This window comes from Trichoplax adhaerens, genomic scaffold (assembly GCF_000150275.1).
Source record: "Trichoplax adhaerens TRIADscaffold_14 genomic scaffold, whole genome shotgun sequence".
Classification (NCBI taxonomy): Eukaryota; Metazoa; Placozoa; class Uniplacotomia; order Trichoplacea; family Trichoplacidae; genus Trichoplax; species Trichoplax adhaerens.
In genome coordinates, this window is record NW_002060956.1 from 1,730,733 (window position 1) to 1,802,821 (window position 72,089).

Genomic DNA, 72,089 nt, shown 5'->3' on the forward strand with positions numbered 1-72,089 from the left:
CTTACAGTTCGAATCATTGAGATTGTAATTTACTTATGGTAGATTGTAAATTATCATGGAAATGTTCCGTGATAGGGCATATCGTAATCTGACTATTCTGTATTAGTCATTACATGTCTATGTTCGTAAATACTGTTGTCTGCATTAAGGGAGCAGTAGCTAAAATTAATATCTAATTCAGTAAATGATTCCGATATTAATTGTATTAACTATGACTCATGAACTATTGAGGAATAGTATATAAATGCAGTATATCGTGTAATAAAGCGGAATCTCAAACTTAGTGTTTAACGTAAAATACGAGGCGTTTAAGTCTTTGTGTAGTCTGCTAGTAGAGCAAAAGTGTTTGTGATAGTGCAGATATCGTTCCTTGATACGTGGTTCAAGGAATTGACTTATTGATCGTATATTACGTTATCTTGTCGCAAAGCTGTTTTGTGACAGAAATGTTATTTTAAAATGTATCTAGACTATCACAAACTTAATTGAGTGTACTAACATCAGTAGCATATCTTATTCAGATGGATATAATTTGTTTTGTAGTGGTAGAGCTGTTACTTAGATTTTATACTAAATCAACCATAGTAGAAATATGAATCGCTATTTTAAAATGTATCTGGACTATTATGAACTTAATTGAGTACCGTAGTATTATTAACACACCTCTATTCCCAAGTATAAAAATATTTTGTACAATATAATTTTATGAAATTGATTAAACTTCTACTTTTAAATTTAACGACTACGATGAGGACATTAAAAGTAAGTATTTGCAGCAACTGCTCTGAAATACCTGATCTACATTCCCTGTTTACGTTTGTTCGCTTGGTGAACGAGTTTTAAATACTAGCTTGATCAGTCACATAAAAGTCAATTAAAGCTGCTATTTTTGGAAACCAAGATAGGAATAAATTTCAGTGTAGTGTATTCTTCATTACGATTTTAACCTTTTCATCTTTAATTTTTAAAGTGAAATAATGCAGGCTAGCAATTAACGTCATTACAGTACGCTCTTAATCGAAACCTATACTAAATTACTGCCATTTGCCAAGAATCAAGCAAATAAGAAAATTTACAATTCTGCTCATTTCAGCCCTAAATATTCGTTATCATTACTAGTGAATTATCCGTTCAAATGAACAGGGATTAAACTTTAAACCAAACACACACTTAACATTTGAGGGTTGATTCTGTAATTTAATTAAAATATTGCTGATGCAATGCAAGACGTTCAATTTTGATATATTCATTATTTCTAATCAGATTTCTACAATCACTTTGAGACTCACTTAATAAAGAGCATTTATCAGCTCGATGTTGAAACTTTAAATGATTAAGTGATTGGGGTGCTAAGAGAGAGAATGGAAAGTATTGTGATAGTAAAAGCAAATCTGTTACGAATTTACTCAGTCAGGATTTATCGTGTATAGTATAAAGATTTTGTGATATTCTGAAGTTAATCTTACCAGCTTTTCATGATAATTTTTAGTATTTCTCAGTTTATAAAAAATACTAGTATACTTGAAGAAAACAAGTTAATAAAAAAGCTTCCAATGATGAGAATTATTGCACATTATATAGTTTAATGTGAAAGATTAGCACCGGGGTTATTTGTGTGACATATGAAATTGTTTATAAGCTTCATTATTAATTTTTAATCTCAGTTCCACTGAGGCTAACGTAGAGTACACTGGTACAAACGTAAACGGGCTAGTAATAAAGATATTTATTAACCTAAACCTATCGTTTGACTCGATTACTATAGTATAGGAATAAGTTAGTTTTCCCTTACTGAGGATCTTCAGAGTTAGTCGGAGAACTATAAGAGTAGATAGACTAGTTTCGGTACGATCACGAAAGCTGTTTTGTACACTATGATCTACGCAATTTATTGAAAATATAGGTATTAGTTCCTATGTTGAAGACTAATTAAAGTCAGATGTAAAGCTCCTAGAGTATGGCAACTTTACCTTATGGTTATTAATTATCCACAGATTTTGATTAATCTAAAATTAATAAGTGGGCATAAGATGCACTATTTGAGTGTTATTTGTGTTGGCATTCTAAAACAGCTTATTGATTTATTTTCAAATTCAAGAATAAATCTCAGCTAAGATAATTACTGTCCATTATAGAATTCCATTAGAAAGCACATTGGACACAATCTCTTAACCAGTGTAAAGAAATACGTGAATATGCAAGTAGTTTAGAAAAATATAAGAAAACTTTATTAATAACATAAATCTTGCTCCTTTTAGTCTTGCAATAGCAATAGTGTAAAGTATGGAATATTGTGTTCTAGCCAAAAAAAGATTCTGCATTCTAAGACTTGAACCATCTCGGGTATGGTCTGCATATTGACATAACAATAATCAAAATATTTATCTTGATGCTGTAGGTCTACGATCATTATTCTTAAGTCCTTCTTTCTAGTCTCTCTAAGCACCTTGTATCAATTAAATTGTTTATTAGATTTACTTTATGAGTAGGACCCCTGTAAAAAAATTAGCCTCTGCTAGTTTTAACCAATAGCCTGCAAATTCTTTCCAATATCGTCTAGCCATTTATTAGACTTTAATTGACCCATTATACAAACAAAAAACAACTGTTACTAAGTAGAAAATTACGCCGAACCTCTTTATCACCATATCGATTGCTATTGCTGCTGTTAATTTAGAAATTAAGGCACTCGGTTCTAATTATTTGATACACCGAAAGAAATTGCTTAATACTATGCACGGATTTGTAATTGAAATATATATATTTCGTATTTACGAAATGTAATAAATTTTCTGGGGTACACTGATACAGTATTTATTATTCGACAAATTACAGTTAGATTTAAAAGATCTATTGGAATTATGATATTAGGTAAGTTCACAAAACATTTACCTCAGGAATAGCGACAACACCTTTTGATTAGAAATTATCTCAATATGACTGTAGATAATAGTTAATCATTTACGGTAGATATGCAGCTATAGATTTAGTTTTATTTTATCATAAATGGTATTTATCATCAATATTGCTTTACCAGTTGAAACTTTCATTAACAAAAGGTCTGCAGAAAATGTGCTGTTGAAGATTGTTTGTTTGAAATTGACAGAGTTATTGACATCATTATAGATATTTAATAATCGGCTACCTAATACCACTTCATTTTCGAAGTTAGATTAATTTTGGGCAAACAGCCATGACTGAGCGTCTAAGCTAAGATAAGTGATATCATTTCCTAAAGATTTCCTTTATACCCCTTTTAAGTAATAAATAACCTTCATAAGTACGGCAAGATTCCAAAAACTGATCATTGCTTTATTTGGGTCAATGTTATTGCATATCAAGAAACAACAATGCGGTAATATTGGAGGAGTATGATAGTTATAAGGAATTAGCATCAAATTGTAAATACCGGTAAGGAAATATTGTAAAGCAGATTCCTTGTATATTTTACAAAATTTATTATAAATTATGGTCAGCTAAATATTGTCAACAGTTTGAAATCGAAAAAAAACTAAAGTAATAAAAAAGTATTTAATGATTATGAAAATAACGAATTAAGCCTGCAATAATTAATGTATAAACATAATATGTAAAGTGAATTCCTGACATATTTTAGAAAATTTCTTATATATATATATGTTGCGATTTGAATGCATCGCTATCATTTCAAAACTGATAATTTTCAACAGAAATCCTAATAAAGCCTAAAATAGGAATTTTTAGTTTCTAGTTTGATTTACTGTAACTTTATTGGGAAAATCACCGTGCAAGAAATTTTAATGAAAGGTATACCAGTGTAAGGTAGGACAGTCATAAAAATAAAAGTAGGAGATATGATTAAAGTTTGACAGAAAATTTGAAGTAGAAAACATTGTAGTTGCGGATAGACAGTAATTTATTATGATGATTGATTACAGTACTGCATAATAACATCCGGGTATGGTTATCCGAAATCTCGGGTAATTCTACTCGCGAAATAATAAAGTGAGAAACCATCCAAAAAGCTTTGTGCTTACTAAGACTCGAAATAAGCCTTTTCACCTTCTGACTTATTGGATTGAGTTTAGATTGGGTTTACTAAAGAATTGATCTCAGTTTTTACTTTATCATTTCCATAAAAATTTATCGCCTTCAGATAAAACCAATATTTATTCTAAGTCTGGATTGATTTTCATTCAAAAAGGTAGAAGCTTTAGATACTGCCAGTACTTCGTTTTAAAATTGAAGTAATGACGCAGCATAAATGCTTAGGACATGAAAAGCTGTTATCGCTGATATGATTTGCAATATCAATTTTACACTAAGCTCTTAGATTCGTGTGTCACAGAGATTTCCGGCTGTTCTATGCGGTTTAGCTGGAAGCTAATCATTGACTTAACCTTACAATATGAGTTATGCTGATATCAGTTTGTTATGGTATTGCGAACTTATTTGACTTGATCTATAAACTCGTAAGTTGGTTAATCTAGAGATTTACTAATCTATACATGCAATGAGTAAAACTCACGTAATATGATGGTAACAAATTATCATCTTGTTTTGCTCGGCATTGTTAGGATAGTTACGAATTTTATCATTGTTTGTTGGGTATTGCGAGATCATTTGACGTAGACATCATATTCGCATCGTATAATCCAACGTGATATTAAAAGAGATAATGTAGTCGTATGCAAGGGCTAGAAACTAAATTAGTACGCCAGTTTATATCCTAATATCATTTCATAACGAGCAAATTCCTCTGAAGATCCTGCTATTATCTTGTTATACTGCACTGCTCTTGATGCTGTTCTAATTATGATATTTATCTACGCTAAAAATGGTACGAGAGAGAATAATTATTGCTAAAACAATAATAGAAAATATTCTTTTCTAAGAGTCGCTGCTGTGATGAATTTGTTAGTATATCCCTTCCTTGATAATTTTTAGTTATTTATAATGGTGATGGTTACCAATACTTTATGTCGTTTTTACTCAATGGGATTGGATTTTTGATCATGAAAGTGGATAGCTGTCGTTACAGTGATTGTGAATTGAATACATACCTTTTTATGTTGAATGGTATCGGCTAATTTTTTTTTAATTTATGCTATTAACTCTGCTATATTAGAGATTTATAAGTTGTATATTAGTTGTTTATGAAGCTTAGGATTTCTATTTACCGTAATAATTGATGAAGCAGTGACTGTAATGATCTTAACTACTGATATACTCAAAAAATTTTAAATATTTACAATTTTAGCGGCTTTCAGCACTTTACATTGATTGGATGCAGTAAGTAACTACATTCCAATGGGTAAGAGTAATTTTAGTTATTAATGATAATTATTATTTGTATATCTTTTGTTTATTACGTTTAATGGTTTTACTTATCCACCTCAATGCTAGTAATAGAAAATAATTCATTATTTATTTGTCATATATAAGACAGGAATTTCACCAAGATCATAAATTATATTTATTAACTTTTATCGATAGTGATCAATCATTGTAATCGAACTTTTACATCACGTTTAAAAATTACTCAATTGACTGCATATACACCCTCTCTTTGAGATGACAGTTTTGAAAGATGCTAAAAAATATTGAAGCCTACCTGGTTAATGTGAAAGGATACAGAAAGTGACAATTATTTTGAAGGTGCTAAAACTGAAAAAGCATACCTATTCATTGGGAGCGGATATAGACCAAGTAACGTAGCTAAAAGTTACTGGAATTATCGTATTGAATAGTGAAAGAGATAGTGTCAAGTAAATTTTAACTACGATTGCTTCAAGTACCAAAATCCATAAAATTGACCGTAGAACTTGAAATGATACTAACACGTTTATACATATGTATAATCTTAACCATAAAATTACCTGCCTGGTATTGACGAAACAGTTTTCGAAATACTGTAGTTATGATAAAATTATAAGTTGTTTGTAACATAATTGTCGGTAACTCCCCAGTAGAAGATTAAAATATAGCTAGAATGATGTTACTTTATCCGTGAATGCATAAGACATCGAATGTATCTGCTGTTGTCTCTAACAACAGACAAATGGCTCTTTTGCCGATTACAATTCCTAATTCATACCGTTAGAAGCAGATCGAGTATTACTGACATCTTTTTGGGCATTTCTTTTGCGTACTTGGATTGAATCGTTACAATATTATCGGTAAAGACATATTTCATAGCAAAATAGGCAAATGGTTTGGCCTATTTATGACATAACAGTATTTTTACTTTTGGGGTTGCAAGCTATTTTCTTTTAATACTTTGTTTTAAATGGCGTCCATTTAGAATTTTAATTTTTAATAAGTGTCTTCCACAAATTACTACCCTAGTCTGCCTAAAGATCTAGTAAGAATGTAAAAACTGCTACCATAACGCCTAAGAACTACCCTTCTAAAAGGCTCACAACTAGTAGACACACCGTACTATAATCTATAAAGCAGCTTTATACTATAACACTGAAACACTGTCGGTAACAATGCTTTCTTAAGACAACAGCTCAATTCGCTACCAAGACAATTTCAAGCAACATTTAATCATTAGTCCTCTTCGTTTCTCTAATCTATCCGCCTTTTGTGGATAACAATTAAACTTCTGTTACAGTGATATACACTGAAATATCGAGATTATAGTAGAAACATCTATGTTAGGATAATTTTGCTGACTTACCCTTATATGAAGAGTTTCTAATTTAGATATGTGAAATTTAAATATAGCACTAGCTTTTATGGTAATATATACAGCCTACTGAAATCAGTAGTTTAATTAGGGAATCGAGAATAATCTTACAATTCAAATCACTGTGATTGTAATTTACTTATGGTAGATTATAGATTATCGTAGAAATGTTCCGTGATAAGACATATTGTAATCTAACAATTTTGTAATAGTCGTTCGATGTCTATGTTTGTAAATACTGTTGTCTTCATTAGGTAGTAGTAAATAAAATTAGCTTCTGATTTATTATTAGGTTTCAACGTTAATATTGCTAACAAGGATGTCTTTGCTATTGTAAAGGAGTATATAAATGCCATAGATCGTGTAATAGAGTTAATTCTTAGTAGAGCAAAAGTGTTCTTGATAGTACGGATATCGTTCCTTGATACGTGGTTCAAGGAACTGACTTATTGATCATAAATTACAATCTTGTTGCAAAGCTGTTTTGTGACAAGTTCCTATTTATGATTGTTTACGTATCATGTAGCCTCTCTCTGGGCTCTGATATAAACTCCAAGTTCCTATCAACGCTACCGCTCTTGAATTTTTAGCTCAATTTGACGGAATCAATTCTAAATCGTGCACTATCGAGGAAAGCCGTAGAGTACAGTAATACTGTATTTCTCGTCAATTGAGTTCATTCACACACCATTATTTAAACTGAAGAGACAATCCTCGTTTTGCTAGCGTCGTCTCTTAGGTCATCAAATTCGAATAGTACCATATGACTACAGGTTCATTTTCTATCTTTCATTTGATGACTAAGCGTACTTCTACAGCACATTCGAGAGCTAAATTTGATTTAAAAGCATAATATTTATATAATAAACCATAAAAAATAACCCGACTTAACAGAATTAGTTAATAAGAAATAAGATACTTCGGCATTACACTCAATTACTACTAGTAATAGCCCACAACTGGATTTTCTAATTTATTTGCCATAAAGAAATATATGCGTTTATTTTAGCAAGGCTATACGACGATTAAAATTCGATTATAAATGGTTATAAACATAATTCTGGGCATTATAGTAAATGGAGCGTGATATGTAATAATATGGCACTTCGTTGCCTAAATTTATAGAGTTTAAACAACATAATTCAAGCGAGTGCTTATAGATAGATCCACACTACTTTTCTTCTTATAGTATTTGTCTAATTTCATCAATAAAATCGCTGTGATAATATTCCATATTTATAATGGTTCTCTCACAGTATATTAATAAATGAAATATCGCTTTCGCGACGGGTGAATAGTATTGTAAAAATATATTACAAAATTGAAGGAATCTCTAGCTTGATTTTATGTAGCTAACAATAAGAGGCGTTTTACATTCCAATCAAGATTATTATTAATTAAAAAGGTGCATTATAGAGTATCTGGATTGGCAAGTGGATGCTTTCTGTTAGTGCTGTAATGAACTAAAATACCTCTATTAATAAATACCAACGAATTTCAAATCTTACGTTAAAAATTTTCCGTACAGATCTTCATTACAATTAGTGAAGAATACAAGAGCATTTATATAATCCAGTTGGGGATGGCAATTGATTAGTTAGATTGTAATTTTTGCATTGGCTTAACGACTCCGTCTATATTAGTTCATATAACATTATCTCAAAATGCTAATAAGTATGAAAAATTGCGATAAAAATATATTGACTTCCAGATTGGCTTTATATAGTAAACAATGAGAGAAAAAGCAACAAATAAGATGCGTAAGTGTTATTGAGGAATATAATTTATTATGAATGACACATAGAGCGCAAATTGATGTAAATTTGCACTTGATAGGGTTACTATATTGAAATCGTAATAATTCAACCATTTATAAGGAATACTAATGATACACTTGGATGTTTGATTTTAATTGATGTTTTGACTGGCAATAAGTAGTTACAATAGGTTTCGATAGAAAATTGATAAACTATTGCTGACTTAATTTCTTTTATATCATATTTCTAAGAAAAAATTTATTTCATGAAAAAAAAACCCATTTTCATAAATTATAGAAGGGATTTTGGCTACATTGTTTTATCCTAATAAAATTTAGTTCAATATGAGCTTACTATAGCTATTAATGGACTAGTTCTACCATTGATATACGGATTTGGATATCTTCAATAATTTAATTTATTAGCCGTGCAATTTATTCCAAAGGCTTATTTAAATTTGGTGCGCCAATGATCCTGACGAAAGAAAAAAATTGGAATTTTACCTTATAGGCAATACCTTGACTTGATATACTGTAAAACTTTAAATATACTTGTATGTATACTAATTTGGATGAATGTGACTTTGTATATCATGCCAACTTGTACTCAAATAAATCTAACTTTCTAAATTTTATTAATTAGAATCAATAAAAGGTTATTTTTGGATCATTAAAACATTCGGATAAAGTATAATAAACTTTTAAGGTAAAGATAATCTTAACATTTTTCTTGATTTGTCTATATGACGGATTCTAAGATGAGTTCGAAATTTTTATATATGGATGCCAAAGTCCATTTCCCTCTTAGTATTACTTACAGCCATCTTAAATAGGAAGATGAGATAAAACGTTGAAATTGCACTCTTGTACATTTATACCGTATATATATCGGTGTAGTTAGCGTTGCTATTTATTCTATCGATCACTTTTATCCCAGATAGTGGATTTTTTTTCAATAGAAGAAACTGTTCAGACCAAGGAAATTGATCTCTGAAAAATGAACGCGACAGAGAGAATTCAAGTTTTACAACAATTCGATTCATTACGAGCAGTTTCTTGGATCATAGGAATTTTAGCCTTGATTGCAAATATATCGGTAATTATTTGGATGGTATGTTACATGTACAATCCTTTGCGATGGTTTAGCCAGAGAAACCCGAGAAATATCACCAATAATCCTTATTTGTTGATCATTTTCAATCTAGCTGTAGCTGATCTGCTAGGTGCTTTGTATTTGATCATTTTAGCAATCAGTGATGCGACTTTTAAAATTAATGGCGACTTTCAGACACCAAATGGGACGTATATAAATAACTGGATTGTCAGCCCAACATGCTTCTTGGAAAGAATATTATCTCAAGTCTCGTTATTAATGTCGATATTTATCACATTTTTCATTACTGTAAGTCGCTTTATCCAAGTTGTTTGTCCTTACAGTGGGTTAGAGGTAACGATCAAAAAGTCTCGAATCGCTCTCCTATCCTTATGGATAATCAGCTTTACAATTGCAATCGTCGGAGCAGTGGAAAGTTCTCATGTTTCGTTAAGGAAACAAGATCATTTAAGCATTCTTGGATTTTTATGCCAGTTGGAATCTTTAGAAACACCAGTTATTATTGGTATTGTCTACTCGGAATTACTACTTGGAATTATTGGCTATGTTGGCACCATCATACTTTACTTAATAATTGCTTGCAAGTTAAAGAAAACGCGTAGTAGCATTAATAGTATCAATAGAAGCAAAGCGGAAAGTAAAATTCACCTCATTATCGCCTGGATAGTGGTAAGCAATGTTATTACATGGGTGCCAATAACTTTATTGACTATCTTGGAGGGTTTGATCGAAACATTCAGCTCTGATCAACATGAAATCACGCCATTACTGGTCTTACTATTGTATTTGAATACCGCTGTCAATCCTATCGTGTATCTTGTTGTTGGTACTCATACCATACTGAAAAGGCATAAAAAAGTCGATACAGTTGTCCAAAATTTATCATGTAAGAGTTCTGAACGTAAGAATAATCACGATCTACTTGTAGTCGAATTTTCTAACTAATAATTTTTAGGTTACTGTCTTTCTTAGCTACGTCTCATCGAGTCAATATTTCCATGCCAGTTTCTAATATAGTTTTTAATTACTTAATTATAACATGATTTCAATCACTTAATTGAATTATTGAACGGATGGCAATACTCAGCTCGATTAGTAAAATTTATTTCCTATAATATCTTCGCGATTGCTGCTTATTTCTTGGTCGTCTAGTCCTTTTGATCGATATAGGATAATCATCATTTTTAAGAAAAATTCATGATGTCTTTAACTGTTCCATTTATAGTAACAAAGCCAATATTAATATCATATTATTCTGTTACAGTTAATAACTTTGCTGCAACTGTTAATTGATTGATTGATCAAATTTAACATTTGCTAAATGATTTATCTCAATACTGATTGTAAGCATTCACTAACTGACGTTTATCCTATTCTGGCTGTTTTAGTTTCAATTGTTTTGATATCTATCTATTACAGTAAATTCTTTTATGAACTTGTTTAATTCATTAGAAGTATGCTTAATTTAGAGAAAAAATCGCCGTCAAAATCAATACAGATTAAATTTTGTTAATAGATGAATGGATAAAATTCTGTATTTCGTCAATAAGGTTTACCATTTTGTTACATACCGTATCTTTTCATTCGAATTTTAAATTTTAGTTGCTAAGAACTCAACAATATCATGATTCTAGTTACATTGGAAAACTATCATAAATGGTTATGATTGCTATCATTACGCACTGATTTGCTATTATTAGGTGATGATTCGCTATCAAGAAATTTCAAAAATAAATGATTCTAGTAATTAAATAATTTACGGGATTAATTTATGAATGTATCAATCTTGATTCTTAGTTTGTCGTATTGAATCAATCTACGGATATCAGTCTAATACTACCATAGGTGTAATAGAGGCTAAATTTTGAATCAATCATCGCAAAATTATTTACAATAGCTGAATGGGTGTATAGACTATCGCTTGTTATTAATCCAGGAATCTATAAATAGGTCATTATGCTCAATAATTAAGATAAGAGTTTTGTTCAGCTTGCAATATCCGATTTAAGCTTTGAACTACTACATATTGGCACCGAACCAGTCAGTATACTAAGGCAAATTTAAAATAGTTTGCGTTTCGGTACTTGTAAGCTGATTTTACGTTGTAAGATGGATTTTAAGTTATACTAGTACGAACTCACGTCGCTTTGCTGACGTTTTACGATAATGTACCTATTTGTTCATAATTAACAGATAGTATTACCATTCGACATTATATATATCCCGGTAATAGCCAGGCACTACTATATTCACAGCTATGCTTGTAGAATAATACTTTTCAATAATGTATTCTCGGATGAAATACTATGAAATGCTATATTAAGATTATATTAATGGTCCAAAGCACACTAATGTACGGTGATGGACATACCAAGTTAAGATTAGCAGGTACTGTAAAATATCGACAGTGCGGTACAATGTCCTTCGTACTGTGGTCAGTTCTATCCAATCATTATAATGTGTCTAAGGATCGCTTGCGTATGCAAGCAAAGCTTGCTCTGTCGATAACAACCGTTATAAGAAAATGTAACAATCAAAATGGCTGTGTAGAAAACTCTATAAAGATTCTATGTTTATTCAATTTTCATCTGAGTATTACATCAAATCAAAATTGAAAGGCCCAGTGGCCACCTTTAGCGATGTAACGAATACTATTTTAAAAATCAGTACTCTGCAGAAATTACTACCTTAGAGCCATTCGTTTTACATGAAGAAATCTTTAGGTTAAAAGTACTGTAAGAATCTTATACTGACCTATTGAAATGAACCCATAATCAAAGTCATCTAACAGTAGTATAAATACCCCCGCGCTGCTCGTTTAAAAGGATGAGTGGGTTTTGACGAGATTGAGGCATCTGATGCATATATTGGCAATCACTTACTGCTATTGAATTTAGCCGGTCTAAATTCAATAGCAGTAAGTGATTGCCAATATCTGACATGCAGTATGTAGAGTAATTTTAAGGCAAGCGAAATTCAACGTACGCGTAGATAGTGACCTTTTACTAATAACTGCTTATTAGTATCTATCATCATTATTGGCAATATTTCTCACGATGATTTCAGTATATAAAATGAGTCCAATACTATTTATTGTAGATTGATATATCTAATAAATATAATTGTGACACTCCAGTGCCTGTTAAAATTTCGTACTATGATGCACATATAATTTTGTCTTTTTTCCTCTTTGATTTGGTATCCTTTTATCTTTCTAGTATTCCGTTACTGTCAATGTGAAATGCAAATTTATTGCCGGATATCAATAAATTAATTTACCTAATAACTTATTGTTTGATTATATTAACAGCTTGTTAATGCATTTAAGTAGTTTCTTACTCGCATGTAACTGCTAGAGTTGCACTTAGATGTAATGTAGCGATTTAATATCAAATTTAATTTTACAGTATGACGAAAACTACCAGCAATATCTTCTTTATTAGCAGGATCTAACATTGAATACATTTATGGAGAAAAAAAGTTGGTGCTCACAATTGGTGATAATGTGCTCCAGTCAGCAGTGATGGAAGATTCCATCGATTCGTAGTATCTAAGTGAAGTAAACGATATTAGTAACTTGTTAAACAGAAAAGCGTAGGATGATATGGAATAGTAATTTTGGCGTATGGAATGAAATCATTTTATGAAAGCATTAACAGCTCACCTTAAGTAAAAATTGGTCCTTACAGGAAAAGCTGCTTTTCATTAGCGCTTTACCAGGTGTAAGCTAGATGAATAATAAATAATTAACGAGAATTTTATTAAATAATCTACAATACTGCGCAATATAGTTCAAATTAAAGTAATTTTTTCCGCTAATGTTACTAACCAGTGGGATTTGGTTTATTATCAAATGGCATATTATATTTGGTATTATTATCAAATGGTGTAAGGATGTGATTGTAAGGATTAACATATCTCGAATATGTACATTACCTATGGAAGAGCTGCTGTACAATGCGTAAAGTAAACATCTTGAGTAAATACTGGCACTCGAAACTTTCGTTGAGCATTCATTGTAATAAAAACTCATCAGAGAATAAGATAAATCCATTATATTATAGAAAGCAATAGCAGAAAGTATCCATAAATAGATTAGTCTCGGAATATGAGAAGTGTTCAATCCACACTTATATGTTAAACTAGGAGGTTTAGGGAGTTGGAGCAGCGATTAGACGAAGGCTTCTTAAAGAATGTTTCAGCCATTTTAGCCTAAGATAGAAGGATTCTTGATTGATAAGACTTAAATTTACATTTCCTTGAAGCTATAAGCTTATCGTGGTAGTCCCAAATATGTGGACTTCACATTCCAATAAAAACGTTTAATACATTCTTACAGAATTAGCAAAGAATATTTCTATCATTTTAGCGTAAGATAGAAAGATCTTTGATTTGGAAGCCTGAAATTCATATTTTCTTGCTGTTATAATTTTGTCGTGGTAGTCCATATTCCAGTATAAAAGTTTAATAACAAATTGCTTTAGCTTGTTTAGTTACGCTATTAAACATGAAATAGTTAGATAATTACCATCACTGAAATGTTGTGAAAAGATGGAAAAAAGACTTTGCATAAATATCTTGACTACAAATTGTATAGCTTACATCAATCTATGAACAGTGCAATCTAGTCATTCTGTTGCTATCTTGATGTGGCCGCAGGAAGAACATTTCATGATATACTGAAATAGTTAATTATGTTAGGCTGTTCTACAATGTCGCAAGCTAACATTAACATACATAGATTCTATTAATTAAAAAAATGATAATACTAATTTTTATATCTAACTACGTACATTAACTCTATCTCTTCACTATCATAATTTTTAATTGAATATCATATTCCCAAGTATTTTATGCAAGCTTATAGTGATAAATAGCAACTGTACCGGTATTTTGCCATAGATAGAAATAGAATAGTTGCATTGCAGAAAAGTTCATATTTAATCGCATACGGTAATTAAAAGTATAAAAGCTTTTGGTGCAGAATAAAGATATTTTACCGTAGTAAAATATGACCTGTGAATAATAGAAGTCGAAACAAAATCAAGGCGCAAGTAAGAATATATTATTAATGTTGAAGATCGCTCTCACACGTGACAGATTCGAAGAAAATATCGACGATATACTGCAAAGTTGTTATTGGTCAATAGTACTGTATTTTCATATGATTAATGAGGTACGGTTTTCTTTAACTTGGCTTGGATAGTTGACGAAAGTAGCAAGAAGTTATCATAGAAAAAATAGATGACTCGTGCAATGGTATTAGTTGAGTATGGCTCATAAAGTTAAGCTTGTTCAGGTTTTACCATAAAGTAGCGCAATATCTTGATTGATTACGCTTTGCTGTTTGATAATAGTCTCAACAAAAACGGAGTAAATCTAAAGCATTTTATGGAAGGCCAACCGTTAATTTTTAAATTTAAAGTGTCAGTAATAATTATACTATCTTTATTTAAACAGAAACAGAACATCAGGCCTATAGCCTTTAGGTTAATAGCACCATAATTTGAATATGCTATTAATCAGACAGGGTAGCAATTTCTTTCGTTCTCTAGCTTTCACCATCTTCGGTTAACAGGTTGAATTCCATCCTTGAGTGAGCTATTTTCACTTTTTGGCGTTTCAACTGATCTGGTTATCCTTGTGAGACTATGTAATGACCGAGTAATAGTCTTTTACTATTGCTATATGAGGTCTTTTAAAAGAACCGGAATAGGTCTTCTCAACTTTTTCCTGAGGTCAGTTTGTCGGGTGGTAATATACCAAGGAATTCCAATGTCAGGGCAAAGTGGTTTCTTTTCGGATCCCACCGCTGCCATCAGTGTCACAAAACAAGTTTTCGTGATCGTTTCCAAACTAAACTATCTACTCTTAAGGTGACTAACTCTGGAGATCCTCAGTAAAGGAAAACTAACTTATTCCTATATTATAGAAAATGAGTCCAACGATAGGTTAATGGTTTAGGTTATTAAATAAATATTTTATTACCAGCTATTGCCACTTAGTATCAGAGTACTCTAGCGTAGCCTCAGTGGAACTAAGATTAAAATCAACAATCAGGCTTATATACAATCTCCTATGTCACACAAATTCCCCAGTGCTAATCTGCCACATTAAATTAAATCATATAGAACGCACTACAGGCTTACTATAGACTATACCGAGTGTTAATTAATATATCTCGCTAGATAGAATTAATTAGCAAGTTCAATTAGTTGTCACACCACAATGGTGCAATATCGAATTCTTGAATTAGTTATATTGCTGACTTCGGCATAATTAATTAATAACAATTAATATAGTTTGACTCAATTCAAAGTCATAAGTAATAATAATCAATTAGCAATTGAGGATTGCTGTCTACTAGACAACAATTTTTAATAAATATTTTTAATAACACGACAGTATTTTGCAAGGTTAATTATAACCTTTACAGTCATTTTACTATCTTAGATTACTACTAGCTATTATCAAAGAGTTTCAAGCTCCGTAACAATAGTACAGTAGTGAGACAGTGTTATATACTGTATTAGAGTAGAAATATCTACCTTAGGATAATTTTGTTAGCCTATCCTTATTTAGTTAGCTTCTAATTAGGATATACTGTGTTTTAATATAGTATTGGCTTTATGTGAAAGTGACATATATACATTGTGACGGAGTATAGACTCCATCAATTAATTGTGGCATTAGCCTTGGTAAATAGTAATTAAGATTTTATTAATTGGCAATAACATTTATTTATTAGCTATGGGGTAATTATAACATTATTAGTAGTCTAATTACACTTGTTGTAGACTCTGTGCAGAACAATGTGTTTACAGAAGTAATAAGTAATGTTCACACCATAGTAATCTCTGTTACTTTGTGCTGAGCCTTTGGTTGTTAATTGGCTCTTAATTAGTTCATAACTCATTAGTGTTGTTTACGCCGTTTGTCATACTAAACCATATAGGCAAACGGCTATACAAAAGCTGTATGTTTTAGAGTTGTTTACCTAAGCTGTGCACCGAGTGCAACCGAGCTAGGGTATATAAAGCCCAGCTCCCTCACTAGCAGTTCAGTTGTCGGTTGACCGTGGGGTCAGAGTAGTCTTGGATGGCAAGACTACCTTCGCTCAATAAAACTATTTTAAAAGTCTAAGACTAGTCTACGCTTAGCCCGTTGGGGCATACTTGGCTGTTGTAGCCCTAGCATTCATACAACTTCAAAGGCCCAGGTCTCCCTGTCGTGGGCTGACTACGACATACATATACTGAAATTAATGGTTATATTAGGGAATGCGAATTATCTACTTACAGTTCGAATCATTGTCATTATAACTTACTTATGGTAGATGGTAAATTATCATGGAAATGCTCCGTGGTGGGAAATGTCGTAATTTGACTATTCTGTATTAGTCATCAAATGTCTATGTTCGTAAATACTGTTGTCTGCATGGTGGAGCAGTAGCTAAAATTAATATCTAATTCAGTGAATGATTCCAAAGTTAATCGTACTAACTATGACTCATGAACTATTGAGGAAGAGTATATAAACGCAATATATCGTGTAATAAAGTTAATTCTTAAACTTAGTGTTTAACGTAAAATACAAGGCGTCTAAGTCTTTGTGTAGTCTGCTAGTAGAGCAAAAGTGTTCCTGATAATGCAGATATCGTTCCTTGATACGTGGCTCAAGGAATTGACTTATTGATTGGACATTACGTTATCATTTTACAAAGCTGTTTTGTAACAAGTAGTTTTTAAATCATTAATTGAATTTCTGTTTATTATAACGGCATTGAGTTACTTATTTCACAAGGTTTTGTACGTTCTTCTAACTGAAACTGCTGCGTAATATTTACACAACTCTTCTAAATGACTATCACAAAGAACTTCCTTTCTTTTGATTGTATTTTTGTTACGTGGATAAGTTTATTTAATAATTATTGCAGCTGCAAATATTTGGAAAATTGTTGTTGCAAAATATTTAATAAATTTACTATTTCTAAATATCTTTAGGCTGATATAAAGAGATATTGTATTTAGATAGAAGTAATCAAGGTGAGTTATTAGTTTAGGATTAGTTAAAGTCTACTATTGCTTGGTTTCCAATTTTCTCGTACTTGATAACTGGTTAAAATTTCATTTTCATTAAGAATTTACCATAACATTAAAATTTAGTCATATAATTAATCCCTACTAAAATTTTTAATTTTCTACCGCAATTTACTACACAGTTAATCATATTTTATAATTCACTAATGATCTGTCATAGTTTGAGATTTTAAATGCCTTGACTTTGGATAGCAAAGATTTTATTTGGATGTAAACTTACTATAAAATCTGATCTTATTTCTATAAAGCTTTCGTAAATAATAAAGTCTATAGATGCTTAGGATAAAATTTTAGCGTTAAAAAATTATTTTAAAAGCATTACAATTTTTCGTATCATTAGTATATTTTATAATCAGGAGTTCGAATTCTCAACCATGCGATAATTTAGAAATGGCAGGTTATATCTGTTAAGATAAACCTGACAGCATTAGTATATCATACCAAATGCGTTTGTTTATTTATCATCTTTGGAGTGAAATACTTTGTAATCAATCTTCGTTTATTCTACAACTACAATACCATAGTAATCAAATTTATTACAGGATGATAAAATGAAAAGTACCCTTGGTAATAATGTACAGCCGTGGTTTATCCTCGTATGCTTAAGTAACATTTCGATACTATGTGCATATCTAAAAATTTTTAGTAATTTTACTTTTGTTTATTATCTAAACTTCATCGAATACAGAAAATTTGAAGTAAAATAGAATTAGCATAGTTGTTGACATCTTAGGAGTTTATTTTATTATAAAATTTAAAATTTCCTATTGAACCTAACAATTTTACTATCTACGAAATACGACTAAATTAATGCTAAAGGATAAAAGGAGCTTATTAAAGATTCTAAACGCAATTTATGACAATTTTATTGTTTGGCCCTATAATAATTTATAACTATTTCGGTAGTGATAATTAAAAGATGTAGATTTAAAATAAGAGCTACGTGTGAGTTAGTAACTGCTGACCGTTAGGCAATATAAAGGCTAGAGAAGAAAGTTTATGACTAAGGGATAAAGTAGGGTTTTTAGTCACGGCCACAAACACCAAATATAAATATTATAGTAGTACATACAAACCTCAACCCGTCTCATCATCAGCCTTGGTCTCATATATACTTTAATGCTGCTTAGTCTACTAAAGCCCTATTTCAAAATTATTTTAATAAGTTATTTCACGAATGATCTGATTTTTTAGAATAGATTATATTTAGACGGAAAGACACTATTTAATTTTTAATTAATTGCGTAAACTAATGTAGCTAATTACTGTAGTTCACTCACAATATATTGGAAAAATGATATAAAATGAAATTATTACACGTTATAGAATAATTACTCGCTTGCTGTAAACTTTCAATTAGTATCACCTAATGTTCAAATAGAAAACTATTTTATATAGCTGTTACTTTTTTTTGTACGCAATGCAGAGCACAATAGTCATCTGGCTATTTTAAAGGTAATGGTAGATCATATTTTATAAGTATTCGGCTATAAAATAGATTAATCGCTACAGATTTTAGTGAGAAGATTTTTCGTCTGCGGTATTGTAACCTAGAATAACAAAAACGAGTATTTAATTCATACCAAATCACAATCATGTGAGAGCCATGCTGTATTTCTGGTGTGGCTTAAATGATGTCTTCACATCAAGTTATAATGATATTCTTAGCATTGAAGCAAATATACTAGCGTTGTATGATCCTGTCAAAGAGTTTTCTGAAAACTAAGCATTAGGAATGATGGGATTAGCGAAGTGAATCTAACTTCCATTTGTTCCACTCTTGAATTTATTACCGATTGCTAAACTGTTGAAGGGTTCTAATTACAGCCAATAATTGCCATCTCTATATAAAGAGTCTTAGTATTATACATATGTGAACACATATATTTTTAAACAAGCTAGCCTATTATTAAAATAATCCTAAAACTCTTGGCTATTGATAAAAACTTGGATAGCTATAAATATGGCTGGCATTATTTGGATTATAATTTATGGAGAATAGACCATTTTAAAGTTTTAAATAGCATACAGATGCCCTAGTTGCCTAATAAACACAGATTTACTTATAGTCAATTTGCTAACTTTAGTGGTATACAGAAAATTGTACCACAGAATAGTTCTAAGCTCTTGTAATTAGTTACTAGACTTTAAAGTAACAATTAATTAAAAAAGTAGTTGCTGCTCGAAAGTGTCGTAGAGAAATAAAGAAATACTGTTGCAGCAATAAAGAAAGGTAGAAGTTTTGCAAGACTTGGATATTACGGCTAATCTTAAGTTTTTAAATTTTGTAATCAATTTGATTGCTTATGATAGGAATTCTACTCTTTTTTATGTTAATGCTCTTATTATTAAATTATATTGCTGTTTGGTAAAGCTACATTTGTCGTATGCTTTGTGTATATTTTCGATAATTTCAGAATGAAACATACATCGTACATTGGTATTTTCCTACCCGATTTTCTTTCGGTTTAAAGTACAGTGGTATTTTTTATTAAAGTAGACCAATACTTATTTACTACAATTGAATTAAACATATAAAAATGATTAGAGAACTGATATTATGACTCGTTACAGAATGTTCTTTTCATATTTATGAAAGATGAAACATCGAGATAAAATTGTTCTTCGTAAGCAATGCGGGACAATAAATAAATTCTAGGGATATTGATTATAAAAATTCAGTGATAAATTCGAGTTTCTTTTATTCAATTTGATTTTCATACAATGCCACTCCTTGAGGCATTTTAGAGGATAGTATTCCTTAAATGGTAGTAGTTCTTTAATAAATAATTTACATTGTATCTAGACTGCGAACTAATATTTTTGTAGAAAGTCTCAAAATCAATCTCGCTGTTTTTTCATTCTGGTCACAAACAGTTTAATTCGAGGTAATGACGTTAATTAATTAAATTATTTTATTAATCATCTTTTGTTTTCGCCTAATTACGTGTAATAATGAGTAAATACACTACCATACATGACGAGAAATTACTAAATCTATAGTATGCAAATCTATATGATTGTAAATTATGCTTATTACGGATATTGCTTAAGAAGTATTCTTAAAATCAAGAATGTGTTAATCGTAAACTTCAATTCTTGATAGATTATTAATAAAATAATTAAATCTGTATAAGATCTGAATGGCTATGGCATTTTCGTACTATAGCACACAAATTGAAAATTTCCGTAAAATTAAAGTCATGCAAATGTCTTAACCTGACTCATAATATCAAAAATAGCATCATCTTTAGTATTTTATGTGATATCCATTTTGTTTGCTATACGCGTTTATTGTCATCTTCATTCTTTGATACTGCATATCCTGTGGGCGGAAGATCAAAATCGAATCAATCATTAATATATATTAATAATTGTATAATTGCCAACCAAAGTGGATATTGCTTTCAATGTATTGGTGTTTACTTGTCTTCGTCATAAATTAGATGCATTTTAGTAGTTTATGACCCAATGATCAATTAGATTTTGTATTAACAAATCGTAATTGTAGCAATAGCATTGCTACTCAATATTCATATAAGATTTCCTTTCGCTTGAGAAATAATCTAGTGATATGATGGTATAGCGTACTTATCATTCTCAAACCTTGATCTATCAGATCCTGTCTTAGATTTGAGTAGCGGGAAAAGATTCATGATATGAGTTTGTTCATGTTATAGCGGAAATGTTACGTGAAATATAAATAATGTTAAGGCATGCTGTTCTTGCCAGCTCAATATAATCAAAATAAAAAGCAATTTTGAATAAATCGAAAATTTTAAATAGTATCTAGTATTTATAAGTCTATATGCAGTGTGTCTTAATATTCAATTAGTGAAACAATTTCTATTTAATGGTAGATGAATAACCTTGTCATTATGACTAATATTAGCATATAATGCAACAAGATTTCATAAATTGGAAGTTCTATGCTAATTATTTCTTTGTAGAGAAAATCTATAGCAAATTGTTCAAGATTAAATGTTCAATTTTTATTCATCTTCATTAGAAAAAAATGCATTAATTGAATGTTAATTACTTGTCTAGACGACAAGGATTTCGAGGTGATTTATATTAAAAAGCATACTAGTACTTTGAAAGGTAGTTTTTTTCAAGGTAATGAATATTGAATTATAAGAAGAATAAGAATTTTAGGATTACAATTAGTTTACCTTATGACAAGCCCTATCAGTACTTATTTCAAATTGAAGAGCATAATATTATAAGACAAGCGGATATTAAATTACATAAAATTGTGAACTTCAATTGAGAGTTTTTACTTATTATTGCTACATCAAAATTTGAATTTGTCGAATACTCAATATTAATATATCAAGCTGAATTGGACTGATCTTCAATTTTGTATTACTTTAATAATAGAAGCTAGACGTAAGTATAGCAGCTAACTAACGGTATAATTTACTTCGTAAATGTAATTATTAATACTCTTATTACTATTTTCTTTTATGATATGAGTTTTACCTGGACTACAATAATGATTTATGTACATGATCGAATGTCTCGGAGTAGGTTGATATGAACTTCACTTTCTTTCTGATTTTACTGTATTCGTCATCAAATACAGAAGCGCTGGGCGAACTACTATTCATTCTCTTAGAATCTTTCTCTGTAGATAATTGCATAACCTTACGGTATGACATACAAAACTTATTTATTTGGCGCTCCTACTATAAGGCAAAACAAATTGCTTTTAAAATTTATTGCAGTATATGCGCATAATTTAGTTCGAAGAGAATCATTAATGCTAATAGAAAATGCTAATTTTGAAGTAAAATCTTATAGCAACCGAGAGTAAACATTTAAAGAAAATTATTAGTATTTGTTTTGTCATTGTTCCTGGGTATAGTGTGTCGTATATGTCAGTCATAGTTGAAATTATGATTAGAAGAGGCAATTTCGAGAAATTGGAACCTCACCCTAAGTTAACACTTATAATTTAAAAGGTATTAGTATTAAACGGAAAGCATTTTATAAATTGTATGTAGAAATTCTCAGTGTTGTTACGTAGAAAGAACTGGCTTTAAAATGGTTATCGATTAATTAAGGCTAAAAGATTATCAATTCTATACTGGTCTCCTAGATTAGTAACCATCATATAATATACAATGTTGCTTCTAAGTTTGAAATTGTAATTTATTCCAACCATGAAACTATTCGAATGAGAAATTTTAATTTATAATTAAGATTTGGAGGGATTATTTAAAATACTTCAGATTGTCACAATTGGCCTAGAGTGATATAGGGAGGAAGCTACTCCATGTAGATTTTCTTTTAATCATAGATAGTCAGTAAAAATGAGTGATCGGTTTTAAGATTTCGCTTGATAAATTGAATTTTCTGGGCAGTCTCGCGGTCTAAGAATTGGTTAAGAAATAAATTATGTAGTGCTATGATTAGATATAAAAGCGTTTCCAGTCTTCGTTAGTTATTGTGATGCTAGAAAGGAAAGTCTGTAATAGAAGAAATAGAGAGTCTACTGCTTGATATTCTCTATTTATTTTCTTATTAATACTCTTTGCGACTCGATATTCGCTTTCGTTTCTATAATAGAACGCTATATCAATCAATCTTTTGCTCTTTAGTCACCCTGAATAAAATAAAAATTGCGTAAAAATTGATTTTTATTTTGTTTAATCAATTGAAAATGAAAGTTATTTTCTTATCGTGAAGTATATTACTTCAACATTTGGTTTTCATTGTATTAGTAGCAGATGGGCAAATGACCCAAGTGTACTTTCGTCGTATTTTGCTTTTAATACATCAATAGTTCGTAATATCGTTCGCAATTTTCATATTAAGTTTTATCCAAGCTTTAATATGATGTGGTATATATTCGTGCATACGTTGCATGCTAGATTAGTCATTTGTGATTTAACTTTATTGGACATTAATCGCAATGATACATCCTACTAAGATTAGTTCTCGTTTATTCAATAGCTAGTTCACAAAATATCAAACCTGTATATCTGATGGGATCATGGCAAATGCGGAGGATATCGCTTATTATACACGAGTATTGCAAAATAATAATGGAGTGCGTATTGTAACATGGATGTTTGGAATTATTGCCATTCCATCGAATTTGATCATCATTCTATGGATAGCATATAATTACTGTCAAAATGGCTTGCTTCATCGGTATTTCAGACATCGTAACAGCTTTAACTTAAATCCTTCTTTCGCATTTTTGCTATTTAACTTAGCGGTATCGGATCTCCTTGGCGGAAGCTACCTTCTAATCTTAGCTATCAGCGACGCTACATATACTATATCGCAAAATTTCAGTAATATTAGCTATTTACGAATTCATCCTTCTGTTGATACTTGGATTATTAGTCCAACCTGTTCCGTAGAAAGATTCTTAGCTCAAACATCCCTTATTATTTCTATTTTAATAACCTTTGTTATAACCCTTGACCGCTATTTAGCCGTTTTTTATTCAGCATCAACTCGGTATCGAATTTCAGTATTTCAAGCACAAGTCACATTGGCTGTATTCTGGACTATTGGAATAATCCTTGCCATATTAGGCGCAGTTGATAGCTATAGCATTTCTTTAAAGAAACCCGGCCATTATAGTATTCTTGGACACTTATGTCAATTAGAAGGATCGAGCACATTTATCATTAATGCTCTAACATACCTCGATATGACTGTCGGTATTGGAGTCAATATTGTGATTGCTATACTTTATATCGCTATATTAATCCGATTAAAAAGACATCGACAAAGCATACAGCGACGTAAATCACCTATTGAACGTCATATTCAAGTTATAACTGCATGGATTATTATTACTAGCGTAGTAACGTGGATACCGGTTATCGTGTGGGTAATTATTCAACGCGCTATGACTCCAGTAGAATTTGATGATCGAGAAAATTTCCTCTTGCCGATACTTGTCATCATGTTGTATTCTAATACGGCGCTTAATCCGCTTATTCCTGTCATCATTAAAATACTAGTTACTTCACGGCTGCATAATTTATTTACCTCAAGAACTGACGTTACACCTAGCCAGTCAAGGGATAAAATGAACGTTGTTGTTATAACTACTACAATTATTCCCAAAGTTATTGCGTCGGACTCGGCCAATGTCTGAAAAATACAATACATTTCCATTACTTATTAACTGTCTAAATAAATTGAAAAACATCGATTTTTTTATATCATAACAATTATTAGAATTTATTTTTGCTTTATTGCATTAGTGGGCTAAATTACTTTCTAAATTATCTATTCTCTAGTGATTGATGGTTGTTACGGTAATAGATTAACCGATATCTTATTATGAAAGAACCAGAAGAAAAAATTACTTACAGTATTTCTCGCAGAGTCAAATTGACGAGGTAGCGTAATAGTTTTATTAGTCTATAATATCACAAAAAGCTGTATTCACACAAATTTTGTCCAGTGATTGGAGTTATCCATCAAATTAATCAGTAATACTTTATCACGGTCATTAAGATGTAGTAAATAGCTCTATAATTACAGTATTTGACTACTCTTGGTGGCTGTACAGAAATCAAGATAATGGTTACTGGATTGATGCTCTCTATTACATATTTCATTAAAGTTAAATATCAAACTTCTCTCTACGTAAAGAGCTTCAAGACCGGCAAACTAGATAATGATGACGTAAAATCATTGCTATTTTTGACAGATTATGAAAATCACCTATTCCAATAGGACCAAATTTTACGTGAAAATAGCTATTATTGCAAATTTGGCTAAATAAAAACAACGATTCTCAACATTAGCATTATGAAGATGGCAAATTAAACGACAAAAATTTGTCCAAGTATCACTAATTCTTCCTGATTTACTAAACATATCTACAAGTATATGCTGAGTCGTCATTCGGGAATTGCTACCAATTTTCTCAGCGATAATAATCATCAGATCAATTAGCTATAGCTTCCGTAGTTTGACTACCAGGAAAGCAATCCACTTAGCAACAGCTTGGCAATCGTCTCAGTCATTGGGACATAATTACTGTTACCTAGCTATAGAAACGATTCATTCTATTTTTATAATGTATTCACGACAAGCTTGAAGACAGTTGTTTTGCTATCTAATTATTTGATTCAACAACAAAAATATCGCCGCAAGCATTAAAATTATAGATTCAGTAAACAACAATTAATATCGCTTTACTTCATTATTGGAGCCACGAAGATCAATTTGTGAATTTCTTTACGAAAATATTAATAACGACAGTGTGGCAAACCACATATGGCTCCTAAAATAGTATTACTACAACTATCTACTCCCCTTAGCATTCACATTTTTAATTTATTCTACTCTTATAATAACCCATCGTTTTTGCTTTCGATTTACAAATGCGGTAACAAGAGCAAGGATAGTATTTAATTGTTTGGCGTAGGATAGGCAGTCGAATTTAGTTGGTGAGATAGTTTAGATCCTAGAGTTAATGAAATTAATTATCACTTAAACGTCATCAACTTTGCAAGATAGGCGAAAATAATGGCTGATCTGACTAACAGCATCAATCACATTTAATTTCTTTAGTAGTTTTTTTAAAGTGTTGTGCAAAAGTGAGCTTCTACATATATTCCATACAAGAGGAACCCCACATGAAACAGTATCATACCGTGAATATAATCAATCGATTATTATAGCTGATTCAAATATACGAGCATATAAAGCGGTAAGAATAGTTAATAAGCCAACTGATAATTATTGCCAAACGTAGATGTAATAACTAATGGAATCAATATTCATTTGATTGATAAATAAATTCACTATGTTCACATAAATTTTTGAATAATATAACCATAGCTAAGAGGATTATAAGAATTATCTAGATTAGGCTCCGTTCTTTTCCATCCTTACTGTCATTCAAATGTAGTGATTAATATTATGAAATAAAGTTAATTCCATTACCATATTTGTCATTCTGCGATTCAAAGAGTTATTGGTGATAATCTGTGTTAATTCGATAAGGGTGGTATTGTAATTTTTTAGTAAAATTATGTAACCATTTATGCGACGCACTTTCGAATAGAAAGTTACTTGAAATAGTGGATCGACCTCAACAAAAATAATTTCTGCATGTGTATGTTTAACCATCATAAGTATGAATGTCAATTCCAAAACATGAATCAGCAATACTGGTAGGAGGTCTTTTTTACAGTATAACCAATTCTCTTCATGCATATATTCAGCTTTACAATAGCCGAGGAAGAGCTGTAACACTGCGTCAATACTTATATTATGCACTAAACGCAGGAACTATAATTATACAGAAGTGCCGCCAAACAGATTAAAAATGTCATTTAAGATGTTGTAATTCAAGAAATGAATGACTAAGCATCTTTAATTAAATACCCACATCAAGATCAATAATCAATGAATAATTGAAACAAATTAGTCCACTACTAAAGCTATTGCAGTAATAAGTTGATCAAGGTAAAGAGAATAATTATTCAAGCAGACAAAAATCAAATCTTATTTCGAAATTATTAATTCGATATAAATCAAAGGTTAGCATATTTAAAGTATTCATACTTTAGGAATGTATGATTTCTACGGTTGACTGTAATATACGGATTAATAATTATATTCGATTTTCATAAACTTAGAATATTGATAATCGTGAAACATGTTCATTACCTATGTTATCATCAAGTCTTTAGCTATAGCTATGGTACTCGTATATCAGGCAACATATGAATATCATCAGTCAAGTTCAAGAAGAAACCTAGTTCTATACGATTAAATGAAATACATGTAAAGATATACAGGAATTTGACTATTCCGGTAGTTATGTTCTAAACTGCAAAATTTTTCTTCCATAGTTATATACATTATTGGATTACAGGTTCTGCCCAGTTACATTCTTTCCCAAATTTATCTCAGCTAGGATGATAACGCTGATTATATTTAATGATACAACGTAATTATTAGACAAAATTATAGTTTGTCATTATGTTAAAACATATAATAAACTGTGAATATCCGAATTTCATCATATCAGAAATTCTCGCTACCAGGGGGCTTGATTTCGATAAGATAACGCAAAGTTTTACTGTTGATCCAGCTGAAGGTGTTATCAAACACTACCGTATCTAATTACCAAAAATTGATAGTCAGTTGTATTTTAGTTACTGTTAATGATAAAGTTTTGTACCTAACCCTTCTTCACGTAATTCATAATACAGTCGATTACAACTTACATTGACCAGGATCTTCACAACAGTAGCTACCAATTTCCGTGTACAAGTGACTATCACGGCGTAGTAAAGTAACCTTTTCAAAATTGAATATCGGAATTACATAATAGAACTTATAGAAAGCCTAAATAAAATTTGATAGTCAATTCCTTACAACGTCAAGTTTTTCAGTGTTGCCGTTATTAGAAGATATACTCTTGTAAATACCAAAGGCAATGTTGTGATTGTCAGTTTTAAATTCCCAACTAAATTGGTTGAATAAAAATATGTACTTCGGTTAATTTATCTTACAATCGTTAACTTTAAAAACATTTCTAATGTACCAGATTTCTGTTCCAGGAGTATCAATGTCAAAGTCCATGGAAAGAGTGTCCCTAGCTCCAACATGAACTGTTGAATACTTATCTAATGATTGATCACAGTCCGTATTTGCCAAATAATAAGATTTCGGCACATCGCCACCTTTACCTATCTATTCATAATAGTGTTATGTTCGAGTTAGTTATTGGGTTAATGACATTAAAGTAGCTAAATCTCTTCAGCATAATGAATCGAGCAAATTCGTCTTACAAGTGCTGAACAGTATGGATCACCATTTTCGTCCACGAGTTCACCGCCAAGAAATTTTGGTAAATACTTGCTACCCACGGCTTCAACCAACTTACTCTCATAATTCCCTTAAGTTTATGTAGACACGATTTCGAAATAATAATGAAAGAAATTGTTAATAAGCACGACATACCAATATCCTTACGGTACATAAAAATACGCTGTTATGCACATATTAGGATTATACCAGCGAAAATATGAACTTTTTGTCGAGTTCTTTCATTTAAGAAAGGTTTTATTGCCGCATAAATCACATAAAAGATCTTAGGAGCTGCATAAAAATGAATAAACTTAAGATTGTTAACAGTAAAATTAGATCGTATGTGACACTTAGTTATTAGATGATACTATTCTACAGCTCTAATTATTTTTAAGGTTTATATTCTATGCGGCTTCATACCATTTACAATATATACAGCGTCCATTAATTCTGGATAATTTTCATCATATATTTTAGTCATCTAGTCCATAAATAGTTTTAGATAGTTGTTGATATAAATTTTTAAGATGAAGTTCAGTTATTATAGGAAATTAAAGTTACTTTAACATATTCATACCGTGGTTTAAGTTTGACTTACCTGAGCGAAAAATGTTATAGCTGAAAATGTTAAAGCAAAACGTTAGAACACGGTATTGACGACGTGAAGAAATGCAAACGTGTATAACTAATATTATAACTTAAAGTACGTGAACTTAGGTTTAGTCATCAGGACGACAAGGAAATGCTACTTACATGGTCTATGCATATTTTTTAAGCCAAATCCTTCAAAGTCTTGTATGAATACCATTCCTTTAACATTACGGCCAGTCTGTAAGATGTCAGCAAATATAATAAATTCAATAAATAATTAGGTACCATAGCAATTGTAGAAAAACATAAACTTCGAACTAACTTAATCTTTAAGATGCATAAATCCTCATATTAATTTAAATCTACACAAAAATACCTCCTTTGATTTTTCTTCCATCAAACTATTACATTTTTCAACCAATCGTAAGCAGTATTTCGTCATTTCTTGCCTACGGACGGAGAGGTAAATACCTAATGGATTCAAAGAAATATATCGCATAGTTATAATCTTTTAGTTTACAGGTAAAAACAGTGAATGCAGACTAAGCATGAATCACTACTATTTAGCATTCTAAAATGAGTATATCTTATATGCAGAAACAATATAACGGCAAATAGATTATCTTACCTTTACGATCAATTATACCGTTACGCATGACCATCAGTGGCGCTCCAGTTTTAGTAAATCCAATAATATTTGCAGCTTGATAAGTTTGTATTACCTTTGGTAAAATTAAATTTGTATTGTTTACTGTTGCTTTTCATTATTTCACTTATGAAGAATCATTGTACATCCATATATAATACACATATAATGAATCTCTAACAAATACTGTGTATGGCGATGGTGATAAATTTGATAACTTACTTCTGGCACATTGAAGTCATCCATGATTGTATCCAACTTCATTTCTTTACGATAGATCATAGACTGCCAAAGTAATGATACAATGCACAGCAACAGTTTTATCATTATGACTTACAACCATCGTTTCAAAACCAGTAAAAGCTATTATTATGTTATATTGCTAATATACTTTACAAATCATTTCTTCGGCCTTTGATACGTTAAAATCGCGAGCTATTATGGTAGCAATCATTATAGCAACAGAAAAATATTCACTTAGAATAATGCTTAAAAAAGTTGATATATAATAATTATCGACATAATATTATTACCTCGTAGCCATCTCAACAAATAATGATCATTTGAAACTCGTTCCGTAGGAATCTTTCCTTTAACGTTTTCACGAAACTATTGCAAATCAATTAGCCAACGTCATCATATATATGTGCATACGCAGGTCAACTACAATTATTGTATAGACTATATATCTACAATTTAATGACCGAAGAAATTTTAAACGCTATACATAAGAGCAATGAAGCGTCTTCAAATTATAAATGCCTAGGCTATACGGCCACAATCTCATAATAATTAATACTGCTCATTAACTGGGTTGCTTTTCGAAAACGAGTTGGTTGTAAAGCTCAGAAATAAATATAGACTATTTATTTGACTTACTTCATCTAGAGCAGCCTGTTGCGACGGGTTTAAATCTCCTTCGAATCCGCTCATATTTCCCGATTCCTAAAATTTTTCGATTGAAATTAAAACCAAGATTATTAAAAAACTGAAATATTTGATATGGGCGTATGATACCGTACATACAGTATTACTATTAGTTGAATTTTCCTTGATCTAGAATTAAATGTAGACAATTTACAGTTTAGGCAGTCGAATAAGATTCTTTTTGAGCCATAAGAAAATAATGCTATTTCGAATATGTTAAATACAACTAGTTTTATTTTCACTTTTTAAAGCAGAGAATTTGAAGATTTGCAGGTATAGTACTGAATTGTTGAGGATCCAATGCTTAATTTTATTGATTATTATAGTGCTTTCTTTCTTACGTATTGATGTAAAAGCGTATTCAGTAATTCAATTCTATGGAGTAGAAAGATGGTGAAATATTCGCAAAAGGGGTAATATCATTTCTTTTTATTAGACCAATCAATTGCAAACTTATGTTGGCTATTTGTAATGTACTTTATTCCTTTATCTATTGAACGATGGCCATCAGCCATGATTACTTTGGCATTACAAAGTTTTTAGATTGCGAGAAAAGTTTTATCTCATTCGTACGAAACTGACTTTAGTGATGGCGATCACTGGTTACTACGGAAGTTTTTACACTGTTTACAGACGAAATTAGCGATCAACCAACGTTCGACAATTTTAGTTTACATATGATTATTCAAAATAAGAAACGCCGTTTAATTCTTCTGAATAATACAAGCAATGTGGTGCCGATATGAAAATAAAAATGGCTATGGGTTTAGCAACTTAGTTATTTCACGATAATCTAAAGTACCATAGATAGGACCACTAGGAGAAGTAGGTCTTCTTCTAGTAGTCTATGACCATAACTGTACTAAGGTGGATTGATTGATAGCAGAAATAAGAAATATTATTCTTTCGTGGACTGATAAATTGGCAAATTAATTGATGCATACGTGCCAACGTTAGCATTTAAAAGCGTCAACAATTGACTTATGCATGATTTACGCTGTAAAAGTGTATGATAAAATAGCTCCAGTTTACATTTTTTTACTTCAAGATTATTCTATCATCACCATTCAATAGTGATCTTCATGTTTAAATACATGAATAAACGAGAGATCGTCTATCAAAGTAGTGGAAATTGTCTTGTCATGCGGTACCGGCTTAATTTAAAATGTTTATATAGTACTGTAACTATTCACATCAAGGTCATGGTAATTAATGTTTTGTGGTAGCATAAGACAAACAATAGCATGTCCGTCAATAACGTTACTGTACTTCCTACACACTTAAATCAGTACCGGCAATCATTAATTTAATTGAATTAGTAATTTAGTTCTGGCTGAATCACTATACGCGCAGTAAAGGATAAGTTATGCTGATGTGCATACATGATATTGGATTAAGCCAATTTAAAAGGGGCAGTAAGAAGGATTTTGGAAAAAGTTAATCAAGCAAGAGTGGTTGCCATCATATAATTATTATAATATTAATTATCGCCAAATAATGACAATGTCTAATAGGCATAAGACTGTTAGATCTGGTCAATCAATAGCAGAATGTTTCGTTTAATGCGATCCACAGTCATCAGTCATACACTGACAACATTGGGCTACAAGTACAGCCAAAAATTCAGCGAGACCGAGTTTAATTTATTTTACTTACACTGCCACTGTAGCTGGTTCGACAACAAGAAATTTATTGTACAGTATGTAAATGAAATTCGAAGGACTAGAGGGAGTTTTTAAGCAATGAATTTGATTTCTAGTTAAAAATGATAAAAACTGCAGAGGACTGGCTATCGTGGACCATTTTAGCCTAAGCAATCGTACGTAAATACTCGTTAGATTTGATACGAACTACCAAGGACTTGTACAAAAGAAAGGTACAGTACCGATGGATTTTAAAGCCAATGGTAGAACAGAATTTTTTGTTTACGATAACGAATGATTGATTTTTTCCCTAGGAGGTAAGAAGGGATGGAAATTATCTCATGAGGTTGGTATAACGAAGAAAAGATTCATCCACTGCTAGCATTTTCTGATATGCAAGAGATACTAATATCTACTTGAATCAAATTTGAGCAGGTAAACGAGATTATTGTAAGAGTCAGATATTACTGTTGATCGGAGATTTTTATTGAAAAATAAAAATATGTACAAGTATTCATCGTCCACCAGCACACAGTGTACTGTACACTCTTTGGGACTATTTCATCTACGTTGTTGTGATTTGGGAAATGTGGCAAATTAGGCCGTTGTATTGAATCAGATAGACAACTACAGAAGATAATGTTGGGCTTTCACCGCTTGTCATCAAGTAATTAGCCCAATGCTACGCTGGACATAATGTAATAGAAGTAAGTCATAACTCGTCACAAGCGTCGATGAATCTAGCTATTCCATTTGGATACCATGGATAACATGCTGAAGGCGATACTCAGTTGGTGTTACGTCGATATTGGATTTTACGATATTATAATGCAAAGAAATATTATTGTACTGTACAGTAGAGTAACTGGAGAATTGGAGTCGATTGATGTAACTACGAAATTGGGCAGCCTAGTTCTTGAGAATTCGAGTAGTACTCTCTATTAGGACTAGTGTTGACTATTTTTTTTTTCTCTCTCTCTCTTTCTCTGTTATTGACATTGCCGTTATCGTTATTCTATTAAGGTTAATATTGTTGAATTAACTTGCAGGGAGTGAAAATGTATATTGTCGTTCAATCAACGAACATGACTTACTTTTTCGATTAAAGTGGGTTGTGGCTTGAATTGACCTTTAGATACTACCCAAACTTTTCAACAATTTCCGTAATGACAGAATGATTTCGAATATTCACTTTTATGAATAATCAATCCAGCTAGCCAGTCGAAGTAGGAGCTATGGCAGCAAGGAGCTTTGAAGCAATGGCGGAGATTTTCCAAGTGTCAATGAATTTCCTCGTTGAGGCGTGATGAAATGACTGAGCTGTCGTCACTCGTCGCGTTTGGCCACGGCCGTCAGACTTGTCACTCAATCAATTTCCGAAGACAGTACTGCACTGTACTGTACTCAGTGCTGTACGTACTGTAATGTGTCATACCGTACGAGCGTGACCTTTCAACTACACAACCACGGCGATCGATAGCAAGCAGGTTGAATCTTGCAACATAACATCAATATCCACCTATTGTGGAACTGGTACAGTACTGTACTGTACAGTGTACAGTACAGAACAGTACGATAAGGTACTGTACACTCAGTGTACAGTACTTTACTGCATTTTTTAGTACTGTACAGCGCAATGATCAATCTGATATGAAGCAATGGACGAGAAAACCCTCGAACGAAAAAGAAGCAGAAGCTCCTCTTGAAATCGCCTTTGCATGACGATGAAACACGAATTAGAGTATGCTGGCTACTAAATAAAGCAATTAGTAGCGCTACTTATAAACTATGTGAAAAAGATTAGAAAAAGAATCTCGCTTTACAGTATACTGCAACAACGTTACTCTACCATAATATTCAGGCTAACAGTGGTAGAGTAGAATCTGTACTGTCTACGATTTCAGAACAGTGCTCAGAGAAGAGAATAGCAGAGGTCAAACAGTGAATACAGCCATGACTTTAAGGTCAAATCAATGAATTGACAGTTTACAATTGCCAGTACTGTCTATTAAACCTTAATCAATGCTAATCATTCACCGACAGCATGATGGCTTTCATTGATTAACTGTCAACTCTGCTTGATTTGGGAGGCCAAGAAAGAGCTTTATTAGGTTTGGTAAACAGGTCAAGTTGATGGATGATCAGTAGTCCATACTCGTTCCTCCAGAGTATTAATACTGGGCTAGAGCGGTGGATGGGTTCGCAATCCGACAACCCGAAATTACACTCCTAATTACTGTATTGAGCTAAAGTCGTTGCTGCTAGTCTAGTTGCTAGTCTAGTTTATGGCTGTTTTCGATTAGGAATAGGGTCTAGGCTGTAACACAGCGGCCACAAGTTTCATTTTGGAACCATTGAATGATTTTCTAAAGTCAGAATAAGAATTCAAATTTTCGCCATTGAGTCATGATTGTGAGCCAAACCAATATTGAGAGATAGAACTATAATGTATCTATCGTAAAAACTTCCCAAACGATACAAATCAGAAAGAAAGGAAAATTTGTAACCCAGACATAATGTAAAGCAAGAATCAGCGACTGAATTCCCTGCCGAAAGCAATCCAACAATTATACAATATAATTCTTGACCAAAGTAAAACTTAGACCGGTATTAGCTTGCTGAAGTATTTCTTTAATTCTATTTCTCTTCTCTGCCAAACTATCGCACTTTGTCGTCATTTACATACGTACTTAACAGATCTAGCAAATGCCGATTTAAAACTATAGTTATCGTCCAACAGTCCAATCCATTTAAATTAGGGAGAAACGACAATTTGCGACCTGGACATACTGCAGATTAAGTAGATTGATACTGATAGTACAGTAGTACGTTGGTACCGTCATAGCTGAAAAATCAATTGATTAATGTTGTTCTGTAATCTGATTTAGTCCAGCAATGAATCATACGTACAAGCCCAGAAAGTATATTACTAAACAGACAATCGAAACGTAACGAAGTCTACCTACAATCAACAACTACGGTACAGTATAGACTGTATGCAATCAAAACGAAGATAGACTAACATCGATAACTTAAGACCAGGATAATACGTTCGAATTTATGTTCTATTCTATGATAAAGAACTGCTAATTCCTAACGATAGTCCACAAAAAAAAGTTATCATAACAATCATTTATATTGTTCTAGGTCTATTTGCTCTACGACTACTTTGTTTAATTCATACGTATTATGATTACTTCTGTAGTAAAATTAAAATAAAATAAAGAGTTTCTGAAACTAACCTCTATCGCGATTATATGTGATTATTATCATATCATAGTTAATAAACGAATTTTAAGTTTACCATTGCTTTACGTATTGGTTTGCAGTTTGTACTGCGTAGCTAATGAATCGCTAGTTCTGCAATCTTACGGTATATACTTAACATATGCACTACACGTATGTGCAGTTATTTTTTACAGCGCGTTGCAATGAAGAAGAATTTCTGAATAAACCTCTATCATATACGCGTATAATTAATTATCATTATCACAGTTCATTAACTTTAGCTTTCCCGGTGTTTTACTTTGTTTTACGTAGCTAATGATGAATTATTAGTTCTATAGATCTTACGCTATACTTACATACGTATGTGTGAATTTCTGAAATTAACCTATATCACGGCCACTTTATAATTATTATCAAAATAAAGAGATTAATCATAAGTTTGCAAGTAGTCTGTGCATTGCGAAGTTAATAAATAACTGCTGATCTTACAGTATATCTATGCATCAACAATATCTGATATGATATTTTGAGGTCATTACATTAAGATCCGTTTCAAAACACCAACAATATTCAGTATAATAGTGAGTTGGTGATTGCAGAAATAAAGCATTACTGGTCATGAAAGCATAAAGCAAACGAAGGAGCTAGATTTATTGCCAAAAGATTCATATGATTGACTAAGCGGACAAATTGAATGAATCAACATAGCTTTTCCGCTTAATATGAATTTCAGGTAGCATAATCTGTAAAGACTGCCTGTTAATATTATGAAGTAGTACTAATAGTCTTATAGTACTTCGTTTTATCATTCATGATGGCCCTTCATAGAGCTAAGCTTCAGTTCATTTTTGTAGCTTATATACTTAAACAGTACCTAGTTTACTCATCTATATGGATAAAACAAGTTTTACTAAACAAAGAATAGGTGCAAGGTACCGCAGCTATGAATAGAATACCAGCATCGAATCAGTAACTATTATAATATTACAAAGTTTAATTTTAAACCATTACTGTTATTAGTTTTGCTCTCATAATAGTTGTCACAATTTCACTTCTGCGACAAGGTGACGTACAGTAAAGATCTATAAGTAGCTCCTGACTTAAACGCCCTTTTACTTAACGCTAAACACTCAGCAAAATACTGTAAAGATGAAACTTTTATTAGCAACGATACATCTACAACTTTTTACCACACCACTCAATTAAAATGTTCCCGTTTATATAGGAACCGTCTAATTTGTAAACAACAACAGTATTATTATTATACCTTACTAGGAGAAGCATCTCGAACTGAGATATTCCTTTCATAGCTTTTCTATCAGTAATTATTTTGAATCTCTTACTCATACTTAATCTTAATCGAAGCTCGTAGGTTGTCTAATTCAACTATCATCAACTAGAACTTGAATCATCTTACTGCTATCTATCACACAATAACAATCAATATTAAATATGTAATGAACTATCACGAACAACATCCACATTAAGGCATTACTTATCTTACCTAGTACTACAAATATGGATATTCTCTATACTAGCTACTACTGTACTTATTAACTTATTAAACTATCCTAATGACAAGGCGACACCGCAACAATAGTACATTTTAAGGTCCAGAATGTGAAGATGGAATGCAAATATCAATCAGAACCAGTACTATTGTACAAATTATCGATAAACCGATTACACTAATTGCTAGAGCTTATATTTTTGGGTAATATTTCTAAACTGGATTGATAGTGGTGATAAAAAGACCCAGAATACGATTTTAAACCATATAAGCATATTTTTACAAATTAATTTCACTTTCATAGACGAATTTTTATTATTGGCTAATAGTCAAAAATTACATTTCATGTCGAAATCCTACTATATCGAAGGAAAAACAATATATCAGATGATCCTAAAACTTGATAGGTACCGGTAAGAATGCTTAAGAGGCTCTGTCCAAGTTTAGTAACGGAGATACTACCTAATTTTATTCTCTGCTTCTTCGCCCGAAAATGATGCACATAAATAGCTAAGTTAGATGCACATTGCATATTTAACATCGTACACATACAAAGTGGGTAAGGTACCTTATATAAATACAGTAAATATTTTTAGAATCATGGAAGCAAACCAGTTGCTTACTGAAGATTAGGCTAGTTTTACAGTTAATTACAAGTATAGAAAGAACAACTCTGTTGAAATCTCAATATTATCTATCCAAGTCATATAAGCGGCAGCAATCTTTGTAAAGCTGCTATGATAGGTCAGTATTTGGCTATTAAATTTAAGGAAAGGAATTAAAATTAATTAGTGAGCCCTATCAAGGCATTTCTATTTTTACATAGCTCATAATATACCGTATAGAATTAATGTAAATTAAGATCTAGGCTTAGAAACTAAAGTTGCAGTTAAGTTTTTAAACCTAATACATACTGAATAAATAATAATCTATCTTTAAACAGAAGAATATAGAATGAATGAAATTCTTCTGCTATTAAGATAGGAACTACATTATTTTCAAATCCTAGACCAGCAATATAAAATTTGTACAGCACTACGGTATTTACGTACTGTATCAGAGCTAATGATCTACAATAAAATACTCGTATATTTAATTCCAAGTAATATAAGTTATAAACCATGAATGTTCGTTCGCGAAGTTTCAAAATTACTATTACTTCCATCAAATTATCTTTATCCATTAAATATTTAATGTTAAATGCCAACAAAATGTATGATGTTTTTTCGATTAGTAATCGAATACATCATCGGATTCTACTTCACGTGGACCTCTAAGTTCAATATCATATAGCAACCTTTTGCTATTTACCCAACTATACGTATTATCAAAGTACAGGACATCTATAGTAAGAAATATTTGAAATATGTTTGAGAAAACATAAAATTTTTCTACTTTCGTATGATATATGATATTTGTAGTTACATATAGCATAACATCATTTCATATTCGCCCTATTTTGCTTCAATATTGATAAAAAAGTGATAACACCTGGTCTACTCTAATCATTAAACTTACATTTTCCTGGCTCTTGACAAGTATAACTGCCATTTTCAAGGAAAGTATTACAATCACGACGTAAAACAGGCACCTAAATTATAAATAAGATAAAAATTCAGTCACTGAACTGAATAATTACTAATTGACTACGAGTAAAATCAATATTATTATAATATCCTGCTGCAAGACTAACCACAAACACCTGATTGGATGATTCACTGTCGCCTTCAATCACTTTGTATATGCCAAATCCAATATTATGTTTATCTGTTCGAAATTTCCATCTATGAATTATAAATATGTAAGAAATGAATTACATTACATTTGTAAAAAGAAATAAAAGTATTTTCAATATTATATAAGAGCAAGCTAATAAAAATTTACTTTATCATGGTTCCAGATTGTTTGATATCATAGGGCAATTTCAAATTATCTCTTCTATTGATCGTGACAGCTGTGTAATTATCAGTGGATTGCTCAGTAGATAATTCATTCAGGTAATAAGATTTGGGAATTTCACCACCCGGGCAGATCTGTATATATTAGGATTTTCACACAAATATAGAAATATGCTATCAAGTTATAGAAAAATTGATTGTACTAAAAATAATGTATCAATTTAAAATATTCTATAGTTGCTTCACAACATTAAGTAGCTATTCTATCAGCTTATCTAGATAGTTTAGTTAAGAAAAGCTACGCGTAATATTGTAATAAAACAAAAGGAAAATAAGATATTGAAAATAGAAATGAGTATACAAAAGAATACCCAAAATTTTACAACCAGCCTATATCAAATGTTTAAGACGCTATGGTTGTCGCTCTCGGCTTTTATCATCACCTGTGACGGACAATATGGATCGCCTGTTTCGTCTACAATTTCTCCACCTAGAGCCTTTGGTAGTTGATCGGCATCAATATAATCCAAAAGAGCAGTTTTATAGTTCCCTATAGACGATCGAAAATCAATTAGGTAACGTCATTGCTTGACTCAACTGTTAAAGTAAGTGCAATTCTAAACTATTCGTATTAGGTTGGCAAGATTTGTATATATATAATATATTTAAATTTTATAACCGTTAGATTAATTACAATTCTAATGTCAGCTATGGCACTAATCACTTGTTGTAAGGTTGACTACAGAACGCATAAGAGCTATATAAGATATCGAGATGCTGTTCGTGGATCGAGATTTTAATATCGATTCACGAACATGCCTTACTATATAACAGAACTATAAAAATATTTATGACGGATAACTGATTTTAAATCAATAGATTTAATATTACTAAAATTACTTGACATGACTTGAATTTTTGATTTCGTCTTTTCGCTTATAAACGGCTTGATTAAGCCAAACGCGATGTAGAATATGCGTGGAGCTTAAACGAAAATAGATTTAAAAGACCATCATGTGATTAGCAAAATTTTATTTGATTATCTATTGCATTATTAAGCATGGATAGGTTGTGTATATTTGGTTATAAAAGAGCAATAATTAGTGAATTTAAAATTAGTCTAGGACTATAACTAAAGAATAAGTAAAATTGCAAGTCTATATAGTTCTATGATAGCAACAGATTTAAATAATCGGACGAATTTATACGCGATAGTGCAAAATTTTACTTGTAATACTTAAGCTTGAGAGCTATTCTGTTAGAAAAATTGATAGGTAAAACTTCATTCAAACGTAGAATTAAATTTACGATTTCAATAAAGCAATAGAGCGGAAGAAGATTAAATATTTAATTTTAGCATACTGTTAATCACGTAGACACTTTTCATCATTTCTGGATAATTATCTTCAAATAATGGCACGAGCTACGTGAATAAATTATATTTCAGATGTTAATATAATAGCAAACTAAGATTTACGTATTAATATATAATAGTATAATAGTTTAAACTAACTATTGCTCTAGATGTGCTTTCTATCTCATGATAATTTATGACCAGAATGTAACAAATTTTTACGAAAGACTGCATGACTAATATTAATAACTTGCAGTTAATTTTAACAATAACCGCTATGGTATAATGTTTTACTAAACAATTATTTACCTTTGAAAAGAGTGTAAATGCTGTTGAATGGAATAGAAAATTAGAAATAAATGGATTAGACCGAGAATTAAGATAGCTTAAACGTTGTTAATTGTATCAAAAATCCCCAAAATTAGAAATTTGGCAATGAATCTATGACAATACCAGCTACAAAAGTTAGACATGTAAAGTTTATAGATTCATTTTTTTCTAGCCAGAATCACTAGACGAATAACCAGAGATATAATTATAAAGCCTAACTCATAATGACCTGGCTTATACATATCTTTCATGCCAAATCCATCCATGTCATCTATAACTGTAATATTTTCAATAGTTCTTCCCAGCTACGAAAATGTATTCGAATAAATTCAAGGACATTCTACTTAGGATGTTATACATACTATCGCACCAAGTTGAAAAATAAACTTATACTTTAAAATATGTAAATAATTCTGTCAAAGAAATTAGTCGATCAGTTCGGTACCTTCTTCGATTGTTGTTGACATAAAATTTTGGCTCTCTCCATCATGTAAAATCCATACGTAATGAAATCATCTTTTCTTACTGATTGCAGTAGTCCTGTATGATAGTCACCGCAGAGAATTGAAATTGCATATTATCAATAAAGCAATACGTATGCATACTTTCTTTTTTATTCAGTAGAATAAAGAGAAATATTATTACACTACGAATAAACTAGATATCGAGTATTCACTTTAGGAAAATCTCGTCAACATAGTTAGCGCTTAGAGATTTCGACTGATCTAGTCACGTTTTTGGCATAATAACAAAATATTTTACAACTAGCTGCAGACAACATCTTATACCTACATTTAAGTCAGCCACTAATCAGAATTCTTTTAAGTTAATGGTACATTCACCGAAAAAATATTTCTTAGATACTGCAAGTAGACCGGGTTTATTACGAAAATATCATTCATATTTACCTCTGCGATCGAAATGTCCACTACGTAATATTAATATTGGCGAGCCATTTTTGTCATAGCCAAAAAATGTAGCAGGATAATACTTTTTTATGGGCTAAAAGAAAGTGAAATGAAAGATTAGTAATGGAAGTCTCTAAATCAGATTCATTAAGGTCAGAAGTCGTTTGAAAACAACAAAAATGTTACATTGTACCTCCGGCATTTTGTAGGTTTTAACAAGGGTGTCTAATTGCATTTCTTTACGCACAATCATACTCTATAGTAAATTGTTACAAGTTAGGTTAGTAGATATAGGGAAATTATAAATGAATAGTATACACTATCGTTATTGAAAAGAAATAAAAGAAAACAGATACTTTCCGTCTTGCTATTTCGTACCTTACTAACCATCTTTTCAGCTTCATCAATCTGAAAATCTCGAGCTGTATGGTAATAAGGACGGTTATTGAAATAGTAAGTATTAAAATATATCGTTTATATAGGATAGCTTGTTTCTATTCAAAAGCCTAAACCACTGGCAATATTTCCTATATTTACCACTACGCAATGATTATTAGTAGCGATTTATCTAATTCGTATAGCAATATTAGGTGGTCTTTACAATTTTCATTTTTGTAGCAATGCTGATATATAAGAATTATTGCACTTTAGGTTATTCGTCGTTAAGGATGGACATTTTTTTTTTCTTACATCGCAAACCAATAATGTTTAATAATAGTGCTAATCATTATCTTTTAAGCTATTTACTATCTTTGTCTATGAAATTTGAATCTTGTTAGGTAATTGATTTCTCAGCATCTGAAGAAACACTGTTATATTTTGTAGTACAACCTTGTACTAACCTGCGAAATTTGCATTACAGTAAGTTTTATTATGAACAAGAATTTTAGTTAAATTAAAATTTACAAAGAGGTTCAAATGGAAATAAACGCTTTCAAAAAGCTATATTTATTATAATATCATAGATCAATAGAAAGCTATCAAATTCTACCGGTAAAGCACCATTTATACTGAATACTAATCTTATTAGTAACATGAAGGAATTGAAAAGCAGCAGTATCTTTGATCTAAATACCTTCAGTTAGTTTAGTCCGATAAGGGGTTAAAGGAGCATGTATTACAACGAAATTTAATCTAATTCACATTTAACTATAACATAGTATAATTGGCAATGATCTTTTAGCTGAAAAATTTAATTTTTAGTCATTCTATTTTAGCTTAATGAATTAACTTTCAGCTGGAATATATCTTCATAGTGTTGTAGTGATTTACGCCAATTTTTTGAAAACAAAAGTCTAATGAAACTACAATGATATCACAGTTTCATTAAAATTCCTTATTCCTTACCACGAAGCCATCGAAGTAAGTAGTAATCATCTTTAAGGTCTGTAGGTTGAATAAAGCTGGCTATTCGTTTGCGAAACTGTAAGAAAAATGAAAGCAGTTGCAATATTTCGTCAACTTTCGTTCGTTAAAATAGTTACTAAATTAAATTTTAGGCAAAGAATCGTTTCATGATAGGATTAAAGTAGTTAATATGTTGATTAACGCAAGTTAATAGTGCATGGATTCTATGTTCTTTTCTTACCTCATCTAGAACAGTTTGCTGCTGTTTGTTTAAATCTCCTACATAGCCACTCATGTTAAATTAACTTAACCTAAAAATTCATTAGAAAATGATTGCTTTAAATTAAATAGAGGCATGAAACTGGTTTTGATCATAAAGTATCATATGTATGATATCAGTTGCGCTATTGTAATGCTCCGTGATATAAGATTTTTCAGTCTTGAATTAGAATACATGCATATCCACCCACACGCTACTACCCATTATCATTTTATATATTCGTGTGTGCACATCCTTTATTTAGTGTTAATAATAGATGGGAAAAATCTTCTTTTCTTTCATTATTCTGTTTAATCAGAATCTATCTGTTCGACTATAAGCAGTTCAATGATAAACGCCAGTGGGAGTTAATTAAAATTATCCGATAATAATTATAAATAGAACTGCAGATAGATGTATATACAGTGTTTTTCCTCAAGTATTTGTTCTCAATTACAGTAGCATAGAGAGATTATTTTTTAACTTATATCATTATTACGAAATTTGCTAGGATATGCTAGCCATCAATATGTAGTCATTTTATATATTTTGTAATACCATTTTAAAAAGCCATAAACAAGTACGGTATATTAATAGTTTAGTATTGAGTAACCATTTATTTGTAACAGGGCTAACATATCATGACGTTAAATTTGTGGCATCTATATTTTTTTCCATTTAATACCGCAGCTTTCGTCTGTATTAAACTGAATTTTATATGCTGATTTGGTTTGATAACTGTAGATGCAGTAGTTTATTTGATGGAGCATAGCTGTTACTCCAGATAGTGGAATTATATAGTCTAACTGAAAGCAGATAAAAAATAATCTAAGTGTACTAAATTAAAATATCCAACAATGATAATATAGCAATATATAAAGATACTGGATCATTTACATATTATTAATCCTCAATTTACTATAAACTAGCTTTTTATAAATGCCATTGTCAATTAGTTGGCGTAATATTTTGGACGTCTATTTTCGTCATTTCATGAGTACATATACTAATAGTACGGCTGTATCAGTAAAGATATTCAGAGCAACAATAGATTAATTTCTGAAATGTAATATTTTTATGACGAAGTTATCGTTGAATTAATTCTGTACTAATTTGTTACTTCATTAATTGTTAAGATAATCGTAATTCTGCTTAATACCACATCTTTGTTTGACATCATAGTAAACGTGAAACCAAAATTTCTTCATAAATATCAAAAGCTCGCATTTTTTGATGAAACAAGTAATAAATAATTTATTCAGGCTTTAAATTTCTAGCAGTAGTTAGGTCAAGAAAACCCAGAGCGTTAAATTGTCAAATTACCTCGTTATAACAACGGAATATATCAATATGTTGAATATTTGTACATATATTAATTTTCAATTACATTACTATGATTCTGCTATTTAATGAATATTATTACCTGGTAATTGTTACGAGACTCCTAACGGCTACTAAACTCATCGTTCGTGTGTTGACAGCAATTTTAATAGTCATGCATGTATATATGTTATATAACAATAGAATATTGTCTAAACGATCTTTTCCTCTTATTAATACTATCTATAAACCAGCTGTATACTTGGTAATTATAAAAAATTTCTAATTTGTTTTAATATAATATATTAAAAATCATGATACTCATAACGTCTGTTTAATATTTCTATGTAGCTACATATCACATGAAATAGATGATTATGGACTCGAACGTTTTTATGCGAAGTAATGGAGTGAAGTATAGAATGCTTTTAAGTCTTTAGCTTTGACGTCATTGATCATAATGTCTTTACGAATAGTAAAATCAGCGAACAATTTTCGACTGTGGCTAAGCTGCTAAAAAGTATTAATCTAATATATTTTAGTGACTTTGATATATAGAGAGACAGACTTGAATTTTCTTTATCTTTGTGAATTTATGTCATTCACATTTCGGATTATAAATATGTTCATGAAGAAATGCCAATTATCCTATCTAAGGCTTCCCTTTCATCGCTGCCATAGACCATTAATGATGTAGTTTTAAGATTTACTATAGTACCAGGTTGTCATAAAGATATCAATTATTATGCAATGGTAAAAGTATTACCGATCGAAATAGGATTTTATGATCAGATAATAATCGGATGCTATTCCTATCGGTATAAGATTATTGTAGATTGTTGAATCCTTGTCACAAATAGCAACTTAAATTGCTCATTGCTTGTGATGCATTCAAAATTCGGGCTAACTGAAAGAATTTATAGGCCCTTATATTCTAGTATAAATATGTTTGAAGACTAAACGATTTAATGTATGCTCACTATAAACGGATTCAAATCTTGAAAGAATCGAGTTTCTATTCGTATTTTGCTATATCATTGAGGATCTTAACGGATCCTCAATCATTGAATAAAGTAAAACAGATATATTCTTTTGCCAGTTATAAGAATAACGTAATTGAATTTGGGTTGGCTATACGAATATTACAGAAGTTCCTTAAAATTTAAGTGAAATGATACCAGTTTTGATAACATCCAGTCGCATATTAGATATTTCGAAATGATAATTGCGGAAATAATATGGTAATTGACTAATTCTGGTGGTTGTAAAAATGCTTACCCTGAACCTAAAATCATTAGATGATTACAGCTATCTAGTATTTTTGTGAGTGAAGCAGAAAGCATTGCTTAAATTAAAAGTCTGAAAAATCTTTTCAACACATCAACATCCAATAAAGCGTATTTATTCCAAAGGCACAAACTGCATTCATTTCAATTCTACTCTCTAACCTATTACGTGGTTAGTGCCATCTGAGATTCTTCTGCACGAATAGTTTGAATTATATTTTGAAAAAATAATAATAGTGATTAAGATAGAATGTTGCTGTGGTATAAAAGAATTTGAAAGCTGTTGCCGATACAGATATTTGGGATAAAATTCTATTAGTTCATGAACGTCACGGTTACAGTAAGTGTTTTTAATGAAAGCGAGTTAGAACTTCCGCGAATATCTCCCTGTTGTACATTGCATTCCGTTTCTGAAGAGTGGATTTGCACTATAGTCCGGGAATGAGGTTAGAGCTATTTGTTGTTTCTAATTTACCAAATAGTTAAGTTTTGTCGCAAGTAATAGCTAATTGTTTGGTGTAGTACTTATGCATTAACTTTAGAAATATTCTAATAGCGCCAAATTCATACACTTTAGTATCAAAGCGAATAAGTTCAACGGTACTGTAAAATATTGTTCAATTACGAAACAAGGAGCATAAAGTTATTAATTTCTTACTGCATCTTCAAGCTGGTTAAATATTAATATTATTATACTGTCTTTATAATAGCAAATCAAGAATAAAGCAATCTAAAAAAGCTAAGTGTAGTTTATGACTTGGGAGCTCTAAATAAGAGATTGAATGATGAGTGCAATGTTGAGTTTAGATATGGTACCGATCTATTTAATTTTATTAGTTTAAGCGATAATATAATAAATGTTTTCGTTGACTTAAGGTATCATTAAAATTTATAAAATATGGCATAGGACTTCTTAGCTATACTATTCAAATCTTAAGTATGTAATATTATAACGACAAAAATATAGCTTCATTAATGAAATTACGTAATTCTTTGCATGCTCTGTTAGATAAGACTGTTACACTTGCAAGGTGACTTTATGCTATCTACTGTGTCTAAAATTACAGTAGTTTATTAATCCATCTTCAGAAGATTAATATATTAAGCTATAATAATAGTTATAATCATGAAAAACGTCTTAACTTACGTAGTATTACATCCACAAAGATATCGAAATTATCAAAGGTGTTTCATAATAAATTCAGTTAATAGTGTATTAGAGAAGCAACTGTTACAATTTCGATGTCATCCAATGATTTAGTTATGTTTCAAAATTGTAGTAACGTATTCACATATTATCAAAGGATTAGTATATTACGTTATAATAGTGGTTACAATAACGCTCTATCTAATCTAATTAAAAAACAGAGATAACGATAATCAGATGCAGTCTTTACAGAAATGAGTTAAAATAACAAATCACGAAGATACCATCTACCATAGATGATTTGAGACATCAATGATGACAAACAAGTGATGCGAAAAGAGTCGAATATTTAATAGTTAGACCAAGATCTTTCTCTTTTTTAGGACACTCTCATTAATTTAATTTCTGATGCGCTAGTCTGCATGGTTCTTATTGCAAATAACATGTATAAATACTACATGACACAGTCTACTTACTTTTGGTAGTAATATGGAAGAGGTTTTATTAATGATTATAATGGTATGCCGTCAGCAGGATGCCAGATTGTCAATCCAGATAAAGATTTGGCTGGAGGAAGAAAAAATGAACCTAGTAATTTCAAAAGTTACAATATTTAACTTGAGATATGGCGATCATATAACATACATTAATTTGACGTGTGAGAAAATAGGGAGGGACATAAAAGCACTCTCAAGTTCAAAGCTGCAGCAGTGGGAAAACCTTTATTTAAGTTAAAGTCATCCGTTTTATTATTAATAATAAAAGCTATCATAACTTTTCTTTCTTTCTCCACCCAGCCCATTATTAGACAGATTAATAATCATAACTGTTCATATAGAACGGTAACCGTTAGCTAATTCATCTACATTTTTGATGATAATATCACTTACATAATGAGTTTAATCAATAAAGCAAACATATCAAGATGCTTATCATGTGATCGTATTCTCTAGCCAATAGCATCTAGCAATTAGAATTACTTTACAGGAAGTAACCCTATTAATTATATATGGCGATATCATCACAATTGGCCTCATGATTAAAGCCATAAACAACAAAATGATAATCGTTATTGATACTGGACGCTATGCTATCTCTATTGATCGATCTAAATACTTTCTCTCACTATTCTATGTTACTTTTTGGCGTAATAGAGAAAGTAGAAGTTTCGCCTACAAATACAACGGCAATAGATAATTAATACTGTACGACTTCTAATAGCGGTAAAATTATTTACTAAATTAAAATTTGATTAATTATCGCTGAAGAATATTCTTCTTGCGATGCAAATCTTAATATACCTAATATAGCGCTTGTTAATGTAGACTAATCAGCTAGCAATACAATACACTATCGTGCCTCTTACAAAGGAAAATTCTGAATCTTTCGATCACAAGCTATTGAGGTAATTATATAAATCACGTACAAGCCAGGGAAAATGAGACCGTCGTCGATGTTAATCGATTAGTTAGCATATCGTTAGATTCAATTGACATTTAAGAAACCGTGTCTAAATTTATTTAAAAATTTTGGCAATAGCGCTCTGAGTGGAAGCTAAGAAAAGACTTATAATCATCTGCTTCGTAAATTCATAAGCTGCTTTAGCGATAGTTCCGTACTCAGTTAGCTCCAATTTGAAAGCCTGATAAACTGTATTATAATTTTTGCTACTATAGTTTGACATCAAATGTGAATAGTTCCCTAAGCAACATTTAGATAAAGCTATGAGCGATTGTCTTGTTTTTGTATATTGCCGTATCACTATCTTATATGGTAGAAATATCTTTCGCTGAATTTACTGCGTGGGAAGCCTTAGGATCTTTTTATGTCTATAAGCACAATGTTAGATGAAAATGGAGAGCACAGGATATGATACGAACTAGTAATGAAATTAATAAGCTTTATTATGACCTTAGGCTAAATTTGTGGTTATACTTATTCTGTAATCAAAATACTAATTGATATACCCTTCTACTGAAGCAAGGTATTTTTATTATTTAACCTAAAATAAGAATTTAGATATGCCATTTACACCTATTTTGGCTAAGAAGTACATGATAAATTCATAAATCTCCATACTAATTTATTCTGTGCCTGTTGGCAATCCCCTGTTGATTTCTAGAAAAAGGGATATATCGTATGCTTATAAATTTATTATCATGACAGAAGAACAGATCTGATCATGAGAATGATTAAGAAGATTTTCGAACTGTGGATTAACTATTAATTAGGTCAATGTGATCAATAATGTGTCAAAATATCTTTATATTTATTCATACTGTCAATGTTGAATTAAGGATATGAGTAATGCTTCTAATAATTATTATTATCAATTGTATGCATAATATAGAATAGCTCTCTTCCCCTAGCCTCACTAGTTTTCTAGTGCGTAACAACTCTTTCCGAATATTACGTGTACTATTTACAGCATGATATATTGTCAAAGTAAATAAGAAATTAAATACAGTTAGCGATCGGTATGAATAATGGCCAGTGCGTTATATATCATAGAATATTGCTCATTATTATTCATTTATTAAATCATACAAGAATGTTCATAGTTCATAATAAGGTAACCTTAATCAAGACACGAACTCAACAAGAAGCCTATACCGCCACTTTGTTTAACTTTAATTTACAGGTAAATGCTCGTATGCTCGGAAATTATGTAAATGAAATTTTTTTGATCAAATATAAATTAATGATATAATGTTAAAAAGCGTAAGGCATTTTAATGATATTCAGTTAAGGTAAAGATTCTACTGAGGTTTCTATGATCTTAAAATAAGGCTTCAAAAGGTTAAAATAGTAAAACTGTAGTTGTGCTGTTCGGATCTAAAAACGGCATGAAAGTGTAAGATATTTCTTAAATTTATAGGTTTATGTTAAACTTTCACTCCATTATCGTATGCGATTCTAAATAGTAAATCCGCTAGTAAAGAAGTTAATCATACTATAGACTAATATCGGTAATCCTTGTTAAGTAAGCAATATCGGTCAATACTTGTATGTAACTGATGCATAAAGAAATTGAGAACGATTTCTTAATCTAGAGTAAGATTGCAATATAAAATTACTATTACATTATGCACAGTCCAGAGGTGGATAATGGATCAAAGGAAATCAACTAAATCTGAGTGTCATCCCTTTTGACATATCAGGTAAATGATTATATTTAATCAAGCAAGTATTGCAATAATGTCCTAGCTTTGATAATAATATTTGCTAAAAAGATCATCAATGAACTATACATGTATGTCAAAGATCACTATTTTCGTCATGCCAGTTATCTTCTAATACGGTAGTAAATCAAGCATTTGATGCATTTACGACAGCAGTAAGCGTATTCTAGGAACAGATATATTCCTAATTCCAGTTAGTCGAAAAAATAGATTCTATAAAGTTTGAATATAAGCAGAATTTCTGTATATGCAATCTCAACGTTTTCAAATATAACTTCACTTCATTTTCTATACTTAATATATAATTTCTTCCGACAAAATGCTAGTTATAAATTAGCTATGCAATATTTATTAACTCATCAGATTGCTATATAATTCAGTCTTTCAATCGCGATTCTGTACCAAGCATGTGTTAAATCTAAAGTTTTACTTCTGGATCTGTAACTTTTTCGAGAACGTTATCTCCGACCGTGCAAGCTTACAAACCATCAAATAAATGCATTAAGAATCAAGGATTAGGTTGTGAGATAGATTTCAGCAATAAAAAAAAGTGAAGATAGGTGTTAATAGAATTTTGCTATTGCAACATGAGAAAATATGAGAAAGATCAAAAGCAATCATAGAAACTACGCTTGAGAGATCTACCTGGCAAAAGATAAAATTTTGTGGAATGCAATTATTTGAATTAGGCAATTACAAAGAGAGGATGGGGGTTAAATATGACCTTCGTGACCTTACATACTGACTAGTCATGTTAGTCGGGAATAATATCAAGAAAAATAATATGGCTTACAAATAAACATATACGCTTAAAAGAGTATGGCGAAAGGTATGAAATATGATTTGAAAGGTCTTCAATTAGTAAGTACGATATATGCAAATGGTGAACGCTGCTAATATCAATGTTAAGCTTCATGAAAGCAACCTGTAAGTAATGACTGATAAATGAAAATTTAGACATTACTTGATAAATCAATATTCATAGTAACAATTTAATATATAGCAACTGGATTTAAAGCACAACCTTAAAAGTAAAGAAAATAGAACAGTCCTATTTTTTAACGCCATGACTGGCAAAAGGTCTTAAAAGCAGTTTTAAATATCGACGACAAATTCTACTTGACAGACGCATTTTGAACCCTTCTCTACACTGAAAAATAGAGAGTTTTTATCTTCGGCTTGCCAAGTTTTGATTGTAACTTCACTGTCAAGATGTATTTCTCTAAAAAACGAAACACTTTTCTGACGGATACAACGTGGATTGAAATCTTTACCGAAATTATACTTGTAGCAGCTGCTATTAGACGAAATAGCGGAACTCGCGGTATCAAGGCAAAAGCCAAATATACCGGCGTAACCGATATGATTATTATAATCGACATCACTTGATCGTGTTTTCACTTTGTAGGTATAATGATTTTCAGGTACTTTCTTAAATAGCAGCATAACCTATATAGAAAATAGAAAAATTTATAAATTTTAGCTTTAACCCAAATAACTTTTAGCAGTATTTTATGAAAGATTTTACGTTAATTTATTTATTACAATCGGCATTAAATATCGTTATGATCCATAAGATTTACATGGACGATAAGTACATAGTAATCAGTAATTGTAGGGTGATATAAAAATTTTAGATTTCGAATCAGCTTACTTATATAATTATCTAGTAACAAGTACTGTATCTTATATATTATTATGTTACCCCTTCGTCGGATACCCTCGTAGGTACTTCTTCCAACATTTTCTTCTTGTACGCTTCAGGAAATGTTTCGAGCTTGCCATTTTTCATGAAAATACAAACGTTATCATAGCTTAAAACCAATTGCTCAGTTAGTATGTCGTAAAATTCGAAAGTAAGAATACACGACGACTTGCCAATAGACGTCATTCTCATCGATTGTTTTATCATTGTATTTGGTGGTAAATCATAAAGTGCTGGATTTATTATTCCTGTATTTGCCACAATCATTAGTGTACCGCTGTATTTAGAGGCTAGTACGTTAAAGTCAAATACACCTAAACGTAAGGAGGCTTCGAATCTTTCCAGAAAAACATATAACAGCTTACTTACATCTGATTGTTTAAACCTATCGCTGAAATAAAATAAATGAGGTGAATTGAATTTAACATGGAAAGAATCAAGACTTATTATATCTAGATCCGGATCGAAGCGACCAGGTGTAAATTCTCGCTGTGGATCGAAATTAATTGTAAAAGAACTTAAACATTGTTCACCGCGCATGATTAAACTCTTTACTTCGTTTCGGTCAGGGTTAGACCATGATTTGACAATCAATGTCTCGTCAACATATGCCGGTAATAAGTAATCGAGTTGAAATCGAGCAGTTTTACTCAGCCATTTATTATCTATTTTAGCCATATAATCATCATATTTGGAACGTATAGCATCTTTAATACCGCTGACAGCAAAGCATAAATGTTGAGGTATTAGGACTTCATAGGTATGGCCTAAATCATTAGGTCGAACTTTGATTTCGTAAGAATGATATTCAGATGGTTGTTCCTATTCATGATTTTGAAATAAAATTATTGTGATTAATATATGATTGGAGACAAATCAAATTGCTATCTCGAATGAATTAATATTTAGTGAACTAATATGAATTTTAGATCTTGTTTGCATTAATATGTACCAGCACTATATGAGTTCTATGAACAGGAAAAAGCTATACTGATATGATTACTGTAATATTTTGTGCTTGTCGACACGATTAGGAGTGAAACAGTTGTCGTAAGAGCGTACAATTTTTATACCGTATCGAGTTTGCTATTCACTGTTATTGACAAACGTCAACAATACTATTAAAATAGTCTGCACCATTGTTAAACCTTTGGCATGCTGACATACAACATCCGTTATGATCTTGCACAAATTTCTATATCATCTTAAAACGAAATCTATATACACTGTTATCTTACATCTGTGTCACACACCACTAGTGACAAAGTAGTCTACACACGCCAATCCTTGCGGAGAACGCCACTTACTAACTTAAAGAGGCGAGATTAGCTATATCACCAAATAATTCAGTTCCAACGACCGAATACTATGGTATAATTATAGCGTCACAGATAGTGTAGACGAGAAAGTCAGAGATTTACTATCATTTATAACTGAAGAAATCTTGGCACCCAAGAATATAGTCTTTACAATTAAATATCAATTGATAAACTAGTGGACTATCTAACCGACTAGCTAACTAAAAAGGGATCTTCAGGCACCAGCCTTTTATAGACTCGTCAGAAACTCCAAATCGATTATCGAAGAGTCACCTAGCTTGCTATATTTATTTAATGTTGCCCGATTCGTTTGATATTCTTTAAAATGTTCGATACTATTTAGGTACTTACTATTTGAAGACTTTCCTCTATATCCGTTATTTGACCATCGACCACAACTTCATCGGTTTTACCGTCGTGTAAGTAGTAATTCAATTGTGTCTCTCCTTTTTTGCTCCATTTTATATTGCCTTCAGCACCTACGCCGTATAGAAAATACTTTGGCTTGATATTCGCGATATAAGATTTTGGTTGATAGGAGGTTAGTGATAGCGATTGTTTCCGGTCAATGGACGAATTTTCACTAAATGTAGCAGTGTTTGTAATAATCTGCATGATATTTTCAATATTATTGCGATTCGTTTGATCATTAAAACGTCCTAGAACTGTATATCGTTTTTGGTTTGCTTCATTAGACTGGGATATCATTGAGAATAAATATTCAATGCCAATACGTAGGTGGATAAATTGAAATTTGTGGAATACATGTTTTGGTGAATGGATGCATATTATAGTTCATAAAAAATAAGATGTTAGCAAGATTCCATTTCAAACATTGAAGATCAAGAAATAGAAATATTATTCATATCGGTAGTAGAATGTAATCTACTGAGTTTAAAAATCTAAATAGAAGTCCTGCGATATTGTAAGCACTAGAATTTGGCTATACTATATAAGACCTGTATATTCTTGTACGTTTAGGCAAGTATCTGTAAGACCGCTACTGGGTAAAAAATAGTACTGTATTCAGACAACTAGTTATATCGGCAATATGAACTTACCTTGTATTTGAAAGACATTCTACTGTGATTTGCTGAGAATTTTTGCTGTAATATTGGTAATGGCTTAACATAGGTACAAAATTTAAGTCTCGCTGACAGGTTTAAATATTTTGAATGACTGATGTCATGATGATATACTTTATAATTAGGATTGATACGTCGAAAGATAATTAACGATTTCATGATAGTGTCTGGCGGTATATTATTAGACGACAGGACTAATATCGAATGGGAATGGGAAAATGTTTCGTAGTTGTAGGATATATCTTCTTCAGATACGCGATATGAATAAAGCAATAACGTGTTTGTTAGAACAGAAACATTAACGAGTATCTTCGTAAGAAATGCATTAATACTGTAGTTTACTGATTGATACTATAGTACGATGTTATTTTAAAGTAAATAAAAAATAGATTGGACCTTGATTAGTTCAACACAAGTTAACTTCACGGGTCTTATTTATTTACATTTGGTTCTCCGTAGGAATTATGACCTTATTCCTAAACGTGATGTCGTGCAATTTGCCTTTTGACTTCAGTTATATGTAATGATTTAAATTATGGGCATTGGCTGTAATAAACACGTACGTAAATATACAAATCTTACTGTGGAAAAGAAGGTTTTGATGATCAATAAACTGATAGAAATTGTAATATTTTCTATCAACGACAGGATAAACCTACTCCACTTATAGTTTCAAATTTAAACGAAATGATGCAAATAAATAACTTTATCAAAATAATTATATAGCTTAGTTAGTCCATGCTTATATCTATACAGTACGGATATAGATCAAACTCCTGCATTGCTTGCTATGCATATTTTTAGAACCTCCTAATATTCTGTTTAAAGCAATGTAGCAAATATATATGAAAGATGTTACCTTTTTAAAATTATCGTACTACCATTACATATTGTACCCTGCAATGCTATAAATTATGCTACTTATCTGATATACAACATGATATGGAGTGAATCCTAATTACTTCATTGATTACGTTTACCATAATGAGTGATTAGTAATCAATGTTATAGCTTTTCTAGATACAAAGTTAACTACATATCATAGGCTGTAATGAATTTTGTAATGCAACATCGAACTGTGGAACTGTAATGCATTCTGACATGAATTGATAACGTCTGCAATTCTACATGTTAAATTTGCCATATAATTCCATATCAGATTTTTTTTGGTAATTTCTGGTAATTTGATCACTTAGAATCCAATAGATAATATGATTATCAATGAGTAATATGATTTTAGGAGGTATAATTTAAATCAATGATATAGGGAAATTACCATCTGACACTAGTTATATTATAATAATTCTGTTACTAAAAATTTGTTAATATTAATTTATGGTGTCATGCTACGAAGAATCTTTCTCGTATGGAAACATTAATTAAATAATTTGCTTGCATTATACATAAAGAGAGAATATTTCAAATTATTTCAGACTACATTCGATCAAATAAGTAGTTCAAATTTATATCACAACGATTTATGCTAAGGATTAATGTTTATGATAGCATTAACTAATTAATCAATGAAGGGTATTAAAATTACTAATATAATGCACGGCTAAAATGTGCCAAAATATCTGCCTGAATATAGATATACAGTATATAATATAGAATAATAGCCTGAATAGACTAATAATTGTTTAAATATTCGTGTCGATTATAAATTTCTAATTGACAGACGCATTTTGAACCCTTCTCTACACTGAAAATAGGGAGTTTTTATCTTCGGCTTGCCAAGTTTTGATTACAATTTCACCGTCAAGATGTATTTCTCTTAAAAACGAAATACTTAAGATTGAACGTGAAGATTGCTTTCTATCGTTGAATGGGTTTTCACTCTATAAGCCAGAGTTAGTAACGATCTACATGATTTTTCTAATACTAATGCAATTTTTTCGCCATTAAAGCAGCCTAAAATTATTAATTGTTCATGGTTTACATTGTCCTACTACGATATCGTATAGACGAATTTATATTTTATACCCGTAGTTGAACATCATGGAATATGCGTACAAGTTACATTGGTGGGTATTTCCATCTGTATGATTGGATGAATAGTACAATTTTATTTCATGCAAATGAAATCAGGAAATAAAAGAGAAGCGCATATTATTTACATAATTAGTCGCATAATTATTATGATTTGTTAAGCTTCAAAAAATGATAAGGAAGCATGAAGATAAATTATGTCGATAAATGACTTGTTACGGATTAACACTGCATAAAGATTGGTTTGAAGTATCATAGAAACTGTGTTCCGTAGCCATTATTAATGTTTCCTATAGGTATCCTGCTTATAAAACAGATCTATTTTATCTAAAATTTAGTATCTTGAGAGTTAGACTAGATCAATATATAAAAAGTTTTAATTGAGAATCGTACTATACAAAGTATAAATTGAGTTTAAGAAAAGCTTGTAAAAATATTCCGACTAATGTAGCGTCTGTAAAATTTGATTTGTAATATGGAAACTACTCTCATCTAAATGGAAAGTCTTTACTAATTTACGTTTATTCGTTAAAAATTCTATAATAATACTAGATGATCTTAATCTTCAAAATGATACGAAGGCTAGACTAATTCTCGGAGGGAACTTTAGAAGCTTACAAAAAGGCGCTTAAAGAAGACTTCCTTTCGCTCATTACGTCGGATTTACATGCGCGTATTTGCAATTTTTCTTTAAATGCTAGTATTGCTGTATAAAATTACAAAGAAACTATCGTAAAATTAGACATTGTATAGCTGCATTCCATATCAAGAACACAATTGATATACGAGTACAAGTTTGCGATCTGCTGCGTTTATGTCTTCAGCTAATGCCAGTTAGCAGTATGAGTTTAGAGATCAACATAGCTTATTAGCAGCATCTACATACATATTGATGACCGTTCAAGGCGGTAATAGTTCATTTTAAGTAAGGGAAGTCTAACTTACTATCAGAATAACAAGCATCATGCGATTGTACCTTGACCAGTTAAAAGGAAGCAACTCAGCAGCTCATGACCATTTATTTATTTATTTTTGCTAAGGGAGTTTTAACCTGATATCAAAGTACTTTGTGTCTATTTAAAACTCTGTCAGTAGTGCAGCCCTGCATCACCCATGCTTTGGTTTTGATATGATTTAAAATAAATACAAACTATGGAATACCTTGGTAGCAGAGGTGCTACATTTGCTTAAAAGTATTACTGGATAACTTTAAGAATAAAGGCAACATATACGCATTACATCCATCAATACTTTGCTTTATGACGTTGAATATCCTATAAGCTACTCATTAAACTGCAATACAAAGCTGAAATTACAGTATTCATTTTCAAAATAATATTTGAATTATAGTATGGTAGTAATATAGTGACTAGTCAGCATCAGCACAACCTTTCTGTATGGAATTCTATAATGTAACTTATATAAAATTTATAATCGATTCTTTGATGATTTGTACCAGACGTTATTGAATTAGATCTTTATCATAAAATTCGATCAAGAAAATTCAAAATTTGTAGAAATAAGAACCCTATTAGATCTAATACAAAGGTTAACTACACACAGCTCTACTCTAGCTGAGTACAACTACTAAAAAACTTATAGAAAAAACAAGCAGATAACCTAATGTCGTCTGTTTTTATACTCTCCGCAGCCTTCGCAGATACAATCAGTATAGCAACATTTTAATTATTTTTATACGTAATCAAGTTATTATTAGTAACATTATTTTACGGAGAATCATTATAAATTCAGTATAGAAACGATTACAGTATTTTCGTAGACATTATTCCTACCGCTCAAAGTACGATGAACTAACCACACCCTAATATCCCACCCATCCTCCCTTGAAACGAGCAGCGCGGGGGTATTTTTATACTACTGTTAGATGACTCTGATTATGGGTTCATTTCAATAGGTCAGTATAAGATTCTTGCAGTACTTTTTACCTCAACATTTCTTCATGTAAAACGAATAGCTCTAAGGCAGTAATTTCTACAGAGTACTGATTTTGAAATAGTATTCGTTATATCGCTAAGGGTGGCCACTGGGCCTTTAAATTTTGATTTGATGTAATGCTCTGATGAAAATTGAATAAACATAGAATCTTTATAGTGTTTTCTACACAGCCATTTTGATTGTTACATTTCTTATAACACAACTAACGGTTGTTATCGACAGAGCAAGCTTTGCTTGCATACGCAAGCGATCCTTAGACACATTATAATGATTGGTATAGAATTGACCACAGTACTAAGGGCATTATACCGCACTATAGATATCTTACAGTACCTGCTAATCTTAACTTGGCATATCCAGCAGCACAGTTCATTAGTTATCATAATGCGCTTTGGATTATTAACTAATCTTAATATAGCATAGTACATTACTATTACCGGGATATATATAATATCGAGTGATAATACTATCTGTTAATTTTATTAACAAATTGAGCATAAACGTATATTTGACAGTTTCGCTTACCAACCTTAACATAGCATTAATACTGTATATAGTAACCATCCTTATTCGGTAAACATACTAATACGAAAGTTACTTAAGGAAATTTGAAATTGGTATAGAAATGAATGATCTCTAGGGTTTATGTAAATATTATTGACAAGGTATACGTGATTGATACACATTCACAGGTACTATTAGTTTTATTGCTCTCATGCATTTCGTAGTGTTACCCTACTGTAGTTTCCCTGTCCCGGTTATTTTTGATTGCTATATATCATATAACAAAAAGCAGTTCTAAGAGGATAATGTCAGTTAGTCAGCGATCTGATAGGCGAAAGCGAAGTGAACAACGTGGAAATGCACGATCAGTACGTACATTAAATCAATCTGTTTTAAATATAATAGTACGCAGCCATTACCGGGATATATCTATATCTATATAATGTCGAATGGTTATACTATCTGTTAATTATTAACAAGTGGGTACATTATCGTAAACCGTCAGCAAAGCGACGGGAGTTTGGACTAGTAAGACTTACAGTTCTACGGTATTTTTAGCTCTAACCTTATTAGTAGCTCAACATCTTTATATAGTCATCCGTTCTCTAGTATAAGGTCTACCATTACAGTCTATATTTATGAGCTACTAAATATATCTTAAGATAAATATAGAAGCGACACTACCGTATATCATACTTAACATTGCTAATAGCCTACAATCACGATACTAAGTTACTTTACAATCTTAAATGACGTTATAATATCATCAGGCTCTGCTTGTCGTATGCTATTAGAGATTTACTGTTATCGTATACATAATATGCAGTACATGTATATCTCGAGAATTCCTTAAATTCACACTCTCATTTGTCAAATAAAGGCAGAATTTATATCTAGCATTTCAGTTTGAAATTGATAAACGGCAAAATTAAGTGGTGTTTAGTAAGCAGCAGCTTCTACGTGTTTTATGTATTTTCTGGTTAATACTGACGTCTGATTGGAAAACGTTCATTACTGGCGTTATCGTAGTCCCACGCTATGATACATGGTTATGTAAATTGTAGCTGTATCCAGATATTTAATAACCTAGCTAGCCAAATTATTTGATGGTTTTCTACATTAAAGATTAAGTAAGGCGATGTTATCTGAAATACTTTCATTTCTCATATATTGGTAGTAAAGCGACGTTGGTAAGATAGTAACATTAGGATTAGTCCATTTAAATTTTCATAAAACATTTGCATATATGGCATTTGCTGAGAGTAATGAAAAGCAGCTGCAAGACAAGATAATTACTTTTATATATTTATTATTTAACTAGTATATTATTCCTATTGTATGTGCTCTATGAAGTAAAACGCTAAGATTAATACGATATCTTAATGTTGTAAAAGCTACTTCATAGATGTATCAGTAATCTATTAATAATATGGTAAGGGACAATAACAGCATTTCTATAAGATAAAATTTTAAACATCTTATAACGAGGTAGCTCTCAAGGACAAGAAAGCGCTAGAAGGAATATTTTTTATCGCACTGAAGCAAAAATTGGAAAAGTAAAAACTCGAAATTATTATTAATGATAATTATTAGTTAGAGGTTATAAGGAATACAAGTTACTATCACCAAGTTTGTGAAGTAAATTAATTTTACACGAATCGATCATTCTATTTTAGAAATAGCGCAGCCCTGAAGTGTCTGAAAGTATTTCATAAATATGTATGCATAGGTTAGTCTGGTAGAAATTCTTTTCACGATCTGTAGTAGTAATATTGAAGATACACATTGCTACGAACTGTAGTAGCGACTCATGAAATCTATGCTGATATTCATGCTTGACATTTATCAGTCCTTATTATTTACATTTCTTTCCTCTAAATTATCCTTTCAGTCGGTAATTGCCTCATCGGGTGGCAGGATATCAATAGCGTAGTGCAGACTTTTGCCAGTAAGCCAGCTAAAACTATTGTCGAAGCAAAGAATATCTACCAATAAAAGAAAGTAAAATTATTCAAACTGAATGAATGTGTACGCGCAAGGCAACTGGGTAGAGTAAAATATATGCAAGTTTTTAAATTAATTTATTTTATATGGTTGATGGTTTACATGTTCCAGCATCTTCGCAATAATAATTGCCTTCTTCAAGAGTACTTTGACAACTTCGTCGAGCAATAGGGATCTATCAGCAACAAGGTCTTAAGATCAGATAAACGATCCAAATAATAAAAACTTTGTCATGTATTGATAGGATATTTGCCGCTTTTTTAATTATCTTAAACTGCCATACTCAATTGTTAATTTACTTGCAACTAGCCTAATTTCTGCTCGCTATATCTTGCAAAACTTTTTACTGAATATATATGCATACTACTTTTAATATATAATACGCGTATTACTTTATTTTTACTCTTCTCCAGTCTTCTAATTCACTTACCACTTCATAATTTTCAATCGTTCCGTCTTCATTTTCGATCACTTTGACAACACCAAAGCCAATATTATGATTTTCTGTCTTAAACTCCCACCTAAATTAGGTATTAAAAAGTCGGAAATATAAATAGGCCAACACTCTACATATAGAAGTATTTGAATAGTGATTTAAAATTATTGTATGAACTCACTTCATTAAAGTACCAGGAATGTTAATGTCGAATTGTAATTTCAAAGTATCACCTCTAGCAATAGTAACCGTGGAATAATCTTCTTCGGAGCGGCTGTTTACTTTATTATTGCTCGATCGATAATAAGAGGTAGGTATTTCACCTCCATGGCCAACCTAGCAGTAAGCGATGTATACAAATATATTAATTAATGCACTATAGTATGAAAATGGGTTAATGTATCTTTATATTGTTCTTAATGTTAGCTAAAGTAACTCCTTACAATTGCCGAACATTGTGGATCACCATCGTCATCTACCTTGTTACCACCATAAATTTTAGGCAATGATTCGGCATGTATATGTTTTAAAAGAACTTGCTGGTAGTTACCTAAACGCAAAATCATGCCAAATATTAGAAACAGTCAGTAAAAATTAAAAGGGATTAATGTAGTAAAATCTGATTTCTAGTGAATGGGAACTATTCCAGTTGATGCCATATCTTTACTTCCTAATATGCGAATCTTTTCCTTCGTTTTTGGGCTAAGAAAGGGTTTCACAATAGCGTACACGATAAAAAATATTCTTGACGCTAAATAAGGGGATTTATAACCAATAATTTAGTCACTATGATGAATCGCTAAGCTTTATAGTTACGAAAATATCATCGTGGTTAATAAAATTCCTAATTTTTTTATTATGATACCATTAACAACAAAAACATCCTTCATAAATTCAGGATAGTTATCTTCGAACATCCCCAATACCTACAGAATTACGGTATGATTAAAACTAAAATTAATGGTGAATGGAAGTAGTCTTAATCGTGTAAATAACGTGTTTGAGCTAGCTACGCATACAGTACTAAGAATAATGCGTCATTTTAAAATATTTAATTAAAGAAATTTAGCAGCTGCTTTGGTATTACCTTAGCGAAATGGACCACAGCTACAAAATATAAAAAATATTCATTAATATTAAGCATATAGATGAAATAAAGCATTTTACGATCAAAAATTAAATATTCCTGAAAATAGGTTTAAATATACAGTATTCATGCCGTCCACAATACTAATAGTAGCATAACTCTTACCAGGTTTATAGAAATTGCTAACGGTAAAACCTGACATGTCTTGAATTATAGTCACACCTTCTATTCTTTTGCCATGCTGACCAAGAAAATATCCAGAATATCATAAAGCATATACTCGTATTTTAGACAGAAATTCATTCACAACGTTCTTAGGCCATACAAGCTATATTCAGTAGTAATTGCGATATAATTGATAAAGATTATTACGTTCCTACCTTTTGACTCTGCTCCTGGCACAATTTTGTACCTTCCTCAGCAATGGATAAGCTATACTTTGTTAGTTCTTCTGGTCGAAGCGAATGATAAATACCTAAATAATCAACAATTAAGACAAAAAATTCATGGCGGTATTCTAGAATAGTGTGTTCTTGGTAAAGAAACTTAAAATTCTTTATATTAATCAAGATTAAAACTGCATGCTTTCCTAAATTCTAATATAAAGTATGAATGCGCTCTTATAAACTATTACAATACTATAGCATTTAACCTTTTAGATCAAATCGTCCAGTACAAAATAAGTATAATGGTCCTTTATCTTTATTGTATCCAACATAATTTCCTGGGAAGTATTTTTTCCATATCTAACAAAATCAGAATGTTATTACTTGCGTTGGAGTTTCAATGGTAATTAAAAGTCGATGTTAAGAAATATTTTATATACAGTATCGATCCTGTTTGCTAATAAGCATGGAATGGGATATATCCGTAGATTTAATGCTATTTGGCTCGAAATAATCGATGAGACTTTAGAAAGATAATTGAAATTATATTATAGAGTGTGGCGATGTTACCATATCGTTAGAATAGTACAGTAGTAGCTAATATGGAAAATATCCATATTCGTAGTGCTAGGTAAGATAAGTAATGCTTAACGTAGACATTAATTGTGATAATTTATTACATATTTGACGTTGATTGTTATTATGTGTAGATAGTGGTAAGATGGTTCAAGTTCTAGTTAACGATAATTGAACTAGACAAGATACATGCTTAGATTAAGATTAAGTATGTACCGATAAAAAAAGCTATGTAGGGAACGTCTTAGTTCGAGATGTCTCTCCTAGTAAGGTATAATAATAATGCTGTTGTTTACAAATTATGCAGTTCCTATATAAACGGGAATATTTGAGATGGGTTGTGTGGTGAAAAGTTGTAGATGTGTCTATGCTAATAAGGGTTCTATCTTTACAGTACTTTGCAGTGTGTGTTTAGCGTTTAGTAAAGAGCGTTTAAGTTAAGTCAGTAGTTACTTATAAACTTTACTATATGTTTCCTTGTCGTAGAGTATAAATTGTGACATTGAATTATAAAGCATTGCTTCGTTATCCTCCTTCAATGAATATACACAGGCTTAAATAAATAATCAGTTTGAGGCTTCTCTACCTCCGGAATGCTATCTTCTGCTAGAACTCTGTCAATTTTCCATTCCTTTCGAAACCGGCAATGCTAAAAATAAATTAAAATTACACAACAGATGATTTTATTTCATCGAGACTATAAGTATGCAATTAAAAGATTGCTAGTTAATTTCTTATAGATGCAATTCGATTAGAAAATTATTAAATGAGAAACTAAAATTGTGAAATTTGGTAATTGTATTTAAGATAAAATAATGGAAAGATATTTAAATTTGTATAGTATCTTAACTATAATTATGTTATTAAAAGATTGCTAACTAATCTTTATAGACATATGTCGGTTAGTAAATATCAAATAACAAACTAAAAACAGCGACGTTTGATAATAGCATTTAAGGTAAAATAATAGCAAGATATATTAAATTTTTTATAAAACTATCGTATAATACAGTATCCTTGTCGTTATAATCGAAATAACGTTAACCTACAGTAGGCAAAAAATGAGTATGCTATACAGGTAGGAGGAAAATCACCTTGCGCAGCATTTGTTCCGTTTTTTGTAGGTCGAAATCTCTCGCTAGATAATTTTTTAATCATAAAATTTGATTTATAATATTACTATGTAAAAATTTTCATCATATTTATGTAGTCGTTACAACTTGAAGTAATTTTCCTATCCTAGTTATTTTACTTAATTTCAATGGATTAGCCGAGACTGAGAATGTATCAGTGGCTACATTCGTGATTAATCAGAATCTACCAACGGCGACAGATAATAGTTCAATATAGCTAACCTCTAAGCCATCTCAACATGTAATAATCGTCTTCGAGTTCTTCTTGTGTAAGAATGTTTTCAACGTTTTGGCGAAACTGTAGAAAATGAAACGGTCGTCAAGTACAAGTAAATCGTGAATTGATGACAGTTGATTAAAAAGGATTAAACGATATCATTTGAATAAATGGTTTTATTATGACTTGTTTATGGCGTGTTGCAATTTTTATTAGGGTCTAGTTTAAGAAACTATAAAATGTATTAAGTCGGTTTTCTACAGTTTGCTACAGATTGATTTTAAATAAAGCGATAATTGTAAATCAATAATGATAGATGAGATGTTTTAGTAATCAATCTATTTGTCGAAGCAATGGCAAATTAATGAAGTCCTTTAAAAGTTAAGTTAAGTTATCTTAATTTAATGATTATTACGTCTATTTAGGCATTTTATTGAAATGAACGAAAACTTTTTCCTTACTCGCTTTGTAAAGTAAACTAATAAAAGCAAATTATCTTCTATATCTCGATTGAAATAACGTATTTTTCAGTAACATTTTAATCTATTATAAAATCTCACCTTATTCAATGTTTCTTGCTGATACGTGCTCAGATTACCAACATGGCCACTCATCTTTTATGACTATGTGTCGGATACTCTACATTTAAGGAAAAGATGTAATTGACGATGAGCAAATGCATTAAATAATAGCTTCTCTATTTCTGATGATAAGTCAGGTTGTGACATTAAACTGTATCATCGATAGATGGACGTATAAAAATTGTGTTATTTCTACTATCGTAAATGACGTATAGGAGATGTTGGTTCAATTATTTTATCCGCAGCAGCGTGTTAGATGTAAATAAATTTCCTTGGATAATAGATAGCTTGACATGTAAGGTAATAATGTTAAAACAAATTACATTCGTATGACTTGAGGGTGAAATAAAAAAATGAAGCAAATTCTAACTGTAGAAAACATATCAGTGAGTATGATGGAATGTATAATAATCGATTAAAAATATCTCGGTCAAATTTAGAATGAAAAATTGTGTTTGAAGCGATTAGTTATAGAAATCTCTAGACTGATAATAAACAAATGCCTTTGACAAATGATATTGTGAAAATGAATTAGACATATATTTTTGGTTAGATAAAATAATGAAATTTAGATAACTATCACTATTAGAATAACAATTTTATCTAATTGTTTAAAATACTTAATTTCTAAATTTTATTTTGTAATCAAAATGATTAGATATGTTACAATTGACAAACTCCTATCAGGAACTATTGGTTCAACGATGGGACGATACTGATGATCAACAATTCTCTTGACCGATTGGATATAGGCCAACGATTCATTTTCAATATGGTAACCATTCGTTAATGATATTAAAGTACTCGTTCAATCAGTCAAGACGATCCATTTTGCTTCTAGACTAAATAACTATGAATCGAAAAGTGAATTTATTTTTGCCGCTACTATCATAGAAACTTGAACGTAAAAACTTAGTTGATTAAAGAGATGAAGATCCACTGAGAGAAAAAAATATATGGGCTTGTTGTTGACAAGAAGTATTCATGTTCACTAGTTTCTTCTAAGCGTTGACTTACATGTTCCTTCAAGATGATGTCGACGCTGCAAATAAATCGATCAATAATTCTGTCAAGTTGGGCGTAATAGAATCACAATCAATGGAACGTTCAAGAGGGCTTTTATCCAATCTTAGATTCTTGCAATAATAACGCCATATATATTGTGATAGACTTTGACGTATATATGATCAATCTTATAATGGCTTTGACAGCACTATTATTCGATAGTAAATGCTTATGAGAATAGCGATTGTATTACAGTATCTCGTATATTCGACAAGAATGCATTGTAATGCCAAATAGGCTATATTCTTTCTCTACAATTGCAATGGTCAATCCAACAAAGGCGATCAATGTATATGCCACTCTGTACTACACTAAATACGATATTATGCAATTACTTGGACATACATTCGAATCAATCAATAAGCCGTTGTTTCTTCTATTTTCTAACTATGGTTTGAATAATTTACACCTTTACAGTACAGCTCAACGATAGCATATGAGCGAAGTTTATAGACAGATGGAAAAGGGAGGACATAGCGTATCCCGACTATGTTATGTAGCAGTACAGTTCGAAGGATCTATGAATATGTACAGTATACCGGAGACAATACGAACCGTTTTCTCCATCCAAAATTGGTAATTGGTAGTCCAAATACGTATGGGTAATATTGCATATTTGCCTATATCGCTACGCTATACGAAAAGACTGTAATAATTGGGAGTGAATCGTTGTTGTAACCGCCATGGTCTGTTCCGTAGTCTGAAACTCCTACTAGCGAATTAATTACAGAATAACAGAGTTCCGAGCAATCACAAATACATCTTATAGATCGATTATTTACAGTCAAAGTTGAACTTAGTCTGCCAGGATAGTAGTTCAGAGTTCATTCAATCATAAAATAGCCTAAAAAGTATCATGTCAAATTTTACTACAAACTACTAGATCATGTAAATGACAAGTATACCCAAGCATACACTTTTAACCAGTAAACAAGTACTTCTAAAAGTTTTGAACTATAATAACCTGCTTATCTATCGTTAATACAAATACTCCATTGCAGTTTTTAAACCGGCAATATAATGTTTTAATAGCCTGTGATTACGTCGATATAGAAGTAAAAAAAACTCTCTCATAAAGTACAAATTGATATGTTTAAGTAACCGCCTATATTAATGAACACTTTATACGTGAAATCATAGCTCGTCTAATCATTTGCTATCATATTTTGAATCATGGATATAAAATATTTATATGTAGTCCATTTTGCTAACTATAAACTACACTAAAGAATTAATTTAATAGTCTATTGATAATACTGTAATTCATTCAAGAGTATTTACGCAATAATAAAAAATATTATACAACGCTGTAACAAGGAAGAAAACGTGACCGTACATAGGTCTTTGAATACAAGCAAAGTACCGATAGCATCCGTATTCTCTGAAACTATTTCGGTACGAAATAGTTACAGATTACGATATGAATATTCTTAAACGCTCATAATTATATCGCTGTCACAACCCTCACTTGTGGCAAAGGAAAGTAAAGAACTCTAGTGTAGTTACTTAAAACTTGGGCTATTTCTCCCAGTACTTTCAGTTTCTATGAGAGAAGTATTTGAGAACTCGATTCCTCGGCTGATCTCCACGGACAACTGACTAATTATTACACTATTCTTCACGATATGAGTCTTGCCGTTTCTTGAGCAATTACTTACTTTATTCTACAAACACACGCGCTTAATTAGGTTTCTACAGTGAATTCCAATATTAACGAGTGAGAATTCATGCTTTACAAGTTACATTAATTAGTATAATACCATTACTAAATATACATGTCGATATGCTCAGACTTAGATCGCTACAAGCTATCAGGTGTTAAGACGCTTAACCTTCGTCCATATACAGCTCAATTTTTAGAGATTAACACACCTTATAAACCTACAGTAAATTAACTGCTAACAACTTCTATTTTTATCTCATTTCTACCATCCTATTATCAGCTACAAGCGCATTAAAACATAGCACATAACCTTATCTTATCTATTCATAAGCATTCATTAATTTACAGTTACTTAATTAGTAACGGCGTACCGTGACAATCGCATATTTAACGATTAAGCCACTCGATTCTTGAAACTTAGTTTGTAGAAAACATTCCTCAGTCAATATCAACTGATTTGCTTTGTAGATCTATTATCCTGATTTCCAGACTACAAAGATTAATACAGCTATTGGCATTTCTGTAGCCACTGCTCGTTTCAATAATGCAACATAAAGGGCTGATTCTATTTTAATATTACAATTTCGAAATAGGTATAAATCGCTTATTAGTTTTATTCGCCATTTTCATTCACTATTGGCTTATCGGATAAAGAATTGTTTAATTCTATATCAAAGTTGTTCGGTACGGCTTCATCCGGTGGCAAAACTTCAATGATGTAATACAATTTTTTGCTCGTTATCCAACTAAAGCTGTTGTCGAAATGCAGGATATCTAGTGTGTATGAACGTAAATTATTTTCAAAGACAAAAGGACGTTTGTACGCAACAATAACAACGACTTTTGTTAATTACGGAATAAGTACAATAAAATTAAATCAACAGCAGCTAAGAACAAGTTCATGAAATATATACATACATGTACCAGGATCTTCACAAAGGTAACTGCCCTCTTCGATTACGATTTGACAATTACGTCTTATAACGGGAATCTTGATTATGATTACCAAGTAATAATTTTGTAACGAAAAGTGTTCATATTAGCTCTTACTGAAATTTTAATGCATGGCAGCTCGATACGTTGTAGAATTATTTCGAACGTGTGATTTTGATTCTTACCACTTCGTAATTTTCTTCACTTCCATCATCATTTCTAAATACCTTTATAACACCGAATCCAATGTTGTAATAGTCTGTTTTAAATTCCCATCTAATGGCAAACAGGAAGGATGAGAAAACACATTGTATTTGTATCACATTGCTATCTAGCCGTCTTTATAATAGAGCGAATCTAATTTGGAATTATTAAATTATACTGCTTTTCCACATATGATACTACGATCACTAATAATAAGGAAATAAAGTATGGAATTAGGCACAAAGCGAACCGTTACTCTGAAGCTTACTTTAATAACGCACCAGAAGTTTCAATATTGTAATTTAATTTTAAAGAATCCCCTCTAGCAATTACTACCGAAGAATAATCGTCCAAAGGGCGGGCAGATTCTTTAATTAGTTCAGAGCGATAAAGAGACCGTGGGACATTGCCACCGGATCCAACCTACTCAATTGATAGTACCAAAAATAGCAGCATAGCTGAGATCTCTTCTTGACTAAATAGGTATTGGTTTATTAAGGTACTACTGCAAATAGAGGCAATAAGTAAGCACTAACTATTGCAGAGCAATGTGGATCGCCATTTTCATCGGTAAGATTACCGCCAAGAGCTTTGGGAATGAAATCCTTATCGACGTATTGCTCAAGTATTTGCAGATGATCAGCTAAGGTCCACAATTATAGTGGTAATCAATTTTAAAACATGTTATTAGTAGAGGTAAGAAATTTGCAAAAGTTGCTGAGCTTTAGAATGCTTAAGATCAACTAAATAGTGTCATTACATCCCAAAACTTTCATTTTTTCTTTCGTTTTCTGGCTAAGGAACGGTTTCATGATTGCAAACATGATATAGAAAATTCGTGGAGCTACGATCATAAAGTAGACAGAAGCATAAAATCGTTCTTGTCAAGTTTTTCGGAATAAATATGGCGCAGTAAATACACACAGTCATATGAGTTTGCTTTATTGAAAAAAGTTAGCACTTAGGATTATACGTACCGTTAATGATAAAGGCATGTTTCATAAATTCCGGATAGTTATCCTCAAACATTCCTAACACCTATAAAGAATGTTATCTTCATTACTTGCGTAAAATTTAACATGCTTTAATACAAAAAGTTTTGAATAGACTACTATGTATGATTACACATTGTACTCAGTGCAAGCTCAGTTTGTGATATTCCATACAGCATTTATCTACCTTAGTAAAGTGGGCTATTGCTAAAAGTTAAAGAATCAAATTAGAAAAAGATGGGTTAAAATCGTACATTAAATTACGTTTTATTTTCTACCCCACCTGGTTTATAAAATCCAGTCATAGGCATGCCTGCCATATCTTCAATAACTGTTACACCTTCTATTCTTTTTCCAAGCTAAGCAAAGGATAAAGTTATGAACCAGCAGCATTTGCAAATCAATTTGATAAGATATTAATACAGTATAGCTAACTTATAACGAAGGCATAATTTCTGCAAAACCCAATCTAGCAATTCGTTACCTTTTTGCTCTGCCGTTCACATAACTGCATGCCTTTTTCCGCTACCGCTAAAGCATGTTTAGTTATTTCGTCTGCTTTCATAGATAAAAAGACGCCTGTAATTTAATCGGTAACGACGTTCATATTAAGATTATTACTCGTTTTACAATCACGATGTTATAATAAGCTACAGAAAATAATTTATTAACTTATCCATGTAATTCACAAGAGCAGCTGACCTTTAACATCAAATTTGCCAATATTTAGCAAGAATATGGGTGCTTCATCTTTATCATATCCTATATAATCTCCAGGATAGTAGGTACGCCAAAGCTATAACGCAGAGAAAATACTCGCGTTAGATTACTATGTTGAATCCATTCTAGTTTAAACCACATTATCTTCAATAACAAGTGATGGTGCTTGCCAATGTACCGTATTGTTCGCTTATCAGTTTATAGGATAATGCAACTAGCAAAGAAAACTCTTACCTCAGGAACATTGTCCTCTGCGACTAATCTATCAATCTTCCATTCTTTACGAAATCGACAATTCTGCAAAGTTATGCATGTGTACGTTAGTTATCACATTTGCACAAGTAAATCACAGTAGATCATTATAATATACAAATTCGGCTATATCGCAACATACGCTTATAGCATATTAATATTAAATTTATAAACGCCAGCAAAATAATACCAGGAACTACTAAAGAGAAAGAGGGGATAGGAAACGGTCGTTCATTATACTAATAATGTGGAGGCTGATTATTTTACTGCCATTTCAACTGTATCGCATGTCTACAGTGGTACACTATACTATCCACTATTCGCATCCAAATTAGCTGCAAACTGCTGCTAAGTTAGCTAGAGCAGTATGGGCATAAGGTTTCATTGATACCATATAATAGAATGACTGGAAAAATGATCAGCCTCCATATTATTTCGTACTGGAAGTGTCTTCCAGTCCTCTCTTTATTTTTTGGGAGTCCCTGGTAATACCTTAATTACCAAGTTAAAATTTAGCTAAGTATACGTATTCACAGTTGAAATAAAGAAGTCTAGTGTATACTATAACATACCTTCTTTAGCATTTCTTCTGATTTTTGTAAATTGAAATCTCGGGCTAAAATTAATTGGAAGTCTATTTATAGATACCGCTTACAGTGTAGGTTTGGCATGCTACATAATTATGGCTAATTGTTGACTTTAGATATTAATAGTACATTGGTTAAGTATTCGATTAGTAACAAATTTTACAGTAATTGATGATTAAGAAGTTGGAAATGCAAACGTAGACTCTAACTGCAGAAAAATCGCTTTTAGATCTATTAGATAACATGTTTGTAAATTTCAATAGCTGATATTTTGACAAGTATGTAGTCTTGAATCCTGACCTCTCAGCCATCTCAGCAAGAAGTAATCGTCATCTAGCTCTTCTGGTGGCAAGATATTGGTGAATCTGAGGCGAAACTACACAAGTAGTTAATATTTATGTTCAATGAATGTGACGTCTATTGATATTTTCGATTTTAGTCAACGCTAAGTGATATAGGCCATATGAAAACATGAATACATTCCATAACATATAGTATAGCCCAATCATTAACTATATAACTTATCGATAGAAAATCGCGAAAATTGTAAAGATCAATAGCATCTTGAGTCGTTCGAGAATAATTTACTTTATTTAATGCTTCTTGTTGCTGTAGACTTAGGTTACCAACATGACCACTCATCTTTTTGAGCTAGTTGCATAAGAAAATGT

At 31.2% G+C, this 72,089-nt stretch overlaps 7 protein-coding genes across 7 annotated transcripts; 2 read left to right on the forward strand and 5 right to left on the reverse strand.

The window, feature by feature from the left end:
• Positions 1 to 9,426: 9,426 nt before the first annotated feature.
• Positions 9,427 to 11,199, forward strand: TRIADDRAFT_60311 (uncharacterized protein; the record flags this gene model as incomplete). The annotated part of the gene is made up of 2 exons (XM_002116191.1): positions 9,427 to 10,212; positions 11,146 to 11,199. 2 exons carry the CDS (start codon positions 9,427 to 9,429, stop codon positions 11,197 to 11,199), a joined length of 840 nt encoding a protein of 279 aa, XP_002116227.1.
• Positions 11,200 to 23,640: 12,441 nt separating this feature from the next.
• Positions 23,641 to 24,765, forward strand: TRIADDRAFT_60312 (uncharacterized protein; the record flags this gene model as incomplete). Its single annotated transcript, XM_002116192.1, has 1 exon — positions 23,641 to 24,765. One exon carries the CDS (start codon positions 23,641 to 23,643, stop codon positions 24,763 to 24,765), a length of 1,125 nt encoding a protein of 374 aa, XP_002116228.1.
• Positions 24,766 to 27,659: 2,894 nt separating this feature from the next.
• TRIADDRAFT_60313 (uncharacterized protein) lies at positions 27,660 to 30,618 on the reverse strand (the record flags this gene model as incomplete). The annotated part of the gene is made up of 15 exons (XM_002116293.1): positions 27,660 to 27,754; positions 27,863 to 27,935; positions 28,014 to 28,104; positions 28,183 to 28,331; positions 28,430 to 28,536; positions 28,656 to 28,739; positions 28,869 to 28,929; positions 29,047 to 29,066; positions 29,202 to 29,277; positions 29,416 to 29,510; positions 29,668 to 29,761; positions 29,908 to 29,970; positions 30,077 to 30,120; positions 30,219 to 30,294; positions 30,565 to 30,618. The coding sequence occupies 15 exons, from the start codon at positions 30,616 to 30,618 to the stop codon at positions 27,660 to 27,662; spliced, it is 1,182 nt and encodes a 393-aa protein (XP_002116329.1).
• Positions 30,619 to 38,223: 7,605 nt separating this feature from the next.
• Positions 38,224 to 43,125, reverse strand: TRIADDRAFT_60314 (uncharacterized protein; the record flags this gene model as incomplete). Its single annotated transcript, XM_002116294.1, has 14 exons — positions 38,224 to 38,336; positions 38,512 to 38,584; positions 38,687 to 38,777; positions 38,878 to 39,026; positions 39,335 to 39,441; positions 40,254 to 40,314; positions 40,555 to 40,574; positions 40,805 to 40,880; positions 41,021 to 41,115; positions 41,484 to 41,577; positions 41,677 to 41,739; positions 41,862 to 41,905; positions 42,831 to 42,906; positions 43,072 to 43,125. 14 exons carry the CDS (start codon positions 43,123 to 43,125, stop codon positions 38,224 to 38,226), a joined length of 1,116 nt encoding a protein of 371 aa, XP_002116330.1.
• Positions 43,126 to 51,119: 7,994 nt separating this feature from the next.
• On the reverse strand, positions 51,120 to 54,127 carry TRIADDRAFT_60315 (uncharacterized protein; the record flags this gene model as incomplete). The annotated part of the gene is made up of 4 exons (XM_002116295.1): positions 51,120 to 51,473; positions 51,730 to 52,551; positions 53,400 to 53,657; positions 54,110 to 54,127. The coding sequence occupies 4 exons, from the start codon at positions 54,125 to 54,127 to the stop codon at positions 51,120 to 51,122; spliced, it is 1,452 nt and encodes a 483-aa protein (XP_002116331.1).
• A 6,342-nt stretch (positions 54,128 to 60,469) lies between these two features.
• TRIADDRAFT_60316 (uncharacterized protein) lies at positions 60,470 to 65,035 on the reverse strand (the record flags this gene model as incomplete). The annotated part of the gene is made up of 14 exons (XM_002116296.1): positions 60,470 to 60,567; positions 60,689 to 60,761; positions 61,017 to 61,107; positions 61,204 to 61,358; positions 61,466 to 61,572; positions 61,888 to 61,948; positions 62,110 to 62,129; positions 62,275 to 62,350; positions 62,490 to 62,584; positions 62,762 to 62,855; positions 63,658 to 63,720; positions 64,166 to 64,209; positions 64,427 to 64,502; positions 64,982 to 65,035. The coding sequence occupies 14 exons, from the start codon at positions 65,033 to 65,035 to the stop codon at positions 60,470 to 60,472; spliced, it is 1,107 nt and encodes a 368-aa protein (XP_002116332.1).
• Positions 65,036 to 68,343: 3,308 nt separating this feature from the next.
• TRIADDRAFT_60317 (uncharacterized protein) lies at positions 68,344 to 72,060 on the reverse strand (the record flags this gene model as incomplete). Its single annotated transcript, XM_002116297.1, has 14 exons — positions 68,344 to 68,504; positions 68,649 to 68,721; positions 68,849 to 68,939; positions 69,136 to 69,290; positions 69,404 to 69,510; positions 69,845 to 69,905; positions 70,047 to 70,066; positions 70,143 to 70,218; positions 70,344 to 70,438; positions 70,562 to 70,655; positions 70,814 to 70,876; positions 71,404 to 71,447; positions 71,719 to 71,794; positions 72,007 to 72,060. 14 exons carry the CDS (start codon positions 72,058 to 72,060, stop codon positions 68,344 to 68,346), a joined length of 1,170 nt encoding a protein of 389 aa, XP_002116333.1.
• Positions 72,061 to 72,089: the final 29 nt, after the last annotated feature.